Here is a 68,144-nt window from a genome sequence, read left to right as displayed (position 1 = left end):
TTCCAGAGCATCCTCAAAAGAACCAGGACCTGCTCCTGTCTGTCCAGGGCATCCCAGACACCTTTCAGGACTTCAACTGGTACCTGGGGGAGGAGGCCCACGGTGGCACGATGCTCTTCACCTACATCCCCGAGCTTCAGCGGCCCCAGAGGGACGGCAGTGCCATGGGGCAGCGTGACATCGTTGGCTTCCCCAATGGCTCCATGCTGCTGCATCGGGCCCAGCCCACCGACAGCGGCACCTACCAGGTAGCTGTCACCATCAATCCTGCCTGGACCATGAGGGCCAAGACCAAGGTCCAGGTGGAGGGTGAGTGTTGCCCCGCCGAGCAAGGAAGTGGGGAGGCTAACGCGCCCTGACATCTCCCACGGCCAGGGTCTGTGCCCATACCGCCTCGTTTGGCTCTCTCCTTCACCCATTCAACGCCTACTGATTGAGCACCTACTGTGTGCCGGGCCCTGAACCTATCACTTAATCCTCACTGGTAAAATATCTATTGACCGCCTGCCTTGTGCCAGACCCCGAGCCGGGCCCTGGGGAACGCACCGTCTCTTTTACCGCTCCCACGCCTTCCCTAATAGGATATTTATTGAGCTCCTACGGTGTACGTGGTCCTAAGGGAGCAATCCACTCGGGGCAAAGTGCGAGAGAGGGGGCGGTGGACAATGGCGATGGCCAGCAATTCCTGGGCACTCGTCACTTGGGCACACGTACGCAAGAGCATAGCCTCCCGACCTGGGCCCTGTTAACATTTTGGACCGGCTGAGTCTTTGTAGGACAGGGCTGTTCTGCGCGCCGTAGGATATTCAGAGACTTCCCCGGCCTCTACCCACTAGATGCCAGGAGGCTTCCTCCAGCTGTGACCACCAGAATTGCCCGCCGACAATGCCAAACGTCACCCCTGATTGAGAACCACTGCTCGATATTAACTCATTTGTGTCTTTAAAAAAAAAAAAGATACAGCCCCCTGGCTGGCTCAGCTGGAAGAGCATGTAACTCTTTTGGTCTCGGGGTTGTGAGTGTGAACCCCACGTTGGGTGTAGAGATTCCTTGAAAATAAATAAGTCAACTTTAAATTTTAATTTACGTTAAAACCCCCCGTGTAATGTCCTACACCAGTTACATCTCAAAAGCGCCGGGGGGAAAAAAAAGAACTTCTCAGCCCCCCCCCCCCCCAGGCCGACTTGGTCATTAACCATCTGTGTCCCCAGAGGACTCTGATCACGCCATTACTTCTGTGATTTTCATAACGTCCTCTGACTTATCACGTTGCAAACGTGTCTCACTAGGATGGAATTTTCTTCAGAGTGAGAGAGCGAGAACATAGTGGTCCTTGAATCGTCCAAATTCTACCACAGTGCGGGGCGAGGTGGGGGGGGGAGGACACAATGGATTCTCAGTTAATGTTTGGTGAATAAATAAATGAATGAAAACTTTCTAGGCCAAAAACTCCACGAGGCAGGCACGATTTTTGTTTCCACTTTACAGATGGGGAAACTGAGGCACAGACCACGGTAGAGTTGGGACTTGATCCCACAAAGTCATAATGCCAGAGTCTGGGAGCTTAGCCATTTCCTCCCAGAGAAGAGAAAGAAAGAAAACCTCCTCACCTCCATGCATATGTGGGAGGCGATAATGAGCACGGAAATGATAAATGAAGGCCATATTTCAGAGACATTAATATCAGTGCTAACTTTATTTGGTGCTTATCACATGCTTGCTTTATGTATAAGTCATTGAATCCTCACTGCAGGCCTGTGAGTGGGAAATATCATCAGACTCATTTTACAGATGAGGCAATTGAGGGGCAGAGAGATTATGATTTACCCAGTAAAAAAAAAAAAAAAAAAAAAAAAAAGATTAAACAGGATGATGTAATCTGGGACGGGAGGTCATCAGGTAAGCTTGCTGAAGCAGTGACATTTGAGCAGAAGGAAGGAAAGGAGCCCTGCAGATTTCTGAGGGACAGAAGAGGCAACAGCAAGTGCAAAGGCCCTGAGGCAAGTCTAGCCTGGTGTGTTGAAAGCACATAGACAGAAGGATGCCGTCGCCATAAGGCAGTGTGCGAGTTGGGTGTTAGGGGTCGAGGCCTGAGAGGCACACAGGGGCTGGGCTTGTTGGCCGCGGGGAGAATGAGAGAAGCCACTAGAGGGTATTAAACAGAGGAGTGATCTGATACCCAGTTTACCCCACCCATGGTTAAATCTCCATTGTATTCAGAAGGAAGCTGAGGCTCAGGCGGTTTAAGGCATGTCCCCAATATTAGCTTCAGGGCTGGGATTCGAATGCACGGCTGCCTCAGGAGATGCCGACTGCTCATTCACTGGTTCCTTCAGCAAAGATTCCCCCACGAGGCTCTGCCCCAAGGCCGCCTCTGCATCTGGACTGCCCTGATCAGAGCTAGGACACAGTGGAGACTGAGACAGCCCTGACCCTGCCCTCCCGGGGCTCACAGCCCAGCCCAGCGGGGGACACAGATAATAACTAATAATCACACACACAAAAAACAGGTCATCAGGAACAGTGCAGGGACCGCGAAGGAAAAGTCACACACGGGGATGATGAAATTATAAGTAGCAGTAGTAGGGGGTTACCCCGGAAAGGTGCTCCTTCAACAACGCTTGATCATTACTGATAATTCTAAGTCAAGGGGAAAGGAGCTTTGGGAGATGTTCGGGTCTGTGCAAAGGGCCAGTGGCAAGAAGCTGTGGGATTCATGCACTGAGCAGGCAGGAGGCCAGCACGCCTGAGGCAGGAGAGCAGGAGGGACACCCTAGGCCAACGCTGGGGGGTGTTTTCAAGCCCAGGCGCAGGTTGTAAGGACAGAAGCTCTCTGCCAATGACTCACAGTGTAGGGAGCCTTGTAGAACCCCGGAGGAAGCCCCTGGAATGTCGGCCCTGGGAGGCCTGGGTTCACAGCTGTCTCCTGGGAGCCTAGAACGGGGCCAGACACACTGTTGAATAAATGAATGGGTGGGGAGCCCCGCAGAGCTGATGGGAAATAGAAGTTGTCGGAAAGGCAAGGGCTCCCTTCTCCTCCAGGGGGCGCCACCTCTGACCGCCTCTTGTCTTCATGGCTGGGGATTTCTGCCAGACCTCAAACCGGGTGTCAGCCCAGGCTTCTTTGCATATTTTGAATCTCTTCTTCCAAAAGGCAGAGATGGAAAGGAAGAGAGCTGGGGCGCCTGGGTGGCTCAGTTGGTTAAGCGTCCGACTTCGGCTCAGGTCATCATCTTACGGTTCGTGGGTTCGAGCCCCGCACCGTGCTCTGTACGGACAGCTCAGAGCCTGGAGCCTGCTTCGGATTCTGTGTCCCCCTCTCTTTCTGTCCATCCCCCGCTCGCCCTCTGTCTCTCAAAAATAAATAAGCATTAAAAAAGAGAGAGCTGAAGAGACAGAGAGACAGAGACAGAATCTGGCTGATCCAGCCTGGCCTGGGGTTTCCTTCCCCTTGAGTGAAGGCTCTACCCCCTTGTCCAAGGGGCTGGGATCAAGGAGAACAAACAAGATGGGAAGTCAGAGGCCTGGGGATCAGGACTGCACAGATGATCAAGGACTCGACACCTGCTCTCCTCATAATAATCATAATATGAATCTATTGTTTTGTTCACCATGAATCCCCTAGGGCAGAGCAGTGCTTAGCACACAGTAGGTACTTCGTAAGTATTTGTAGCTCCGCCTCTCGTCTCTGAGCACTTACTGGATGCCGGGTACCTCTAAGCCAAGTCCTTTGCTGACCTCGCTTCATTCCGTTCCCACAAGAACTGGCATGATCCTCATTTTACAGAGAGGCGAACGCCCCCCCCCCCCCCACCACCACCACGCGGCTGGGAAAGGCAGGAAACCGAGGCCCCAGCTGGGTCCGAGTTCATGTCCCTGGCCCTCTGCCACCTGGTTCTTTCTCAGCCCCAGTGGAAGCCACTCCCCTGTGGGAAATGCCAGAGGGCTGAGCCCAGGGAACAGGAAGGAGAGCCCTTAGGCCAAAGGAAGAGCAAAGGAAAAAGACGGAGGTAACGAGGCACGGGCTTGGGCGTGTCCTCAGGGCAGGACGGGTCTCCTCGGCAGCCAGGGCTTTTATACGACGACAGCGGTGGCCCTAAATCCAACCCCTGGGTGGGGGACGTGGTAGGGAGCTCTTCCTGAGTTCCGGGCAATCCCCACACTTTATCTCCCTTAATCATGAAGGAATTTGTGTGCCTTTAGTGGCTGGAAAGGGGCTTAACACAGGCTGCTGCGGGCTTGCAGAACCCCCAGGAGGCCGAGAACCAGAAACAAGGTGCAATCTACTTAGGGAACTCTCCAGCCAGAGCAAGCCCGCAGTGTCAGCCCGGGGCCCAGAACCCCTGCCTGGGGGGGGGGGGGGGGGGGGGGGGGGACTGGCAGGCTGCATTCATTCACTCACGCTTGCATTCATTCATGCATTCAACAAGCATCTATTGGACCCCTCCTGCGCTCCAGGAACTGAGCGTACAAAAGGAACGGACAGAGAGCTCCGTGCTGGGGGGGTGGCGTTTATATGTGGGTGGGCGTGTCCCTGAGCCCGGAGCCTGGGTCACGTGACCGTGCCCACGCGATAAAAAAGGCTAAGGAAGTGAGTCTCGGGCAGAACTCCCCAAGTGGAGGACTCACAGGCTCAGGGCAGCCTGTGACAGCACAAGAAAGGCCCAGGGCACGGAGGTCCTATAGCTGTCCCCAGTGTACGGATGAGGAAACAGAGGCTCGGCGAGATGAAGTCAGTTGCTCGAGATCCAGCAGCCGTTAAGCAGCCTAACCCAGGCTCAAAAGCCAGAGGGGGATCACGGTCGTTTACAGCTGGTGTCTGTTCCCCCGTAAATCTAGTCGTGGGGGCTTGGGACCTTCAAGCAACCTTGCACGGGTTCCTCGAAGCCTTCCGGGCCCTCTGACGCCCGAAGCAGTAAACTACAGAGCCCAGCTCCCCTTCACTGAACACGCGCAGAGTGTTTCACACGCATTTACCCTTTGTGTCCTCCCAGCCACGGCACGACGATCCCCATTATACAGATGGAGAAATGGAGGCACAGAGAGTTTAAGTAACTTCCCCCAGGTCACCCAGCTAAGGAGCAGCAGACGCAAGACTTGAACCCAGGCTGGCGGGCTCTGGAGCCCACACTTTTATGACTTGATTCTGCCTCATCATTAACTACCACCATCGAGGGCTAAGTGGATGGTGTCACGGGTTTCATACTCACCGGCAGTACTCCCCTTTCGTCAAACGGCCGAACCTTTCAGAGCCTCTGGTCCCCAAATGTCTGTAAAGCGGGGGCAATTACACCTCCCACCATGGGTCGCGGTGAGGACTGGTTGGCAAATCCATGCGAAGCTGCTGCTTTCGAGGCTGTGGAAATCAGCAAAGAATGAGACCAGTGAGAAAAGCAAAGGCTATTTATTCGGAGTTCGCTCTAGCGAGGGAGTCAGCCACTCTCGTTTGCATTTGGGCAGAGGCTCAAAGACAGGCAGAGGGGGGTGGGAAAGCTTCGTGGTGGAAAAAAGAGAAGGCTTCAGCTGTGCCCTGATTGGAGGCCGTTGGTCTGGGGAACCTAGAAGGCGATTGGTTAGGCTGCGTATTTGGCTTTCTCTGATTGGTCCGAAGTTAGAAGCAGGGACGAACCTTAGGGAAGCTGTTGATTGTTAATCAAGTCCCGGCCATTTAAGGCCCATTCTTGCAGAAGTGGCTGTTTGTGGTCCTGGATGGTCACTGGAGATAGCAATCCTGTTTCCTTTAAGTCTGACCCAAAGCAGGCTGGCTTCCTGGGCTGTTTATAAGAGGGTCGGTTTTCTAGGCAGCGCACTGCAGGCTGTGGGTCAAAATTCTATTTTTATATATGGTCTGGCTGTTGTCCACTTGTGTGATGGCCTCTCAAAGCACTTTTTTCAGATGTATTTGTATCTAATCAAAGATACATATGGAGGGGCGCCTGGATGGTTCAGTCGGTTGAGCATCTGACTCTTGATTTCAGCTCAGGTTATGATCCCAGAGTCATGGAATCAAGTCCCGTGTCAGGCTCTTCGCTGGGCACGGAGCCTGCTTAAGATTCTCTCTCTCTCTCCCTCTCTCTGTCTCAAAAAGATACACATGGATAAATACAATCCATGGAAGAAGGCTCTGATGATGCTCTGTTAAAGAACAGAGTATAGATGGTCCCAGTGACCAGGAAAGAGAAAAACCAAAAAGCAAACTTTGGAAAGAAGTTCCTGGAACAGTTCCTGGAATTGTTGCTTCCTGGAAGAAGAAACAGAATGTGGGGCTCTGTTCCAGTTAAGAACCACCACCATTGTATTGTGTTCACGAGTCCCGGGGATCAGGAATTCAGACAAGGCGCGGCAGGGAGGGCCTGTCCGCTTCATGATGTCTGGGGCCTCGGATGAGAAGACTCAAAGGCTGAGAGGTTGGCTCAAACGCTGGAGGCTGGAATCATCCAGAAGCATCTTCACTCACATGTGTGGAGGCTCATCCGGGCTGTCAGCTGGAAACTTAGCTGGGACCATCCACCAGATCACTGTTGTGTGGTGTCCCCAGTGTCACTGCTCAGGCTCCCTCACAACATGGAGGCTGGGTTCTTAGGGAGAACAAACAGAGAGCAGGTGTTCCAAAAGACCAAGGCAGAAGCTCCATGGCTTCTTCTGACCTAGCCTGGGGAGTCACACAGCATCATTTACATTGTATTCTTTTGATTACAAGCAAGCCACTAAGATTAGCGAAGATTCGAGGGAGGGGCATTAGACCCTTCTCCTACGTAAAAGAATGGCAAGTTCACACCACAGCAGAGATCCTGTCGCAATCAACTTGGAAAAATACAGGGATTCACAGCCTCCCTCTTTGCAAGCTCACCGTCTATAGTAAAAGGCAGAAAATATAGCAAGTTATAAAAAGAGGACGCTCAGTCACGTGAATCAGGCAGGGTTCTTGCTACAGCAACAGAAACTGCTTCGAGCTGATTTAAGCAGCAAAGAAATAGATGAAAGGATCCTGAACAGCTCAAAGATCTTCCAGGAGGGCAGGGAACGGAGCTTGGGAGGTGTTGCATGTTGAATGATGTCGCCTCAAAAAGACGCTAAGTCCGAACCCTCAGGACATCAGAATATAACCTTATTTAGAAATAGCATCTTATAGAGGTAATTGAGTTAAAATGAGGCCACCAGGCTCCGCCCTAATCGGATACGTCTGGTGTCCTTATGAAATGGGGAAATTCATGGGGTGCCTAGGTGGCTCAGTCGGTTAAGCATTTGACTTTGGCTCAGGTCATGATCTCATGATCCGTGGGTTCGAGCCCCGCATGGGGCTCTGGGCTGACAGCTCAGAGCCTGGAGCCAGCTTGGGATTCTATCTCCTCCTCTCTCTGCCCCTCCCCTGCTCATGCTCTGTCTCTCTCTGTCTCTCAAAAGTGAATAAACGTTTGGTTGTTTGTTTTTTTTTATTTTTTTTTTAAGACAAAGCAAACAATGAGGCGTGGCTTTTAAAAAATGGAGAAATTCGGACCCAGAATTTTGCATGTGAAATTGCCCAGCGTGGGGCGCCTGGGTGGCTCAGTCGGTTGAGCGTCCGACTTCGGCTCAGGTCACGATCTCGCGGTCCGTGAGTTCGAGCCCCACGTCAGGCTCTGGGCTGATGGCCCAGAGCCTGGAGCCTGCTTCCGATTCTGTGTCTCCCTCTCTCTCTGCCCCTCCCCCGTTCATGCTCTGTCTGTCTCTGTCTCAAAAATAAATAAATGTTAAAAAAAAAAAATTTTTTTTTTTAAAAATTGCCCAGCGTTCCAACATCAGCAACAATGATCAACACAGTGCTCTAAGGCATGTTTCAATGAGCTGCCGGTGCATGGAGGCTTTAAAGGAGGCTGGAAAATGTCTTTGTTTGGGGGAGACCTCCGCCTAGCTAAAGCTCAGGGTTCTCTTTCCCAGGGAGGACACATGACCGATGCCTTCAGGGTAGCAAAATGACTCCAGGGTCCCCAAGCCTCAAGACCCACAGCTTCCAGAAGAAGGGATCCCTTCCCCACCCCTATTCTGAACCACACCCCTTCGCCTCATTCTGATTGGACCAACGGGAACCAATCACGAAGACCAAAGGAATGCGGAGCGCTGATTGGCTTACGGCTGAACTGTTCCTGCCGCTTGCGCGCGCGACAAGGGACGGGATATCCCCAGGGAACGCACTGCAGGGGTGGAGGTGAAACAGGAAAGGAATCGATTTCGGTGAGGCCGACACCGGGGAGACAGCGGACTGGCATCTCAGACACGGTCTCCAAAGTGCCGAAAACACTTCTAGGTTTCTATAAGGAAAATGTGGGCGAAGGGCAGTGGGTACACGCAGATGGGCAGCCAAGGTCAGGGCCATCGGTGCCTCGGGGTCAGTCACAGGGGCCTTGCTGGCTCGGGGCAGTTCCTACTGCTTGAGGGGGTAGTTCCGGTTCCCATCACAGGATGCCTCGCATGCAGGGTCTGTTGCCCGAGTTAAGAGTCAAGCTCTGTTGCCCCGAGTTAAGAGTCAAGCTGGAAAGAGGAATTTCGTCTATTAGCAAGTACAGCCTGAGGTCAGAAGGGAGGTAGTGGGAGCTCTCTTTCATGTCCAGGCTGCCAGCCTGAATCAACTCGTCGCATGATGAAGCGAGTAAGCTATGAAGGAAATGCCTATCAAGAGTCTCCTTGGCCTGGGATTGTCAGAAAAGACTTCCGGAGGGGGCTGGGAATGGTAAATTAAGCAGGACCTCTGTATAGCGCATGGAGAAGAGTGTGCCAAGCGGAGGGAACAGCCTGGGCAAAGGCTGGGCAGGCCAGAGTGTGAGGAAAGGAGCCGGGGGTGACGGGACTGCGTGGGTGGAGCCAGGAGCAGGGGCCCTGGATGCTGCAAGAAGACTGGGCAACAAGGTTGGGGTAGGGAGGACAGGAACTGGGAGGCTGCTTGAGTCAGCCAATGGTGGGGGGAGGGGAGGGCTGGGCCCCACCTCCCTAGTCACTCAGCGGAGCCACTGAATTTCCACATGCTGTTGTGGGGATTCAAAAAGGTAGAAGGTAAAATAATAATAATAATAATAATAATAATAAAACAAAAAGGTAGAAGGTGGGGGCACCTGGCTGGCTCAATCCATAGAGCATGCGACTCTTGATGTCAGGGTTGTGAGTTCAAGCCCCATGTTGGGTGTGGAGCCTACTTGAAAAAAAAAAAAGAATTTTTTTAAAAAAAGGGAGAAGGTGCAAAAGTTGCTGACGCCGTGCCTGGAAGACGGACTGTCTTCTCTCCTCTGCCCAAATGCAACCCCTCTGGGCCTTGGTGTGCACAGCTGTAAAATGGGCCTGACTTAGCCACCTCCCTGGGCTGTGGGGGCAACGACCATATGTGCCGAGACAGGAACTATCCTCTTCCTCCCAGTGAGAAGATTACATTTGAAAAATGGGCTTTGGACACTTGGAACAGATCAACTTTCAGGGAAATGGATGAAATCAGCCAATATTGATGGATTTAGTTACGCAAATATATACAACGGCACCCTAGTCTGTTTGGAAATAACAGTCCTCACTCGCACTGAGCCTGAAACAGTTGATTCCCACCCTTCAGGGGCTCCTGGGACACGGGTGCCTTTTTGGAAGCCACACAGAGTGGTCATTAGGAGCTCAGGTGGCCCAGGGGTAATCCCAGCACTGCACCTACTGTGAGCCATCAGGCAGGTTAGTACGCCTCTCTGTGCCTCGGTTTCCTCCTCTTGAAAATGGCACAGAGTCTACTTTGCTGGAAAATTGAAAGAGCAGTGTGTGTGTGTGTGTGTGTGTGTGTGTGTGTGAACTCATTCAGTCTTCACAACAACCCCACAAGGTAGATATTCTTCTTATCCCCAATTTCATAGATTGGGAGAGGCACGGAAGGTTGAGTAATCTGCCCAGGGACTTGAACCCCAGCATTCTGACCTCAGAGTCTGCGAGCTTAGATGCCAAGAAGGGCTGGGACATAGCAGGTGCTCAGCTTGATATTAAAGGCTGGAGATCCTCGTGGGGGTGGGGGGTGGGGGGTGAGAAGTCAGGCAGGCTTCGTCCCAAACCTGGCAGCTAGTGTTTGAGAACCCTGTGAGTCGAGACCCTATGTCCCCGACAAAACATAGCCCAGAACCTCCTCCTGGGGGTGTCATCAACTGAGGCAAGAAAAAGCAGGTCGGTGGGGTGGGGTGAGGTGGGGGGAGTGTGTCCGGAGGTTTCTGATGTGCCGAGGATTGTAGGAAATCTCAGGGAAGCAGAGATTTCGAGGAGGGGAGAGCCGAGGGGTTGCATCTGGGGAGGCTGAGTTTTATGTGCAGCAGAATCAATCAGAGAGTCAGATGCTCAGCTCTGGAAAGCGGGAGAAAGCTCTGGGCTGGGAAAATGAAATGGTATCGGTGCTCTACAGACAGTCACTGATGCAGGGGTGAGGGGAGGGGGGGGGGGACGCCCTCCCAGGACATCTCACAGGCCTCTTGCTCTCTCCCATACCCCTCAGAAAAGCATAAGGAGCTGCCCATTACACACCTGCCCATGAGTGCTGGGATCATGGTTGCCATCATCATTGGATCCCTTGTCGCTGGGGCCCTCTTCATCGGGAGCATTGCCCATCTCCTGTTAACAAGAAGCTGGAGGGGCCAGAGCCACAGGTACAGGGGCCCCAGGCCTCTCTCTCCTTCCCTCTGTCTTCTTCCCCATCCCTTGGGTCCCACTGGTTGATCCTTCCATGAGTCACGTCATCTGGCACATACACAATCTCATCAAACCTCGGAACTCTTGAGGCGAAAAGGATCTTTCTAGCCTGTACGAGATAGGCGTCTGCACTCCCAGGGACAGAAACCCTACCTCTGAACGGGCTTACAAAAAATTAGAAAGTTGTTTTTTTTTTTTTTTCCTCCATGAGCTTCAGGTATGGCTGGATCCAGAGGCCCGATTTTGTCAAGAGACTTCTCCATACACCTCTCAACTCCGCTTTTCTCTGTGGTGGCTTCATTCACAGGCAGGCCCTCCCCTTGCGCAGTGTGACGAGACAGCTCCCGGTGGCTCCAGGCTTATATCCCACCAACTGGGCCACCACAGCAAGCAGACCACACCTTGTCCCTAACACTTCCAACCAAAGCCTCAGGGCTGCTTCTCACTGGCTTAACTTAAATCACATGTCCTGGGGCGCCTGGGTGGCGCAGTCGGTTAAGCGTCCGACTTCAGCCAGGTCACGATCTCGCGGTCCGTGAGTTCGAGCCCCGCGTCAGGCTCTGGGCTGATGGCTCAGAGCCTGGAGCCTGTTTCCGATTCTGTGTCTCCCTCTCTCTCTGCCCCTCCCCCGTTCATGCTCTGTCTCTCTCTGTCCCAAAAATAAATAAAAAACGTTGGAAAAAAAAAAAATTAAAAAAAAAAAAATCACATGTCCTTGTGCAGACCAGCCGCTGTGGCCAGGTGCTAAAATACCCTGATTGGCCAAACTTGGGCTATTTGTGCGGCTCTGGAGCCAGAGACAGACCCAGCTCCACGTGACCAAATGGGCTCAGAGCGGGGAGGGGTCCCCTCCCCCAGAAAAAAACACACTTTATTGGCAAAGAAGCCGAGTGGATGGTGGGCAGGCAAAGGCATCAGGCGGTGCCTCCCTCTGCCCCCGGGGAGGGTGGGGAGGATGGAGAAGGGCCTGCTTTCCCAGGGGACTGTCTGTTTGTGAAAAATTCCTTCCTCATGAAATCAGCCTCTTGAGAACTTTCTCTCGTGACCTTGGTTCTGAGCTGCTTGCCGACGAGGAATTTCTCCACCCTTCCTAATATCCAGAAAATGAAGGCAGCCACTTTACCTCCTCGTCCTACTCTCCCTTAGGTGCTGTGGTCTCTGGTTCTTGATCCTTCTACTTGTCTTTCTCCCGACATGCTCCAATTTAGGGGCGGCGAACAGCTTTCGCCTCCCAGCTCAGTTGTGCTCAGTGAATCAGTCAACACACACCTGTTGAGGGCCTACTGGGTGCCCTAGAGAGCTTGGCGGAAAAGGAGTTGGAGGCCGCGCTGAGTTCCGTGGGAACGGATGCTGTGATCGATTAGTCATGTCTGCCACGGCTGGAAGGAGGGTATTAAAGGCACCTAAGTCATCCCTGCCAGGCCTCCTTCTTAGCTCACAGCTGGCACAAAAAGAGGTGATGTGGGTCCCTAATGCTCCTGGGGGCTTCCCGGGTGTAATCTGAAACCAGCCCCCAAACACAGAGCGGAGGGAGAGACTGAAGAAAGAGGCCACTCCCGGTCAGTAGGGACAGTTTCACGAAGCAAAGAAAACTTAGATACGAGGTTTGTCTGGGGCAGCAGCTAAGGAGGAGGTCCTAACTGGGCTCAGTCACGTCCACCGTGCAGGTGTCCTCAGCACCACATGCCATCTGAAGGCCATGTCCTGGGAGCAGAAAAGGCAGGTAGAACCCACATTCCCAGGACAGGAAAGGGGGCGAGGAGCCCCCGAAGGCCTGTGTCCAGCTCAGGGGTCAATCGGTGATCACATCTTTTTTTTTTTTTTTTTTTTTGTAATAACATTTACTTATTTTTGAGAGACAGAGAGAGAGATAGAGCACAAACAAGGGAGAGGCAGAGAGAGAGGGAGACACAGAATCCGAAGCAGGCTCCAGGCTCCAAGCTGCCAGCACAGAGCCCGACATGGGGCTCGAACTCACGGACCGTGAGATCATGACCTGAGCCGAAGTCGGAGGCTTAACCAACTGAGCCACGCAGGCGCCCCATCGAGCTACAGATTTAAACCATTGGCTTTCATTTTCCTCACTTTCTACTTAAGTCAAGTTTCATTACAATATGGCAGCTTGTGTCTCCTGCTTCCACTCCCACCCCCCTACCCCCACCCCAGTCTGTTCCCCATTCAGCAGCCAGAAAGATCCGGTGAAAATCAGTCAGTTTGGGTCCCTCAGAGTCAAGGCCAAAGTCCTCACCATGGACACAAGACCTAGCTTGACCCACTAACCCCCTCTAACCTCCCCTCTTCCCCCTCTCCCCCTTACACTCTCTGCCCCAGCCACACCCCTGTCTTTGCTGTTCCTTTGCTATTCCTGCTCCTGCCTCAGGGCCTTTGCACAAGCTGTTAGAACTCTCTTCCCATGATTTCTGCATAGCTGATTCCCTTGCCTGCATCAGGCCTTTTCTCAAATGTCACCCTCTCAGTGAGGCTCCCCACACCATCCTATTTGAAACTGCACGCACACCCCCTCTACCCTCTACCCCTTTCCACCTTCATTTTCCTTCATAGCACTTTTCACTCCCTGACCTTCCACTGTCAGTCACTTATATGACTTCTCTCTCTCTCCCCACTAGAATGCCTGCTCCAGGAGGCCAGGGGTCCTTGTCGGTCTTGTTCCCAGCTGTGTCCCCAGTGGCTTCAACGGGGCCCAGCCCACGGTCTGTGTTCTGTAAATATTTGTTCAGTGAGTTGATGAATTTGCTGCAATGATGTCGAGTGTATTTTTTTTTATTTTTTTAAAGCTTATTTATTTATTTTGAGGGAGAAAGAGAGAAGGAGGGAGAGAGAATGAGCGGGAGAGGGGCAGAGAGAGAGAGAAAATCCCAAGCAGGCTCCATGCGGTCAGAGTGGAGCCCGACGGCAGGGCTTGATCCCACCAACAGTGAGATCATGACCTGAGCCAAAATCAAGAGCCGGATGCTTAACTGACTGAGCCCCCCCGGGGCACCCTCAAGTGTGTTTTTTAAATAAGGGTATCCAGGGGCGCCTGGATTTAGATGGTCTGTATGAATAGTGGCATCGGTCGTTGGCACACAGTAGTGGCTGGGGAAACTGAGGAAGGGCTCTGTGGCTGGAGATTATGGGAGAAGGGGCAGGGAGGATGGGGCACGTCTTGTCCTGGCTCACTCTGAAGCAGGGACCAGACCATCTCTCTCTCTGATGGGCTGATGGGCTTTCCAGCTTCTCTGAGTCTCTCTCCGCCCACCTGAGCGCCCTAACACAGGCCCCCCTCCGTGTGTAGGACGACAACCACAGAGAAGCCAGAGGCGCAGCCCAACCACAATGCCGGTAAGCCGGAAGTCCCTCCTCTTCCAAAACTCTCACCCTGTCACTCCTCTCGTGCTCAAAGGCCCTCCATGGCTCCCCAGTGTCTGTAGGACGGGCTCAGCCTCCTTAACATGGCTCTCAAGACCCCCATACGCTGGTCCCCACCATCTTTCCTGGCTTCGTCTCCCACATATAACATTCCCAGCCTCAAAAAGAAAGCAATAAAAAACAGACTATATATATATATATATATATATATATATATATATATATATATAATGCAGACAGGCCAAACATATCATCGCCCTTCAAGCACGAGGCTGTTTCCACCAGGCCTCTGCACCTACTCACTCTTGCTTTTGCGTAGCTCTCTCTTCAGTCTCAGACGTCCCCTCCTCCAGGAAGCCCACCTTGACCCACCTCCAGGAGCCCTGGGCTCCGCCACTCACCCTACCCACTCTGGGGACAGACCTGGCTCCCCCACCAGACTGTGAGCCCCAGGAGGGCAGGGCCAGCACTGCCTCGGTCACCGCTGTGTCCCCAGCACCGGGCTGGGCAAGAAGAGGGCTTTGCACAAATGTTGGCCCAACGAATGCATGCTGACAGCAGCCAGCACGGGCCTGTGGGCCACCTGTCAGCCGGTTCCTCCCTTGTCCTCTGCTTCAGGTGACGAGAACATCTACGAAGTGATGCCATCTCCGACCCTCCTGGTGTCCCCCCTCGGTGACCCGGGGTCTGCGAACACCGCCATGGTGAGCCCCGCCCCCTCCCCCCAAAGCCCACCTGGTGCCTCCCCTGGGAGCCCGCTGTGGGGCCCGGCACCTTGTCCCACACAAGTCGCGTGGGAACGCGACTCTCTCTGGGATGCTCCCTGCTCTCGAGCCACCAGGAAAAGAGACCGGAAGGGACCCAACCTAAAGAGCCTTTGTCTCTGGGGCACGGAGGCTGGTGGGGGGACTTTATTTTCTCTGCCGCTTGGCTGTAGTTTCTACGTGGAGCAGATACTCCCCTTATTATCGGTGGGAAGGGCTGATAATAAGAAAAAGTGAACTGAACCAGAGCGGCAATTTCAAAAGCTGAAACGGAGAAGCTCAGAAGGGCAGGTGTGGACGGGAGGCCGAGCGCTAAAGGGGTCATGGACGTGCCACCGCCGGTGTCTGTCCTCACAGCAAAGGTCAAAGGTTGGAGGCGCCCGGCTCACCTGTGCTCTTCCCTTGCAGCCCCTGCCCCTGCCCGAGAACCACCACTATCAGGTGCGGAGCTGGCAAGCGGGAGGGGAGGGGAGGACGGCGGGGCGGGAGGGGCCCCCTCACCCACCGTCCACCTGCTCTCAGGGTCCGTAGTTGTACACGGTACAGCCTCTCCCCTCCTGGGGAGGCACTTTCCTCCCTCTTAGAAGGATTCCAAGGCTGTGAGTTTGCACAGGAGGAAATGAAGCCCAGAGAGGCAAGGGCGGTGCCCAGGGTCACACAGCAGGTCGGGGCCTGCGTCAGACCCCACCGCGGGGAGCCCGTTCTGGGCCTGCGCCCCAGCCCCTCTCTGTCCCCTCCTGTCCGCCCCTGGATCTCTGTGTCCCCGTGTGTCTGTGTGCATTTCTCTGCGTGTATCTCTCAGCCTCTGCCTGGCTCCCCCCTGACCCTGACCCCCCCACCCGCAACCCCCTTCTCTCCCTCCCCCACCAGGACCTGCTGAACCCCGACCCTGCTCCTTACTGCCAGCTCGTGCCAAGGCCCTGAAGGGGTCCCAGGGCCCTGGAAGGGCGACGGCCTCAGCCCTCCCCTGGGACCTGGCGCCCGCAGAAAAGCCGTACCAGAGACCCCACAGGACCAGGCCACCAGGGCCGTGGGGCCAACGAGGTGGACTCCAACGAAGACTTGGGCAGGTGTCCCGGGCGGGGGGCAAGAGATCATGATGAACCCGGTTCCTCTTGGACCCTCTGAGTATACAACCCACACTCAGTTCTGGTCCTTCCAGCAACCTGGCCTGGGCCACGTGCCTGTGAAAGACAGGCTTTCCTTGTCCCAACCCAAAGTACCCCCCCACACACTGGATACTTGGCGGGGGGGAGATACTTGCGGCTTGGGCCTGCCTCTAGCCAGACCTCACCGGCGCCTACTTGGCCGGGCTTCTGACCGTCAGCTCGCGACGCCCCACCCCTGCTCCCTGGTTGTCCTTGGAGCCCCTCGCCCCTTGGGACAAGGCAGCCCCCCACCACACAGGCCCCCTAGGATAAGGCACATGGCAGGGAGGGCTGGCCTCACGGGCTGTGACCCCAGACGACAGACCTGGTCAGTTACCGGGTAAGACCCCTTCCCTGCCCAGGCAGGGGCAGACCCCGCCCCTCTCCAGACTCGTCTTTCAGAACCCGTGGCCAATTTCTGCCCATTGCCCCCACCCCCGGCCCGAATCGTACCAAGGCCCTCTCTGCCCCCACCCAACCCCAGGCCCCAAATGTGGGCCCAGTCTGTAGCCCCTTAATTTATTCACTCACTCAGCAATAAGCAAGCACAGTTCTGGATCCTGCAGCTTTGGGAGGGAACAAAACAGACAATCCCTTCTGTTCCCCTAGAGGGGCGCTGTGGCAGGGGAGAGAGTCAACGAGTGAAGTAACACACGTGGTGTGTTGGATGGTGATGAGGCCACTGGGGAGATAAAGACAGAAGGGGGGCTGGGAGTATTGAGGGATTGGGATTTTACTTCTTGAGGGAGAGAGAGAGAGAGAGAGAGAGAGCGCATGTGCGTGCAAGTGAGGGAGGGGCAGAGGGAGCGGGAGGGACAGAATCCCAGGCAGGCTCCACACTCAGTGTGGCGCCCGACGCAGGGTTCAATCCCAGGACCGCGAGATCACGACCTGAGCTGAAATCAGGATTTGGATGCTCAACCGACTGAGCCACCCAGGCGCCCCGAGGGATCGTGATTTGAAACACAGGAAGGGCAGAGAAGGCTGCTGAGAAGGTGACAATGAGCCAAGACCTAAAGGGGGAGGGAGGGGAAGCCATATAGGGATCTGGAGGGAGAGCATTCCAGGCAAAGAAGCAGCAAGTGCAAAGGCCCTGAGGTAGGACTGTGCCTGGGGAGTTCAAGGGGCAATAAAGAGGCCAGGGTGATGGGAGCAGAGGAAGGAAGAGGGAAAGGGAGGGAGGTGAGTTCAGGGAGATGGGAGCGGTAGAGGGCACAGGACAAATAAAGCTTAACGGACGGTTGCTTTTATTTATTTATTTATTTATTTACCCGGGAGCTGAAAAAAGACTGGTAGGCTGATAACGGCCCCTCAAAGTCGTCTGTGTCCTAATGTCCTGTGAATGTTACCTTACATAGCAAAAGGGACTTTGCAGCTATGATCAAGTTAAGGATCCTGGGGGGGGCCCCTGGGTGGCATCGGTTAAGCGCCAATAACTCGTTTGTGGGGCACCTGGGTGGCCCAGTGTGTTAAGTGGCTGACTCTTGATTTCGGCTCAGCTCACGATCTCACGGTTTGGGAGTTCAAGCCCCGCATCGGGCTCTGCGCTGACAGTACGGAGCCTGCTTGGGATGCTCTCTCTCTCTCTCTTTCTCTGCCTCTCCCTTTCTCTCTCTCTCTCTCTCAAGCTAAATAAATAAACTTAAAAAAAAAAAAGAAAAGAATTTCAGGGGCGCCTGGGTGGCTCAGTCAGTTGGGCACCTGACTCTTGATTTGGGCTCAGGGCATGATCTCGCAGCTTATGGGTTCGAGCCCCACGTCAGGCTCCGCGCTGACAGTGCAGGGCCTGCTTCGGATCCCCTCTCTCTGCCCCGCCCCTGCTCACGCTCTCACTCTCTCAAAGATAAATAAATTTAAAAAATAAACTTAAAAAGAAAAAAGAATTTCACCAGAAACCTTTAAAAACAATAACTTGTTGCTTCATCAATGCAACAAACATTTATTGACCACCTGCTGTATGCAGTGGTCGTAGCCCCCGAGGAGACAGCCGAGAACGAAACAGAGGTCCCTGCCGTCAGAGAACTGACAACACGCGGCGTCAAACATAATCTCCGCGGGGGGAGTGACGTCGCGAAGGAGAAAGCTGGGGGTGGGTGGGGCCTCGAGTGGGGGACCCCCAGGTGTCTGGCTTGACCACAGGAGGCAGCGACCCGGGGGGGGGTGGGGGGGTGGGGGTGGAGACAGTGCACGTGGGTGCACCCTGCAGCATGGCCGCCCCAGAAATGTCATCTTCTGTCACCGGTTGGGGTGTGAGTTGATCCGGTCCGTCCTAAAGCCGGGCTTGCAGGCAGGACCCATGTCAATGCAGAACCAGCAGGGGGCAGCAGAGGACCGTGCAGACCCACAGACAAGCTCCCGGGGCCGCTTGGAGCCTCTCGCACCCCACCTCCCTGCACCTGTCCTTGGCCTCTGCGCCTTTGTTCCCCCTTCTGGGTGCCCTGAGAATGCACCCAGCTGCCCAGGCCCAAAGCATAGGCGCCTTCTACCCTCAGGGAAGGACAAGCACCAGAACCCGCCTCCTAGGGCCTCCTGAGATTGGTGTCTCTACAGCCCAGCCCTGGGCCAGGACATTTCTCCCCGTCACCTCCTCCCTGGTCTCCTGCCCCCTCCTACCCTCCCCCCCCCTCCTACCCTCCCCCCCCACAAGACAGCCCAAGGGATCTTTCTGAATCCCAAACTCAGTACCGCCTCTCCCTGCTCAGAACCATCATCCATGGCTCCCCAGTGCCCTTAAGGTCCAAGCTTCTCGCCATAGCCTGCAAATCTCTGGGAGGTCTGGCTCCAGGAGGCCCCTCGGCCTCTCTCAGCGCCCCTGACCCTCACCCCCACCCTGAGATCTGCGGTCTACAGTCCACCAGACCGAACTGCTTCTAGGCCCTTCACTTTTGGCTCCCTGTGCTGGGGGCATGCCCGCAGGCACAGCACTCCACCCTGCCTGCCCCACCCCCACTCATCTCCCAGGTCTCAGCTCAGACACCTCTTCCTCCGGGAAGCCCTCCCTGACCGTCCAGCTGGTTCAGCTCCTTCTGAGTTCATCCGCTTCAGCCCTGCCCACTCTGGCTGGTCACCGTCTAGGGACAGACTCGTCTCTCCACTGGACTGTAGGCGCCGGAAGGGCAGGGCCGGGGCCGCCGGGGTCACTGATGGGTCCCGGCACCAGGCAGCAGGACAGGCACGGGGCAAGGGCTCAAGGAACGTATGTGACACACGGGAATGTGTGCGGATCCTCGTTATCTACATATCCGCAGCCTCCACTCATTCATCGACAAATGTTCACCGGGCACCTACCGTCCGCCGAGCTGTGTTGAATGAACCCACCCGGGCTGCAGAGACGAGAAGAGAAACCAGACAAGTGACTCCTCTCAGGAAGCTTGCTGGCCGGGGCGGGGGGGGGGGGGGGGCCACATAACATGCCCTGCACTGTGCTAACCCCTTCACGCTGATTAGCTTCATTTTATCCTCACAAGTTTACTCAGGGAGGCGCTGTGACCGTTCCCATTTTACAGATGGGCAAACCGAGGCTAAGGACGTTCAGGTCACACGGAGCGCAAAACGGATCCACCGGAAATAGAACCAGGGTCTTTCTAACATCCGGCTTTCTCCTCTACTCATTCCGGCCCGTGAAGAAGGACCAAACGTAACCCGGGCCACCTGGATCGGCCCAGCCCGGCCGAGGGGATCTGCCTTCCCCGAGGCGGCATGCAGAGAGGCCAACGCCGATGGTGGAGTTTCAGGCCCCGGGTCGGGTTTGGAAGAGCCAATGTCCTCGGCTGGGACGAGGAGCCCCTGGGGTCCTTCGCCCTCTCTCTCCACCCGAGCTCTGCCCACCGGGGCTCCCGGCGGACCGCCACTCCCTTCCCCTGAGTCCCGGTCACCACTGCATTCTCAGGGCTGTGGCTCCTCGTTATACCGATGAGGAAGTGACCGTCTGGGGAAGGAAACGGGCTGGCCCATGACCAGGACTGATTATGATTCATGGGGAAAACCCTTCCCTCCCGAGCTCAACCTCTTTGTACGCAAAGGGCATCGCACTCTGAAGACTGGCTGGCAGGGCCAGCCGGTGGCCCCGGGCTGGCCGCGGGGGTCGAACCGCCCGTAGGGGTGCAGGCCCCTTCCTGAACCCGGGGGCCCGCGGGGAGCCCGGGAGTTTAGACCCGAGGATCTTCACCTGTGGTGCACGCTGGGATTCTATGGAAGACTTTGAGGAAAGCTGGAGTAGACATTTCAAACGATTGGGCCATTTCTGCCTCCTGGCACGGGGAAACTTTCCGGGGGCGGCAAAGACGTCCTCCAACTAGATTTGGGGACCGCCGCACCGGGTGAACTTGATGCTATAGAAAATCGTACCCCTGGGGCGCCTGGCTGGCTCGGTCGGTGAAGGCGTCCGAGTCTGGCTCGGGTCACGATCTCACCGTTGGGGGGTTCGAGCCCCGCGTCGGGCTTTGTGCCGACAGCTCTGGAGCCCAGGGCCTGCTTCGGATTCTGGGTCTCCCCCGCTCTCTGCCCCTCCCCCATTTGTTCTCTCTCTCTCTCTCTCTCTCTCTCTCTCTCTCTCTCAAAAAATGAACATTAAAAAATGTCTTTAATAAAATAAAATCGTAAAAAAGGAAAGAAAAGTATGCCCCAGGGAAGCTGAGGAAGGGATGATGTTTATGACAGACAGGAACCCTGAACAATACTGACCGAATATTTGAAGGAAACACTCCGGGGCGAGGGGTGGGTGGGTGGGGGAAGGGGGGCGTGACTGGCAGGAGCTGGGGGATGGGCAGGGAGCCATCGCTCTCCCCTCTACTTTCGAGGAGTGCGTGGAATCTGGAGATGTTCCAGAATAAAAAGTTATTCAATTGTTTTTACCTAACTCTAAATCCAAATCCGCGCCCCCCTCCCGTATTCCTGATGGATAAAATGCACCCGACTAGCCTATAATGGGTCATCTTGCATCCAAAATCTTACTCCCTATGTCCCCTGCTTCCCGTGTAACCACCTCTTTCCACTGCCCCCTCCCTCCCTCCCTCAGCTCCGGGCCACACCAGCCTCCTCACTGTCCTCACCCTTACCAAAGACCTTCTTGCCTCAGGGCCTTTGCACCTGCTGTGCCAACAGCCAAAAGCGCCCTTCCCCCTATGTTCCTTCACAGACCCCACCGCGTCCTCCAGCTCCCAGCTCACATGGCCCTCCCTGACCTCCCTGGTCACTCCCTACCCTCTTGCCCTACTTTATTTTTTTATAGCAGTTGTCTGTCCCTGACGTGATATGCCTTATCGGTTTTTCGATTAGCGTTCATCTCCCTCCAATGGGATGAAGCCCAACAAGGAAAGCGATGTTGCCCGTATCCCCAGCGCAGCCCGGCAGATAGTCGGTGCTCGATAAATATTTGTGAAATGATTGAAGGACGAGGAAAAACCCGGGTGAATGAGGTGAGAGGACAGAAGCGGGGGGTGGGTGTCCAGACAAAGGGCAAAGCCCGTGCTAAAGGGCTGAGGCTCCTCAGATCCACCCGCCGGCCTGCCCCTGCATGGTAGCCCCAGTGCTCTTCCCGGGGGTGAGGACTTTAGGGGATCTGGGGTCCTTTCTCCCCAAGGACAGCCTCCCCCGGACCAAGCCCAGACCTTGCCAGGCAGGCACAGGAAACCACACCTTGAGGTCAGGTCCCTGAGTAAATATTGCAGCACTCTGGGCCTCCTCTCACCAGATAAGGGGAGGGAAGGGGGTCAGAAACCCGCTTTGGCCTCTCACTGAGGGATTAGCTCCAGCCCCTCAGCTCCAAGGTCTCTGCCAGGGGAAGGAGAGGACAAGGGTCTTGCCACAAGGGGCCCAGGCTAGTTTCCATCTAACAAATACTGATTAGGTCCGCGGTGGGTGGGGTCTCCATGAAGGACAGGGCCCCGGGCCGGCTCCCTAGGGAACTTAGTGACGTGGCTGGTCAAATAAGAGGGCTTGGGGTGGGGGTGGGGGGTGGAAGTGAGCTGACAAGACCGGAGAACCTTGTCCCCAGCCTGCTGTGATAAGACGCACCCACTCCAGCCTCCTGAGGCAATGGCCCTGAGCCTCAGTTTCCTGGTCTGCAAAATGGATCCTCAGCGGGGAGGGAGGGGGCTGCGGGACAAGGTATAGGGTAAGGCCAATGCCGTCAACCTGAATAAGAGCCTTTCTGTAAAACGTACCCACGGTACGGCCATTTCCCCCCTCCCGGGTGTCCGCTTTGGTGCCATCCGGCAGGAAGGACGGGAGCCACGTACACAGGGCAAAATGCCCGGGTACCTTTTACTCATAGCTCATCTCGGTTCAGAGAAGTTAGCGGCCCGTGGCCACCATACGGGACACAGCTGGACTACCGCAGTCACCTCCTCAGCCCCTCCCAGCCCTGTCGCCACCCCCTCCACGCCAGTCTGTTACCCACACGCAGCCAGAAGTTTCTACAAACACCTAAGTGTCAAGCCCCCATCCGTTCTCTGCTCAAAGCCCTTCCATGGCTCCAGCGTCAGAGCAAAAGCCAAAATCCGCCGGCGGCCCATGAGGCCTGCCAGATCCGCCCCTGTTCCTTCAGCGGCCCCCTCACTCTTCCTCACGCTCCTGCCTCAGGACCTTGGCACTGCTGTGCCCGCTGCCTGGAATGCTCTTCCCCTGGATTCAGCACGGCTCCCTTATTCAGTCTCTACTCCAGGGTCGCCTCCTACAACGTCTTCTCACTGCCCGACATAAGGCAGTGCCCAGGCCCCCTCCACTCCCTCCCCTGCTTTCTTTTTCCCCATGGCATTATCCCCACCTGATACAAAGCTCTATGTGGTTGTGTTTATTCACCTACTGATTATCTCGCCAGACAGAAAGAAGGTCAGTTCTCCGAGGCAGGGACTTTTGTCTACTCATGCCCATAACCTCCTGCCTAGCCCGGCGCCTAACACACAGTAGGTGCTCGAGAAACGTCAGCTCTCACTTGAACCGAGGATCCAGGCTCGTGTCCGGGAGCACCAGCGGAGGGGCGGGGAGGTGGGGAATGGGGCGGATCCGGAAAGGCAAGGACAGCAGACGCTGTGAGTGGTCGGGAGCCATGGCAGAGTCTGGACAAAAGCCTGGACCTGTTCCAGTACTTTCAGAGCCACGGCCTCCTCCTGCTCCTCAACCAGATAGCGAATCGCCAGACACCCAGGCCTCCCTGTCATCCGCCCCCGGTGTCCACTTCCACAGGCGTTCTGCGCCCCACCCTGTGCTGTCCGGCAATGGGGACACGGTGGTGACCACAACGACCCAGGTCCTGCCCTCCCAGGACTCACAGTCCAGATGGGGAGACAGGCCCACCCCCCGACTGTGAGCAGCCAGGGCGGTCAGGGTGCTCTTAACCACCACCCCCCCTTCCGAGAGTCCAGGAGGGCTTTCCGGAGGAGGAGGAGGAGGAGTTGGGCAAGCAATGAAACAGGGCAGAGGGAAGCGGGCAGAAGGGAGGCGGAATAACCGGAGCACAGAGTTCCCGGGAGGAAGGGGTGTCCGAGAGGCCAGTCGAGCCGCAAGGGGCCAGGCCACGCAGGGCCCCACGGGCCAGGCCACGGAGCTGGGCTTTCTCCCGAGGGCGCTGGGGAGTAACGCAGGTTCTGAGCACCATGGAAGGAGGGAGGGCAAGACCAGGGCCAGAAACCTGGGAGGACGTGGGAGGGGGCAGCCAGACAAAGGGCAGGAGGGGTGCCTGGACCAGGGCAGGGGCCACAGGGAGGGAGAGAAAGGCACACATGGGAGAGAGATTTAAGAGGCAGGGGCCACAGGATGTGGCGTGCTGGTGGGGAAGCGTCGGGGACAGAGGCCTGGGTCTCTCTGTCCCAGTGACGGGTGGACAGTGTCACCAACCCCTTTGATAAGAGGACGAGGAGCAGAAGCAGGCCTGATGCCAAGGTCGGTCTGGGACAAGGTGAGCGAGTGGCGCCCAGGGACAGCTCGGGGGAGGCGTCCTGAATGACTCTGAGACGCGGTCCCAGGGCTCAGGGGAGAGGCCTGGGTCAGGACAGAGAAGGGTGAGGTGAGGCTGCAGGCTGGGGGGGTGGGGGGGGGTGGGAGGGGGGGGCGGGGGAGAGAAGGCGCCAGCGCACCCACACTTCTCGCAACCCCTCCAGCAGAGCCCCGCCCTGCAAGGGTAGCTCAGGACACGGTGCCCGAGGAGCAAACTGGGACAGCTGAGCCACAGGGACGGCCCCCTGCCCGGAGGCAGGCCCCTGGGGCCCGAGAAGGGCCGGGGACCCAGAAGCCATCGAGGTATCAGTAATAACACATCTGTCGACAACACCCTTTCCCCAGATCCCCCCGCCTCCCGCCCCGCATCGCCAACGTCACCTTTCTGGAGATGACCTTCCCTGATCCCCTCCCCCACCCCCAACTGAAAAATCGCAAACCCCCCTTCCTGGCTTTATTTTTGCCCCAACCGCACTTATGTCCATCCGACACGGGACGGTTTGTATTGTATTTGTTTACCCCCCGAGGGGGCAGGGAATTTATCTACTTGCGCTTAGAACGGTGCCCGGCAGGCAGGAGATGCCCTTCCAATATTTGTTGAATCAATGAGTGGTTTCTTGGCCTTTTGCCCTGTGCTGGGCATCGTCGCAACCGTTTCACGCCAGTTTACTCACTTAATCTTTACAACGGCCCTACGAGGTGGGGACTGTCATTGTTCCCATTTCACAGATGAGGAAACTGAGGCCCGGCGGGGCGGACTCTACAACTTGCTCAGGGTCGTGGAGGCTCAGGGTCCAGCGCCTGCCCTTTTAATAATGGTGACACCAGCCAGACCTCGTGTCGGGGGGCCCAGTTCCGCCAGGTGCTGGTTCAAGTCCCGACAGGGAGCGTCACGCTAATTGTGCTCAACAAAACTGAGGAGGGCCTACACCATCCCTGTTTCTTTTCTTCCTAATGTTTACTTATTTTTGAGAGAGACAGACAGAGCATGAGCAGGGGAGGGACGCAGAGAGAGGGAGACGCAGAATCCGAAGCAGGCTCCGGGCTCTGAGCTGAGAGCACGGAGCCCGACGCGGGGCTCGAACTCACCAGCCGCGAGATCATGACCCGAGCCGAGGTCGGATGCTCAACCGACCGAGCCACCCAGGCGCCCACCAACCGTGTCTTGCAGAGCAGCTCATGGAGACTCGGCAAGGGACTGCCTCCGGCCCCACTTCGGGGAAGTGCAGAGCCAGGGTCAAAACAGGGCCCTCTCTGGCCCCAGAGGCTCCGCAGACACATCGGACAGACACGGGAAAGAAGGCCTCAGAAGGAAAGACAGAATGCGCGCTTCTCACCCTGTGCAGGAAGCCAGTCGGCAGCACGGCCCCAAAGAAAGCACGTGGCCGCCGAGCCTCCTTCCCTCGGGGTGGCTTTGGAGACAGGGCAGGGTCCGAACTCCCTCTCGCTGCAGGAACTTGGGCAAGTCAGAGCCCGTGCCTGGCGCCTCAGTTTCCCCATCTGCAAATGGGGGTTCTAACAGTGCCCACCTCACAGGAAGTCCCCTGAAAAGATACCGGAAGGTCACCCACAGCGCAGAGGCTGGAAAACGGCAGTCGCTGCTGATTGGCTTTATTCTTTGGTGACCCCCAAGTTCACCAGGGCCCGGGGTAAGAACTGCCCTAAAATCTTCCCCCGCCCTCCTCCTCCCTGGCGACCTGGTTCTCCTCCTGGTACCAAACCCCGGGCCCGGGCCCTCGGCACAAGGAGGTTAGGCAGCGCCCCAGGAGGCCCGGCCGGGTCGTGACCCCTGGCCGGTGCCTGCCACACCCACTCTGGTACCCAAACGGGGCCCCAGATCCTCGGTGACTCGATCCCTCCAAATTCAGGTGATCTCCCCCGGCTCCAAATCACCGAACCCTCCCAGGTCCCGCGCCAGACGGAGCCAGGTCCCAACCAGGAAGGGCCTCGGAGCATCGGGACGCCAACACTGCCGTCTTCGAGTCCGGGTTGGGGGCGAAAGATGGCGCTGACGGGGTGCAGCTGGCTCTTCCTCAGCGGTGAGCGACAACGGTGCCCCCCACAACCGCAGGCCCCGGGGAGGGGGGCTTCGGGGAAGGGCAGGGACCCCGGTCCGGGAGAGGCAAGGTGCGAGCCAGAAGTCCAGCGTGCTGGGTAGGGAGGGCCCGGTCTGCTCCTCCAAGAGGCCCCGGCCAGGGCCAGCCACCCAGAGAAGTCTGCAGGGCGGACCTCAGAGATTTTTCTAAGATCGGGGTGTGAGGCTAAAGCAGGGGGGTCACTGACCCACCCTCGCTCGCGTGGCAAACCCTGACTGAGCTATAAAAGCGTGGCCGGGGTGAGCCCTGACCCCCGGCTCTGCCTCTCCCTGAGGACGTGGCTTTGGGCAGTCACCTTCCCTTTCTCAGCCTCAGTTTCCTCATCTGTGAAATGGGCTAAACTCCCAGCGTCGTCCGAAGGTCACAATAAGCAGCGTTCACTAGCATTTACTCTAAATGTTTTCTGGGTGTTAACAGCCACCCTAGAAAGGGGGTCCGCTCAGGACCCGCCTCTTCATAGGCGAGAAACCCGAGGCTCGGAGAGGGGAAGCCGCTGGCTGGGCTCAGCCTGCCAGTGGTGGCAGGGCTGAGGGCTAGACCCAGAGCCCTCACCCCTCGCCAGGATGTGTCAGCCTGGAAAGTACCAGAAACCGGGGCCAGGCGTGCAAGCACATCTTCCCCGAGAACCCGCCACGGCCGCCCCTTCTGGGCAACCACACACACAATTCAAACCCAAGCAGCCCTGACCAGCTAGTCGGGTTTGGGGCTTATCTCCTGGGTTGGAGGGAAAAGGGTGGAGTCAATTCGTCCCGCCCCTACTTTCTGCTGCGGTCAGACCTGCCGAGGCGGAGGAAGAGCACCGGACTGAGAGTCCGGGCCCAGGGCCTAGACGAGCCAGCCTGATTGTGCAAGCCGGGGTTTGGTGACTCTCACAGCAGGAAAACCCTCTGGGCCCCCAGGAAATCCAAAGTTCTTGCAGGCTGAGCACGTGCTAGGAGCTTGTGCTCAAGGCTTTGGGCCAGACCCCAGGCAGAGCCCATCGAATTCAATCCTCAGTCCCACCGCAGGACTGAGACCCTACACCTGGCTCACACTGATTAGGTGCTTGTGGTATACCAGGGACACGCGTGCCAGGAGATCGCCACGTCTCCTCCTCCACTGAGTGGGGGCAGTGGCCACGGCGGCCTCACCCGCCCCCTCCGGCTCCTCTTCTTCAGCCGCCTTCCTGAGCGCGGGGGCCGAAATCTCTATCACCCCCGAGCCTGCCCAGCCAGCCGAGGGGGACAACGTCACACTGACCGTCCACGGGCTTTCGGGGGAAGTGCTTGCCTACAACTGGTACGCGGGGCCCACGCTCAGCCTGACGTACCTGGTGGCCAGCTACATCGTGAGCACGGGCGACGAGACCCCTGGCCCGGCCCACACGGGACGGGAGGCTGTGCGCCCCGACGGCGGCCTGGACATCCGGGGCGCCCTGCCCGGGCACTCGGGCACCTACATCCTGCAGACCCTCAACAGGCAGCTCCAGACGGACGTGGGCTACGGACACGTGCAGGTCTATGGTGAGACGCCCCGCCCCCCTCGGCCTCCCCTGTACCACGGCCAGCCTTCCCACGTGCGTCCCGGTCCCTCTGATAAAAATTAAAATGAAAATAAGTTAAAATGGAAAACCGTTAAGAAAAAAAAAAAAGACAAAATAACATTAAAATGCTCGCCTCCTTCAGGATGGCTTCCAGGACTGCCGCCTGTCCCATTCTTTGCCCCTCTGGCTGGGGGTTACAGAGACGCCCCCAGGATCCAGCCATGCCCCTTGCCTAGAGCGGGGGTGGCCGGGGGAGCAGGCAGTGCCCGGCCCCCTCCCCCTCTGTCTCTTGCCCCACAGAGATCCTGGCCCAGCCTGTGGTCACGGCCAACAACACGGCACTGGTCGAGCGCCGAGACACCCTGCGCCTGGCGTGCAGCAGCCCCAGCCCCGCTGACGTCCGCTGGTTCTTCAACGGCGAAGCCCTGCCCATCGCCATCCGCCTCGGCCAGTCCCCCGATGGCCGGGTACTGACCCGGCATGGCGTCCGCAGAGAGGAGGCGGGAGCCTACCAGTGTGAGGTCTGGAACCCGGTCAGTGTCAGCCGCAGCGAGCCCGTCAACCTGACCGTGTACTGTGAGTCCTCCTGGCCCCGCTAGAGATACCCTGCGCCCAAACCTCATAGATGGGGAAACCGAGGCCAGGAGAGGGTGCCCAAGGGCGCACACAGTGAGTCAGTAGGTGAGCTGGGGTGAGGCACCAAGGATCCCTTTCTTTTTTTTTTTTAATTTTTTTTTTCAACGTTTTTAATTTATTTTTGGGACAGAGAGAGACAGAGCATGAACGGGGGAGGGGCAGAGAGAGAGGGAGACACAGAATCGGAAACAGGCTCCAGGCTCCGAGCCATCAGCCCAGAGCCTGACGCGGGGCTCGAACTCCCGGACCGCGAGATCGTGACCTGGCTGAAGTCGGACGCTTAACCGACTGCGCCACCCAGGCGCCCCACCAAGGATCCCTTTCTAAGGGATGCACTTGACCCATGTCCTAAGGACTAAAAACCACCCTCGAAACGGACCAATCCTTCAGTTTGAAGCAATACACGCAGGGAAGAGACACAGGGCTGGTTGGTTGTGAAATGCAGGTGGGAAGTGAGTGGCGGGTGGGAGGGGAGACCAAAGAAGGAAACACAACCAAAGCATGGAGTCATTCCCAGGGGCAGCAGATACGCAGTGTGGAATCCGGGGGAAATAAATCACAGAGGTACGCAAGGGTCGCCGATGTAGAAACACTTAGAGCCTAGAATCCTACGACCAGAGAATTCTGGATTTAAGAAGCACTGAATTCTAGACTCTGAGAATCCTAGAAACTCTAGAAGCAGAGATTCTTAGAATCTTAGAATCTAATTCTAAAATCTTAGAGGCACCCAATCCTAGAATTTTAGAAACATAGACTTCTAGAACCTTAGAATCCTAGAACCTAGAAGCATTGACTAGAAACATTGACTCTTGGAGCCCTAGAATTCTAGACTCTTAGAATGGCTTATGAGAAACTGATAGACCGATAGTCTAGTCATCGTCTTCTTCTTCTTCTTCTTCTTCTTCTTCTTCTTCTTCTTCTTCTTCTTCTTCTTCTTCTTCTTCTTCTTCCCTTTTTTTTAATGGAGCCATAGACTTCAAAAATATCTTGAAATTTTGTCTGGCCCAACATCCTCTTTCTACAGATGAGAAAACAGGTCCCCTGAAAGGGGAAAGTGATTCTCGAGATCCTAGAGCAAGTTAGAAATGTGTGTGGGATCCGAAAAAGCCAGAGCTTTCTCCCTCCGCTAGGCCCACACACTCCCAGAGGCCCAGCATGGTGGAGAGGAAGCCAGGGTGCCCATCTCTACTCCCCTGTCGCTCTACTGCCCCATCTCTCTCCCTCCTGCCCCCCACAGATGGCCCAGAACGCGTGGCCATCCTCCAAGATTCCACCACCCGCACGGGCTGTACCATCAAACTGGACTTCAACACGTCCCTCACCCTGTGGTGCGTGTCCCAGTCCTGCCCAGAGCCCGAGTATGTGTGGGCCTTCAACGGGCGGGCCCTCAAGAACGGGCGAGACCACCTCAACATCACTAGCATGACAGCGGCCCAGGAGGGCACGTACACGTGTATTGCTAAGAACCCCAAGACCCTGCTTTCCGGATCCGCCTCGGTGGTGGTCAAGCTCTCCGGTGAGTCGCCCCCAGCCTGACCACCACCCCCTCCCCACGGAGGCCCAGTTGGACTATGAAGGTTTGGCCCCTCCACCAACAGTTACCGCACCATGCGCCCAGGAGATCACTGGAGAGTTAAGAGATTCCCAGCCCATTCTTTGGCCAAGTCACAGAGTGGCATATCGGGTGGACCCCCTCTTCATCTGGAGACGGTCCATGCCTTGTCGCCTGGAAAACAAACAATGAATCAGACTCTTCCTTGAGAGTCCTCAGTGTGTACCTGTCCACATCGGGCAGTGGCAGGGCGGGAAAACGTTCAGACATCCCTTCCTGTGAGTGCCCCTGTTCTAAATTCAGCCGGTCACAGATGCTTTGGGGCTGACCCATTCTCTCCACACAGACAGGTGAACTTCTATGCGGCCAACTGGGTTACCCAGTTATCTGGCCCAGAGGACCGTGCATGCACACACACACACACACACACACACACACACACGGAAAGTCACAGCCAGCTGATGGCAAGTGGAAAAACACAGCCAGGGAAGCATTGTCTTGCCTCTGTCCCTAAACAACCTGGGGGCTGGGGGTAATGCAGACACAGCTGGTGTTTTCAGAGCTATCAGGATCCTCAGGGGACACTTTCTCATCCCCTGGGGACGGTGGCTTTGAACACTGAGGCCTCCTTAATTCTGCCTTGGTTCCTTCCCAAGTGGCCACCATGCCCCCAGGGACGGTGGGAACAGTCCTTCCCTCCCTCCCTCCTCCCTCCCTCCTACTAACAGGCTGGGTCTCATCCAAAGGGTGGATACTCTTTCACCCAAAGCAGAAATGGCATCCCCAAAGGTAAGTGTACCTCCTGCCCCACCCCACCTGGGGCCTTGGTAGCTGGTCTTGGCCAGAGACAGGGAGATGTACCAGATGACCCCAGGTGCCGCCCCAAGCCCTGCCTGTGCAGGCCAAGATGGGGGGTGCCCAAGTGTGCAGGTATGTGCAGGGAGTGGGTACAGCACCCCCGAGGGCCTCCCGAACTGTCAGCAACCCCGTGGCAAGTGCCAGGGAGAGACAGAGGAAAGGGAGACTCTATCCTGATCCCCATCTGGGGGAGACTCTGATGTGATGGAGGAGACATGGTCTCTGCTCTTGGAGAGATGATCCTGGAATAGGGAAGCATGACTTCCTTATTCGAGGAGCTGCCAGTCAGAGAGAAGAGGCAATGTCTCACACTCCATGGACTTTAAGCAATGATGGAGGAGACATGACACCCACCCTCAATGAGCTTCCAGTCAGATGGAGGAGACAGTCAGTTCACACTTGGGGAGACTTTGTATTCTGATGGGAGAGATGTGGTCTTAAGGAGACATGGTCCTTTTTTTTTTTTTTTTTTTTTTTGAGAATTCCTAGTCTGATGGGGGAGACATAGTTCCCACCTTTGGGTTACTCCCAATCTGATGGGGGAGTAAAACCTCCCCCTACTTTCTAGGAATTTCCAGTCTGATGGGGTAGACATACCCCCATCCAGCTTCTGGGGTCCCCAGCCTGATTGGAGAGACCCAGCCCAATAATCTGGAATTTCGAATCTGATGGAAGAGACATGGCCTCCCACCCTCTGGAATCTTTCAATTTGATAAGAGACTATGGCCCCCACATCCTGAGGTCTCTTGGTGTGACAAAAGAGATACAACCTGGGGTATACAACTCCCAACTATCTGAGGCGGAGACAGGCCCCCATGTTCTGAGAATTTCCAGTCTGATAGGGGAGACATGCCCCCCCCCCATATTCTAGAATTTCCAATCTGATAGGGGAGACATGGCCCCTATATTTTGGGAATTTCCAATCTGATGGAGGAGACATGGTTTGACTCTCTAGGGTCTTCTAGTTAAGTGGGAGAGATATCCCCCCGAGGGCTGGAAATTCTTAGTCTAATGCGGGAGAGACGGCCCCCACCCTTGGGGTCCCCCAATCTCCTGAGGGAAGACAGAGCTCCCTGGCAGGCATTGTCGGGACACAAAACCCACCTCCACGGCCACACAAGTCAGCTCCTTCCTCTGTCTCCTTCCCCGGGGCCCCCGCACGGGGCGGCACCAGTCGGTTGCGGGGGAGGCAGGGGCGCAGGGGTGGGAGGGGGATGCCACGCCAGGTGCAGGCCCGGTGACCCAGGCCGCCCCCCCCCCCACTCTCTCTTCAGCGGCAGCGGTCGTCATGACGATTGTGCCCGTGCCCACCAGGCCGATGGAGGGCCAGGATGTGACGCTGACCGTCCAGGGCTACCCCAAGGACCTGCTGGTCTATGCCTGGTACCGCGGGCCTGCCTCGGAGCCCGGCCGGCTGCTCAGCCAACTGCCGTCAGGCAACTGGATCGCAGGCCCCGCGCACACAGGCCGGGAGGTGGGCTTCGCAAACTGCTCGCTGCTGGTGCAGAAGCTGAACCTCACGGATGCCGGCCGCTACACCCTCAAGACCGTCACGTTGCAGGGCAAGACCGAGAGCCTGGAAGTGGAGCTGCAGGTGGCCCGTGAGTGTGTCGGGGGCAGAGGGTGTATCTTTTCAGACAGACGCTCCCAAAGCGGTGCTTTGTCTCCTCCAGAGGGGGGAGGGAAGCACGGACGAAGGGTGGATCTGCGTCCCCAACAGACTGAAAGAAGGGGCTCCCTCTCCTCCCTCTGACTTGGGGATCTCCAAATGGAGTTTTTGGCCTCTTCTGTCAAACCGACAGCCTAGACTAGGGGTAGATAGGCCTCCTGCATCGAACTGAAGGCTACCAAAGGGGGATTCCACGCCTCCTCTCTCATATAAGAAGTACACCAGACTGAAGGTCTCAAGAAAGGAGGCACAGTCTGAGCGTAGGGCACCCTTTTTCCTGCAGGTGGGTAGATCTATTGCCTCCGCTACTTTATTGGGAAAGTGGGTTAATGATGGGAGTGTACGTCCCCCATCAGACTGGATGTATAGTACGAGGGTGGATCGTAACTCCCTCTTTAGACTGGGAGATCCTAGACAGTTGGCGTCATGTCTCGGCCTTTGCATTAGGGTAAGAGTGAGGACAGAATTTCTACCATCAGAGGGGGACATTGTTCTCTCAAAGTGAAATAGGAAAAATCTCCTCCGTTAGGATAGAGGCTTCTAGGTGATGGGAATTTTGTCTCCTCCCTCAGACTGGGAATTCCCAGTGGTCAGGAGCCATGTCTCTTCCATCAGTCCGGGAATTCCCAGATGTTGAAGACCATGTCTTGCCCATCATAGTAGGGACTCCCAGAGTCAGGGACCATGTCTCCTCCATCAGACTGGGAGCTCCCAGAAACAGGGACCAGGTCTCCTCCATCAGACTGGAAGTTCTTGGAGTCAATGAACCATGTCTCCCACATCAGACTCGGAGCTCCCAGGGTTAAAGACCATGTCTCCTCCATCAGACTGGGAGCTCCCAGAAACAGGGACCAGGTCTCCTCCATCAGACTGGTAGTTCTCGGAGCCAATGAACCATGTCTCCCACATCAGACTGGGAGCTCCCAGAGTTAAAGACCATGTCTCCTCCATCAGACTGGGAGCTCCCAGAGTTAGGGACCATGTCTCCTCCATCAGACTGGGGGCTCCCAGAGCCAAGGACCATGTCTCCTCCATCAGACTGGGAGCTCCCAGAGGCAGGGACCGTATCTCCTCCATCAGACTGGGAGCTCCCAGAGGCAGGGACCGTATCTCCTCCATCAGACTGGGAGCTCCCAGAGTCAGGGACCAGGACCATCCCCATCAGACTAGACATCCCCAGAGGTCCAAGAGGCCATGTCCCTGAGGCAGGCTTCATCCCATTAGACCAGGAGCTCTCAGACACTGGGAACTTGGTCATTCTCCAGTCTGGAGCCTCCTCTTCCCCATCAGACCAGGCATTTTTGGAAGCCCTGAGTCAGGGATGGCATCTCCCAGCTCAGATGTGAACTTTCTGGGGTCAGGAAATCAGTCACTGCCAGGCACCGCTTCCTTCATCAACCCCTGGTCCTGGGTCAGTGCTGGAGGTAGAATGCTCTTCGATGGCAGCAGGCCACCCCCCCCAACCCATGAAGCCTCGGAAATCCTTTTCACCCTGTCTCTCTTCTCACAGTCAACCTCCCTCCCCTGCATGAGGACCAACGCCACCTTCCTGAACCTGAACCTGGCACAGGCTGAGCGTGGGGAGGGTGGGGCCGCGGGAGGCTGGGGGTGGGCAGGGGAGCAGGAGGGGTGGGGGCACCGGGAGCTCATCCTCTACCTCCCTGACAGCCTCTTCCACCCTTCTGCCCCCTCCCCTCCTCAGCCCTGGAGTAGCAGCGCAGCTGTGGCTGTGGGGACCTCCGGAGAGAAGAGCTCTTCACGCCGTCCTCCCCTTCTCCTCCCCCTGATTGGAGGACCACTTGTTCCCAGGGAGGATGCCGGACTGACCACGGTTGGCTGTTCTCCTGCTTCTGCGCTAGAGCTAGAACTGACCAGGCCCTACTTCTTCGCTGAGTTGTCGGACAGCCACAGAGGCCATAAATGTCCTGGTTAACACATGCATGTGTCAGCCTCTCCTTCTCTGACCGTCAACCCTGCCATCTCCTGGTGACCACACTTGCCTCCTTTCCTACCCGAGGTTATTCTCAGTGTGGGTGCACGCGTGCACAGGGATGCCTAATGGACAGTGCTGAGTCCCTCCTGCTCAGTGTCAAGGCCTCGGGCTCTTCTCACATCTCCCCAGGTTATATCTGACGGTCCTGCTTCCCAATGGGCCAAAGACTGCCCCTTCCTGGGACACCAGACACCGGGGTTCTGTGGGACATAGCCCTCCCCTATGCTGCAACTCACTCCCCCTGGGCCCTGAAGCGAGGCTGCTCATGCCAGGACAGGGAATGACCAAATTCCCTGGGGGGCATGAGGGATGCCGTCTATTTAACCAAAGATGCTCCCTTGTGGCCTTCATTGTCCTGGGATTGTCCCCCACCCCATGTCTGTCTCAAACATCACCTGCACAACCCTAAATATATCTCCCTCCTCCTCTAAATGCAAATGGAGTAGGGGTGGGGGTGAGGGGTAGAGAGTGAGGGATTGGAAGAGAGTGTCTTCTAACACCTGCGACTACTAGGACCAGAGCCACAGGCCCCACTCAGCCAAGATGTCCCAAGAGAGAGAGAGAGAGAGACAGAGAGAGAGAGAGAGAGAGACTCTCAGTGTTGGTCAGAAGTGGTGATCACAGACTCAGGGTAGCAAGAGAGGTTTGGGCAGGGATAGAAAGGCCTAGTAGAGGGATTTCCTAGAAAGCTTCAAGACAGAGACTTTCTGGGGATGGCCACGTTGAGATGGGATGGTGGGTGGTGAACGGACACCACAGTGAGGGTTATAAAATCTGGATTATGATCCTCCATTTGCCATGGATTCATTAGACTCTCAGTCTGTCCATCAGCAAAAAACGTGTGGGCTTGGGGCAGGCTAGAATTTTTTCAAACCATTTCATTAGCCTCAGAGCCCTTTCCTCAAATGCAAGCTTACATGGTAGGTCAATATAGGATTCAAAATAGTAATGCGATAAAAGTGGGTACAGCCCTCTCTCCCCCAAAGTTTATTTACACCTAGAAAATTCCTGAGATGTAAATTAAATAAACCTTGAATTGCAGAGGCAATTACAATGCAAAATACCAACCAAAATCAAACACTAGTGAAAACACTAGATCCAGAAACCTGTGGTAAAGGGCCAAAGCTGCACTTGGAGGGGGAACGATAGTCTTAAATGCTTAAATGCATTGGGAATACTAAAACGGAAAGAGCTTGACAATGAACAAAATAAGCCGTCCACTCAAGAAACCAGAAAAATAAACCAAGGGAAAAAAGGTAAGGAATGTAAAAAGGCAAAAGCAGAAATGGATGAAGGAGAAAAACAAAACACAGAGTGAGTCAACTAAACCTAACGGTACTTCTTTGAAAATGTTGACGGACTAGGCAAACGTTTTGCAAGTGTGATGAGAGACAGGGGAGGCCACTATCTACAATCAAAGAGGGGAGGGGGGTGCTGTCTGGCTCTATCGGTAGAACACACGACTCTCCATCTTGGGGTTGTAAGTTTGAGCCCCACGTTGGGTGTAGAGCTTACTTAAAAATATAAATCTGAAACAATAAATACAATCAAAAGAGAGACTGGTCTGGTTGCAGTAGAGGGTTGGTTCTTGGTTAGATGCACAATAACCAAACACACGAAGGGAAGAGGGTGTGGAATACCCGGGAATGGCTCCCCGGAGGCCACTCCTCTCTCATGATGGCAGTCGCCGCCTCCGGTAAAAGAAGCTCAAAGTGTCAGATACTCACTTTCCCAGAGGGCCTTGCAGCTCTGGGTGGCCGTGTAACCAAGTTCTGGCCAATGAAGGGAGCAGCGAGCCAAAAGTCGCGTCCACGCCTCTGCCCCCACCCGAGGGAGGCGCCAAGAGCGCTCTCCATGGAGTTTGAAAGCTATTTCCTAAATCAGTGGTGTCCAATATTAGGTTTCCGGGCAATGGCACAACTAGGAAGCGTGGATGGCTTTGAGTCCACACTCTTAACCCTGATATTATCCAGCCCCCCAAATGGGAAATGGCTCTCGTATGCGCGCCCTTCCACCAAGTTCACGTAACAGCAAGCAACGTACATAGGGCTGGAGCCCAGGTACACCAGTTAGAATTTCTCTTCGGTGGCCAGGAAGGGACTGGAAATAACACAAGACAAAGAGAGAGAAGGCTAACATACAAGATGAAAGGGAAACTGGTGCGAGTGACGGCAGCTTACATGGATGGCAGACCATTTCTCTCTCCCGGAAAGACTTCCCAGAGGCGGATTGCTCAGACCTGGAATCGCGGCTCCACGGGGGCATTAGAGACACAGCGCCTTCTGGGTTTCTGCCTCATCATTCGTGACGCGGGGTTGCCATTCCCTTGGTCACCTCGTGGTCCAAGATGGCTGCTGGAGCCGCCGCAGCCTCGTCCACGTTCCAGGCCGGCCGCGGAAAGAGAGGGACCGAGGGCAAACACAGCCCCACGCAGGTTGCGCCCCCTTTAAGAAACCTTCCCCAAAGTCCCGGCCTGCGCCGGCCGCTTACATATGATTGGCCAGCTGTTAGTCACATGGCCACCCTAGCTGCAAGGGAGGCTGGGACTTGTAGTCTTTCCCCTGGGTATATCGCCGCCCCCAGAGAACCTCAGGGTCCTGCGTCGCAAGGAAGAGAGGAAGAAGGGATCCCGGGTGGGCAGCTGGCAGGCCGGGCCACACGGGACCTTGGAACTCCTTCCTAAACTGGACAAAACAGCCTTTCTCACCTAAGCCCGAAGGGAAATTGTCACAGCCACAGCATTCAGGGTTTGCGAAAGACAGTGGTTGTGTTCAGTTGGGGGTTGCTTTGTGCAATGCAGAATGAGGCCAGCGGGAGGGACAGGGTGGAGGGAGCCAAGGAGGAGGCTGCTTGGGTTTCTAGGTCAGTCGGATTCCAGATCCCATATCCTCAGGGTGTGGAGGCTCGGATGTCCCCAGGACCAAAGCTCCCGTCCCTCTAGGCATCCCTGGGCTCCAATCCCCTTCTGTTAGCAGTTCCAGGAAAGAACAGTGACCACAAAACGATACTAGCTCCTGTATCTCGAGTATCGACCGTCCTTTTGCGAACACGTGCTCAATGAATTTCTACAGCAACACTTCAGAGTAGTTACTGCCACTTGGTCCATCTTCTAGATGAAGAAACTGAAGCCACGGGGCGCCTGGGTGTCTCAGTCGGTGGAGTGGCTGACTCCGGCTCAGGCCGCCATCTCACAGTTCGTGAGTTCGAGCCCCACATGCGGCTCGCTGCTGTCGGCACAGAGCCCTCTTCGGATCCTCTGTCCCCATCTCTCTCTCTGCCCCTCCCCTTCTGGCTCTCTCTCTCTCTCTCTCTCTCTCTCTCTCTCTCAAAAATAAACATTAAAAGAGAAAGAAAGAAAAAAGAGAAACTGAGGCACAGAGAGCTTAAAAACCTTGCTCTGGGTCCCCCAGTTCCCACAGCTGCCGGGTGGAGAAGCTAGCTGGTAAGTCCCCCCTCATTCCTCAGCAGGGCAGGCCGGTCAAGAGCGGAGGCTGAGCGCCCAGACAGAGCTGAGCTGGCCACTTTCAGCCGGGGGCGGGGGCACGTTGCTCTTCCTCGCCTATAAAACCGAGATAATAGTGCCCACCCCTAGAGTTGTTGAAAAGAGTCAACTACGAGTAAAGGATCTATGCAGGAAAAAATGCTTTTGGCCCTAGGTGTGAGCTTTTGGCAACAGGCAGAGGGAAAAGTCAAAAATCACGATTTTCCTGTAATATGTTCTTCTTGGGGGGCTTAACTGATCCTATCCTGCACAGGTTTGCCGCACTTTATGTAAGATGTGATGTTCCTGAAAATGTTAATCGCTGAAAGTGTCTTCCAAGGAAAAATAATAAAGTGTATGAGCTTTTTTTTTTGGTAATGTTTATTTATTTTTGAGAGAGAGAGAGAGAGACAGACAGAGCATGAGTGGGGAAGGGACAGAGAGAGAGGGAGACACAGAATCCGAAGCAGGTTCCAGGCTCTGAGCTGTCAGCACAGAGCCTGATGTGGGGCTTGAACTCACAGTTCGTGATCATGACCTGAGCCAAGGTCGGATGCTTAACCGACTGAGCCACCCAGGTGCCCCACATGTGAGCTCTCAGAATCACGGTGCTGATCATCACTGGCCCCGGGGTAACATGCTCTTAGCACAGATTTTCTGACTTGCTGCTCACAGCCTCCCTTTGAAATGGGGCCACGTTTTTCCAACCTCCTAGCTGTTTATTAAACATACGCATCCCAGGTCCCTGCCTGGCTCCAGGAAATCTGTGTTTCCAGGCAAGAGACCCGGAGGCTGAATTTTTTACATCAATAGTCTGGGTGATCTTTGTCACCTGGGAAGTTGGAGGGCCTCCATGCAGGGACTGGTTCACAAAAAAAGGAAAGAGAGGCACAAAGAGAAGGAGGCACCTTGTCCGAGGCTACTCAGCCAGGAAGGGCCGAGTTGGCCCAGAGAGGGGCAGGAACCAGCTCAGGATCACACAGCGGGTTTCGGACTGGAGACTGGGGCTCTCCTCTGCCCCAGGAGGTTGAGAGCAGCCCCCCAAGTCCCCCACAAAGCCACAAAGGCCGGATGGCGCTTGGGTCCCCGGATTCCACTACAGCCACGGATGGGGCCCAGACTGGGTGGCCAGGGGAGCCGCGGCCTCTGTCTTGCTCCCATTCCTCCCCCCTCACCTAAGATGCCTTTTCTCAAGTAACCCTCCTGCGGTGGGGAGGGCAGGGGTGGGGGCAGGAATGACCTTGAGGCCAGAGCACACAATGGCCCAGTCACTGTCTGGAGCCCTGCCAGTGAGAGGAAGGAAACATGCCCTGTTTTTCTCCCCTGGGCTGGAATGTTGATGCAGGATGGAGAGAGAGAGGAGGGCGAGCCGAGGGAGAAGGAGGGAAAAGAGAAGGAGGGAGGAGGGAAGGGAGGAGAGAGGAAGAAGGAGAAGGATGAGAAGAAAGAGGAGAAGAGGCGGGGGGTGCGGTGGGGGGGGGTGGTGCCCGGCACCAGGGTGCCAAGGCCAGACTTTGGGAACCAAGCAGGGAGTCTGCTCAGCTCCAGCCAGGCCCGACACACAGTGCAGAGCCCAGAGAGGACGTCCCAGCCCCCTAAGGTTGCACAGGACCAGGGCAGCCAAAGGGTCTCGCCTTAGCCGCCAACCACAGGCAAGAGCTCCCTGAGTTCCCACAGTGACCTTCAGAAACAGGTGTCAGCCCTTGAAGTCCTCAGAAGGGGAAACAACGGCCCCCTGACTATTGTTCCAACAAACCACACAACTCCTGCCCCAGGACCTTTGCACTGGCCTTTCTTCCTGCCAAAAATGCGCTTACCCTCAATCAATCGATTCAGGTCTTACCCTGAATCAATCCATTCAGGTCTCTGCTCAAATGTCACCTCCTCACAGGGGCCCCCCGAATACCCCGTGTTGTCTAGCTTTGTCCTTCCGAGCATTTATGACACACCCACGCCCAACTTTATAGGATATATTTCTTTCTTCACCTATTCATCATCTGTCTTCTCCACCAGACTGTGAGCCCCACGAGGCAGGGATTTTCTCTTTTGTTCACTACAGTGTGTGTCTATCACCTAAGTCAGTATCAATCGGCCCGGTTCCTTCTGGATTCTCCAGGGCATTACCCAGCCTAACCGCAAGCTAAGACCCGAAAGCACAGAAGATCTAGGTAGAAAGTTGGCAGGGAAAAGCATTTCAAACAGAGGGCACAGAATGTGCAAAGTCCAGGAGGCAGGAAACCAGGTTCACGGCCAATATGGCTGGCGCGGTAGCGGGCCACCGGGAAGAATTTGGCCTTGGCCGTCACCTTGAGTGGGAGCCACAGTGTGGGGGGGGTGGGCGGAGCTGGACAGGCTCCGTCTCGGGTTCTAACAGGATCCCTCCGGCTGGAAGAAATATAAGAAAAAGAGCAGGTAACAGGTAGACAGGAGGCAAAGGCAGCCGGGCCGGGGGAGGCTGTGGACACGGGGGGGGGAGAATAGATTTTGAACGTGAAGCTCAGGACGCGGCAGAGGGAAGAGAGGAGTCAAGGGGTCTCCGAGCTCAGGGCCTGAGCAGACGCAGGGCGGGGGCTGGAATGGAGGCCTGGGCGTTCGAGAGGCCAGCGAAGCGGGAGCCGGGCCCAGACCCCGAGGCGCACAGGCGGCTCCATGAAGGAAGTTGGCACAAGCGGCGGACTGTGGTTTTCACCCACCTCGAGGGGCCCCTTATCCTCTCCCCCAACTTCCCCTCACGCCGGGTGGAGCCGGCCTTTTGTTTGTTTCCCTCTCGTCATCCGTTTTATGATGGGGAAGGCTGGTTTTCCCCTAACCCAGCAGACGCCTCTTCCCTCTGCCTGTCCCTGACCCTCCCGCCTTGGGAAGCCCCGCGCTGGCCTCCGAAAATGTCCCTGCAGGCCGAGGCCCCTGCCACCCGTTCATCTGGCCAGATGGGCCCCGAAAGGGGAAGCGGGTCGCCCAGAGTCACCCGGCATGTGGTCAACTCAGGCCTTCAGGGTCCCGTCTCCTCGGTGCCCCACCACAGCCCCGGGAGGCGGGGTGGGGAGGAAGCAGAGGTTTGTCTCCACGTTTCACATGAGAAAACTGGAGCTCCAAGGGAGGCCCGAGCTCACCCAAGACGCCGCACGGACCGGGAGCGTTGGGATGTGAACCCAGCTCCTGACAGACGGGGCGGCTCCGTTGTGAGCTGTGAGGAGAAGGCGGTGGGGGACCCAGCCCCGTCCTGCCAGGGCGCAGTGGGGGTACAGACCGGTCGCGGACAATGACAGCCCAGCCCCTGGTCGGGGCTGGGATGGGGGAGCCCGGGAGACTGGGTGGGGGAACACCTGACCCAGCCGGGGGCCACAGAGGGCTTCGAGGAGGAGGAGACCCAGAAGGTAAGCGGGAGTTAACAGGTGCCAATGTTCCAAGGCAGGGAACAGCACAAAGGCCCAGGATTAAGAGGAAACCTTAGGGCTCCTCAGTGACCATGTCCCTCCACTGATGAAACTCTCCGATGACCTACCCTGGCAAACCCTTCAGCCTGACGTGCATTCATTCATTCAAACCTTCCCTGGGGTATGTCGTTAGTGCCAGCCCCCCGTGGGGACATAGCAGTGACTGCAGCAGCCCCTTGGGACAGTGACCCCGACCCAGGGTGGCAGGGAGGGCGTCCTGGAGGAGGAGGCATCTACTCCAAGACCCGAAAGGGCGGTAGGAGGGATGCCGGGAAAGAAGCAGGGAAGGGTGTTCCAGGCAGAGGGAACAGCCTGTGCAAAGGCCTGAAGGTAAATTCTGAGTCAAACAAGCTGCTCATGGCTCAGATGAAACAGGGTGGTCTGGGAGAGGCTAGAGAGGCCAGCCTTGCGGGCTTCCTTCCAGGGCACTGGGGAGCCATGGAAGAGTTATGAGCGGACTGGCAACAAGGTAGGCTCGTGAGTCAGAAAGACCTCCCCAGCATCCACAGAGGATGAACAACGTAGGGAAGCCACAGAATCACAGGCGGGACTTTGCAAGGTCCGGGAGACTCGTGCCCAGGTCTGCGGGAGGGGATCCACCATTTCTGGGTGCTCCTGGTGGGAAGCCTGGCCCACAGCAACCACTAGGTGGTGCCAGTAAACCACTAGCCGGGGCTGAGCCCACACGGGGCGGTCAAGTCCACAGCCCTGCAGAACTTCCCGGCCCCTGGGTCAGGGGAGCAAATCTGACCTGCCCTTTGCCTCTCCCTGTGCCCGTCCCAGCTCCCTCCGGAGCTGGAACTTGCTAACAGTGAGATTTCCAGAGGCTGCTCGGACCCCAGGGCTCCAGGAAAAGAGCTGCAAACAGGTTCACCTCTGTCATCACACTGGAAGCTCAGACTGGATCACCTTGTCACCTCTCCCAGACGGGAGGACTTTTACCTCCCCTATAAGACTGGCGCTTCCCTGACTCCCCCACCTGATTAGAAAACCATCATCCTACATGTCAGCATGGACCCTCCTTACCTCCCCCAGCAGACTAGAAATCCAGACTAGCTACGTCTTCATCCAGGGACCTGGGATTCATCCTCTCTATCCGATTCTCTATCCGGGAAATTCTGCCTGCCTCGTCAGACTTGCCGAGGGCTCCACATGCCCCCAACCAGCTGAGTCTCTTTGTTTCCCCCATCGGATTGAGGAGACCTTTGTCTCCTGCTCAGACCAAAGGGGAAGAATCTTCCAACCTTGCAAAGCTTTGCTGGTCCTTCCTCTCTTTGTGGAAGGAACCACGCCCGATTTACGGAATGGGAAACTGAGGCACCGAGCAGTGATGCAGCATGACCCTGCTTCATCGAGCTGCACATGCTCTGGTCCCCCCTTCACCCCTTCCCCACACCTGCCCTCCGCCCTCCCCGCACCCTGGGTAACTCCCCTGGCACAGGGAATAGGGGAATTTTGCCCGCTGGCCTCTGAGCTCGCTTGCCCATAGGGGTGGCGCCTGGAGGCCCGGGGTTAAAGTCCGGAGCTGGGCTTGGGGTTCAGGGCAGGGAGGGAGGGAGGGGCAGTGGCCTAAGCCGCGAGGGACTCCCCGGAAGGACAAGACTTCCCAGCTGTGGAGGACAGGGGAATGGGCTGGTGAGGCTAAGGATGGGCAAGGCAGCACCATGTCCCTGCAAATGGAGGTGGGGTGGGGTTCAAATCTCCCCACTCCGGGTCCCCCCTGCGTGGCCTTGGACCGGGAATTTGCAGCCTCTCCAAGCCTCGGTTTCCCCAGTTGTGAAAAGGGCATGATACTTCTCTGGATGGTTGTGAAGTCTCCCTGAGTTCACGCAAAAGAAATCCTAGGGGCGGTTAGTGGCCGGGGTTTCAACATGGACCCCTCCCTCCCCCTTCTCGGCACTGACCCTCTTCACTCTACCCTCCCCTACCTTCCTAACCCAAGCCACCTGCTCTCTCCCTGCACAGCTGATCTCCCTGCAGAGCCAGAGAGGTCTTCCCAAAACTCAACTTGATCCCCAGCTCCAGACCTGCTATGGCTCCCCAGTGCCCTCGGGAAGAATGCTGGCACTTCACCGAGGCCACAGGCCTACTAGGGCCTGTGCGAAGTGACCACTGTCATCTCTGCCCTCCTTTCTGTCCTTCAGACACATCCTTGTGCTCTCCTCTTTCAAACACTCCCTCACGGGGTTCAGGTGCTAAAACATCACCGCTCCAGGAATGTCTTCCCTGATCACCCTGATCATGGCCGGCTTTCCCTCCCTCTCCCGGCTCTCTGTTGCCCCTCATAGCCCCCACCACGGTAGAAGGAACAAGTGTTGGGGTGCCACAGTCAAAATAGCCTCTGAATCCTGCCACTTCTTCCCATCTCGGCTGGCCCCATCCCGGCCCAGCCACCATCACATCACCTGTAGCCTGGACCATCACTGTCTCCCCACCAGGCTCCCTGCCTCCCTCCTTGCCCCCCATATGCAGCCAGAGGCACCCCGTTAAAGCCTAAGTCAGATCACATCCCTCCCCTGCTCAGAACCCTCCATGGCTCCCATCTCCCTCTGAGTAAAAGCTAAAGTCCTTGTGGTGGCCCTCCTGACCCACTCAACACTGCCCCCACCTCACTTCCGCTCACTGCTCACTGCCCCCCTGCTCATTCTGCTCCGGCCACACTGCCCTCTAACAGCCACTGGGACCCGCCTCAGCCTCAGGGCCTCTGCACTTTTTGTTCCCTTGGTCTAAACACCCTTCCCCCCAGACGCATGTATGGCTTTTTCTCTCACCTCCTTCAGTTTTTTCCCCAACTATCACTCCTTATAGGGGCCTCCCTTGGCCACTCAACTTAAGAAACACTTTCAACCACTCCCTACCCCTGCCCCTCGCCAGCTTTGTTTTTCTCCATGGCAAATACCTGATGTTGTGTGTATCTTCCTTGTCTTATTGACAATCTGTCTCAGGGACTGGACTCTGACTCCCCGAGGGCCGGAAACTTATTTGTTCACTACCAGAGCAAGGCCTAAAATACCCGTCGGCAGAGTGAATGGAAGAAGTAAGACATCTGCTAGTTTCAAAAAGTACAAAATGGAAGAGAGAAGCCACCTATCCACCATGACCCCTGACCCTGTCCCTCCCAGCCTCTACTTTTTCCAGTTTCTTGTGGTTCATTCCAGAGATTGTTTACCTACCGACAAGAAAATGCACGCAAATGTTTCTTCCCCCCTCTCCCCCGCCGTTTATGCCAGTGGCACACACCTTGACCCTGCTCTGCATTTTTTTTCCTCTAGCAGCACATCTGGAAGATCCGATTGTATCATGCCAGGAACTGATTTCTTTTTCTTTTTTTCTTTCTTTCTTTCTTTCTTTCTTTTTTTTTTTTTTTTTTTTGCAAGCAGCTGCATGTATGGTGACCATAGTGGAGACCACTTTGGTCACAATTATTATTTACCAAGAGTGGTTGTTGGGGAGGCAGGGGAGCGGGGGGAATGGGTGATGGGCATTGAGAAGGGCACTTGTTGGGATGAGCACTGGGTGTTGTATGTAAGCAATGGATCACGGGAATCTACCCCCCCCCCCCCGAAACCAAGAGCACACTGTATACAATGTGTATTAGCTAACTTGACAATATATTATACTTAAAAAAAAAAAAAAAAAAAAAAAAAAAAGTGGTTGTGGCTTGGCGGCCAGGAGCTCATATCCACCTCACAGACCCAGAAACAGATGGTAGCTCTGTCACCAGCACCTTTGCACGCCGCTAGCCGGAGCGCAAACTAGTGCAGCCACCTTGGAAAACAGTTTGCCAATTTCCCCTGAGGTTAAATACACACTTCCCATATGACCCAGCAATTTCATTCCTGGGTAATTTACACAAGAGAAATAAAAACCTAGGGTCACACAAAAACCTGTACGCACATGTTTATAGCAGCCCTATTCATAATCACCAGTAGCTGGAAACAACCCAAAGGTCCTCCAACTGGTACATAAATAAGCCAACTGTGGCGCCCCCAGCCACGCCCCCAGAAGTAGGATACCAGGCAGCAGTGAAAATCAGCAAGCCACTGACAATACACACCACCGCATGTGTGAATCTCAGATGCATCAAGCTGCGGGAAAGAAGCCAAACTCAAAAGGCTACATTACTCCGTTTGTTAGACATTCCGAAAAGGGCCAAACGATAGGGACAGAAAACAGATTGGTGGGTGGTTGCCAGAGGCGGGCTGGGGAAAGATGTGACCACAAAAGACCAGGAGGAGGGGATTTGGGGGAGGCGATGGAAATGATTTGCATTTTGGTTCTGGTGGTGGCTATACAAACGCAAGCGGGGTGGGGGTGGGGACGTTGTTTACAGAACCGCACATCAAAGAGTGAATTTTTCTGCATGCACATTTTTCAATAATTTTAATACTGTGTGATCCCATTCCTGTAACATTCTGGAAAAGCAAAACTATAGCGAGGGAGCCTGGGTGGCTCAGTCGGGTGAGCATCTGACTCTTGGTTTGCACTCAGGTCGTGTGGTCTCATGGTGCATGGGTTCAAGTACTGCATTGGGCTCCTTGCTGACAGCTCGGATCCTGCTTGGGATTCTCTCACTCCTTCTCTCTGCCCTTCCCCTGCTGTGGTCTCTCTCTCTCTCTCTCTCTCTCTCTCTCTCTCTCATTCTCTCTCAAAATAAATCAATAAACTTAAAAATTTTTAATTAGGGGGGCACCTGGGTGGCTCAATCGGTTAAGCGTCCAACTTCGGCTCAGGTCGTGATCTCATGGTTTGTGGGTCCAAGCCCTGCGTCGAGCTCTGTGCTGACAGCTCAGAGCCTGGAGCCTGTTTCAGATTCTGTGTCTCGCTCTCTCTCTCTGCCTCACCCCTGCACTCACACTCTGTGTCTCTCTCCTTCAAAAATAAATAAACATTTTTAAAATTTTTTAAAATTTAATTAGGGGTACCTGAGTGACTTTCAGTTAAGCATCCAACTTCAGCTCAGGTCATGATCTCACAGCTTGTGGGTTTGAGCCCCACATCGAGCTCTGTGCTGACAGGTCAGAGCCTGGAGCCTGCTTTGGATTCTGTGCCTCTCTCTTTCTCTGCCCCTCCCCCACTCACACTCTGTCTCTCTCCTTCAGAAATAAACATTTAAATTTTTTTAATTTAAAAAATTTAATTAATTAAAAAAAAACTATAGCAATAAAAAACAGATCAGTGGCTGCCAGAGACTGAGGATGTAGGGAGAGTTTGACTGTGAAGGAGAACAGGGGGTTTTGGGATGATGGAAATGTCCTGTATCCAGCTTGCGTATGATTCTACGACTATAAACTTTTATCAGGACCCGTCCAACGTAGACGCTTAAAATGCGTGCATTTTACTATATGCAAATTACACCTCAATAAAGTTGATTTCTTTAACAAAGTTGATTTTTAAAATCTTATCTTCTCTTGCCCTTCCCTGGCTGTGTGACCTCAGGCAAAGCCCCTCACCTCTCTGTGCATCAAGTGAAGGAGGAGGGAGATGAGGGAGGAAGCGATCACATCCAGGGTGAGGACTCAGGTCTCACCCATAGGTATACAGGTACACGCAAGAAACATTATAAACAAAACAGAAGGTCTTTGTGAGCCTTTGGGGCGGAACTGGCGACACAGCCATGAGCTGCTCACAATGGCTCTTGTGTTTTGGGAGGGCCGGTCCTGGACCGAGCTCCATCAGGTCTTACCTGGGTCCCTGCGCACTCCTTGGTTGACCTAGAAAAGCCAGTGGAGCCATCCCTGGGCCCCAGAGGGACAGTACCAAGCGGCACAATTCAGAGCATTGTAAGAAAGCCTTTTTCAACAGTCAGATGGGCTCGACACACCCATCCCCTGAGGTCCCAGCTGTTTGGGGCGGTATTTGTTGGGTGTATACAGCGTGGGGCCTGCCCTCAGCTTCACACACAGGGGAGACAGGCGCGTGACACCCCAGAACGATTGGGGCTCTGTGGGGGGGGGGGGGGGGGCGGGGGCAACCCAGGCAAGAGGTGGGGGAGAGGGGAACCCGGCCAAGCCTACCGAGAGAAATCAGGGAGAGCTTCCTGGAGGAGAAGCTGCCGGAGTTGGTCCCCCACTGTGTTTTTGGAACACCTACCTCGTGCCCTGGGTTGGCTCTCGGAGGAAGAGGCATTATCTTTGAGGCTGAAGTGAAAAGGGCCTGTTGCGGGGATGGGGGGTGGGGGTGGGGGTGGGGGGAAGAGGTTGCTATTGAAAGCAGGGAGGGGCGCCTGGACGGCTGAGTCCCTTAAGCACCCGACTCTTGATTTCAGCTCAGGTCATGATCTTAGGGTTGGGGAGTGCGAGCCCCGCATCGGGCTCCTCTGTGCTGACAGTGAGGAGCCTAGCGGCTTCCCCCGGGGTCCGTCCACACCTGCAGGGAAGGCGAGGGGAGGCAATGGGAATGAAGAGGCGGGAAGAGCCCGCAACCAGTAAGACCTGGTCCTCAGGCCTGCCAGAGAGAGGCCCTCCCCAGCCAGAGTCGGGGGCCTTTGCCAGAGGAGCTTCCTCCATCCCGAACCTTTAAGGCAGGTGCGTGTTAGGTTTGCAGAGGATGTATTTCTATCATTCTTTACTTCCCAAGACTCTCTGATGCAAGCGTTCCCCCTTCCTAGATTCTGTTGGTCTTGGCTCCTGAAGTTTCTCTGCTCCTTTGAACCTTTGATTCTAGGAGTTGCTCATTCATTCAGTGACAATTTATTGAGCCTCTCTGCGTGTCGGGGGCTGAGGATACAGAAAAGAACAGAACATATAAAATTCCAGCCTCAGGGGAAACCACAATTACTGAGCGATCACCAGGTGCCAGGTGCCATTCTGGGTGCACACATATAACTCATCCCATCCTTCAACCAACCCTGGGAGTTACAGAACCCCCCCCCATCATCCCCATTTCACGAATGGGGAAACTGAGGCCCAGGATTCCGGAATGCCCTTGTTCCAGAAAGTCTGGGACTCTAGATTTCTTTACCCTTAAGGTTTTAGGGTCCTAGGGGCACCTGGGTGGCTTGGCCAGTTAAGTGTCCGACTCTTGATCTCAGCTCAGATCTTGATCTCAGGGTCATGAGTTCAAGCCCTGCATCGGGCTCCACGCTGGGCATGGAGCCTACTTAAAAAAAAAAAAAAAAAAAAAAAAAAAAAAAGGGGCGCCTGGGTGGCGCAGTCGGTTAAGCGTCCGACTTCAGCCAGGTCACGATCTCGCGGTCCGTGAGTTCGAGCCCCGCGTCGGGCTCTGGGCTGATGGCTCGGAGCCTGGAGCCTGTTTCCGATTCTGTGTCTCCCTCTCTCTCTGCCCCTCCCCCGTTCATGCTCTGTCTCTCTGTCCCAAAAATAAATAAATAAAAAAAAAAAAAAAAAAGTTGAAAAAAAAAAAAAAAAAAAAAAAGATTGTAGGGTTCTAGAATTTTTTGTCCTAAAGATTCTGTTGTGCTTGGACCCAAGTAGACAATGGACACAGGGAAAAGTACTCAACCTTGTTACTGAGCCAGGAATTGCAAATTAGAACCACCATGAGATTTTCACACACGCACACGCACGCCTGCGTGCAGGATGACTCATATTTTAAAAGTCTGGCCAAAACCAGTGCCGGCAAGGATGTAGGGCGAGCGGAACCCGCAGCAGACATTGGAGATGGGAGTGAAAATTGGGGCAATCACACGGGAAAACTGTCTGGCCATATCTCACCCAGCTGGACGTATACACATCATCTACCCCATCCTACGACAATCCCACTCTTGGGTGATGCAGAAAAACGGGTGCTCGTTGGCACCAGGAGATACATACGGCATTGTCCAAAAAGTCAAAATCACACACACGCTCATCAACAGGAGAATGGATTAACAGATTGTGGTGTATCGGGCAAGAAAGTCGTACGCGGCAATGAAAATGAAGGCCAATAGACACGAGAATGTGGACACACTTCACAGGTATAAAAGCGAGTGCAAACAGCCAGATCCGAGAGGTTGCACTGTAAGATCCCTTTATTTAACAGAACTGTAGGGGCGTCTGGCTGGCTCAGTCAGTGGAGCGTGTGACTCTTGGTCTTAGGGTTGTGAGTTCGAGCCCCATGTTGGGTGTAGAGATCACTTAGAAATAAAATCTTTTCAAAAAATAGTATGGGGCGCCTGGGTGGCTCAGGAGGTTACACATCTGACCTCGGCTCAGGTCACGATCTCTCGGTTTGTGAGTTCTAGCCCACAAACTCTGCTCTGTCTCTCTGTCTCTCAAAAATAAATAAACATCAAAAAAAATTTTTTATTAAAAAAAAAAAGTATGGGGGCGCCTGGGTGGCTCAGTCGGTTAAGCATCCGACTTTGGCTCAGGTCATGATCTCAGGGTTCGTGGGTTCGAGCCCCGCGTAGGGCTGACAGCTCAGAGCCTGGAGCCTGCTTCGGAGTCTGTGTCTCCCTCTCTCTCTGCCCCTCCTCTGCTCGTGCTCTGTCTCTGTCTCTCTGTCTCTCAAAAATAAACAAACATTAAACAATTGTTCAATAAATACAATTTACAAAATTAAAAAAAAATGTATAAAAGAAGGCAATAAACACATAAAAGAAATACAGGTTACCTGAAGGGAGGAAAAGTGTTGTGATTTGGAAGAGGCACAAAGGGGCTTCTGATGAACTAGCAAAACTATTAATGTTCCCTTTACAACAGGTCGTAAAATGGAACATTGTCTTGTATGTAATTCTCCACATTATGTTTCATAATGTGAAAATACGTATTTTTTGAATCCCACCGTTCGGCCCCGTTCTGCTCCTCAGATGACTTGGGTCTCCAGGGGGCAACATTCCTGGGCCCGAAGGCAAGAGGGCGGCAGAGGGAACCCGCAGGAGGAGAATTGGGATCTGAAACACACAATACGATTTGATTTTCCCAGAAGTGAGCCAATGCACTGTGACGCCACGTAACCACAGGAGGCCAAAGTGACAAGTTCAGAGATGGGTAATGGCCAAAGGAGCCGCCACAAGCCGACAGCCACCCCCACCCGCAGCTCCTGCAGGGCATGACTGGAGGAGTGCCCCCCGCCCGCCCCGGTTTACCCCATCTGTCACCAGCCAGCCCAGAGCCAGGCAATCCACGGGTGCGGCCTCACGCCTTCCAGATGTGCAAACGGCCCGTCCAGAGTCGCAGAGCCGAGAAGCGGTGCCAGGCGTTGCTTCCGGCTGGCGACCCGACTCCACAAAGTCTGGTGGTGGAGACCCTCGCCCTGGTCCTCACTCTCCTGGGAAGGGGGCTGGAGGGCAGGGGTGGCTCCCGCTGGGACGATAGTTGGGGCACAGGAGAGGACAGTTCGCTGTGGCTCTGGCTCAAATGAGGAAGAGCCCGGTGTGACCTCGGCGTTCCCAGGAGCCCAGGGAACTTTTACATCTGTATTTTTAGGCCCTGGTGGCCGCAGCAGTGGTTGTGGCCTGGGGCTGGGGACATGCCAACTTCCAGGAAGAAAGGCTGGCTCTCCAGGGAAGGTGTTGTCCCTTCCTCCGGGATGGGTTCTGGGCTGTGCCCTGGGGAGTGCGTTTGCAAAGTGGCGGGGACTCCAACTGGGGGAGCCTTGTCTCGTCTCAGGGAGTGGCTGGGTGGTTGGGTGAGAGAGACTTCCCCCGACTCAGGGCTCTGGAAGCAAGCACTAATCTGACAGAGGAGACAGGCAACAGCTCCCTCCTGAGTAATCCATACTTCCCATTCAATGCTGGGGATAAGATTAATCTCACCCTCACAGGGCTCCCCATACAATGGCCAATTCAAGCTCCACAACTCAGCGTGACAGTCCAATGGAGGAGGCAGGACCCAGACTCACGCTCAGGGAACTTTAGAACGATGGCGGAGGCATGCCCACCATCTTCAGGAAGCTCTAGTCTAATACTCATCCGGATGTCCCCCGAAGGGGGCAAAATTGCCCCCCTCGATTGAGAATCGTTGTCCTTAGACAGACGAGGGGAACGTGTCGCCTCATCTCGAGCGACCTCCCAGTCCCCAGAGAGGCATGCCCCAGACACCCCCCCCGGGGAAAATTCCCAGTCTGATAGGGGAGGCATCACTCACTCTTAGAGATAATCTAATCCGTGGACAAGTGACACACGCCCCCTTCTGAGGGAGATCCTGATCTGATGGAGGAGGGAGAACGCAACTCAAAGGCACAAGGAACTCCTACACTGACGGGGAACCTATCCCCACCCCAGGGACCTCCCAGTCTGATGGAGGAGGTCTGCCCTAGTCTGATGAGGGAGGCCGACTTTTTTTTTTTTCTCGTACATTCTCCCTCCCTTCTTGCCCACTGAATGAGCAAGGCAGGGGGCTTCCTCCTCCCTCCTCCCCAGCTCTGTGGTGTATCCCAGAATCAGGGAGCTTCTACAGGAGGACACCACGGTTTCCCAGCCCTGGGACTTCCCTTCGTTGGTCAGCCCAAGACCAGGGCCCCATGGGGGTGAGACATGCCTGCCCTACAGCTCCCTGCTCACCTGTTCCTCAGATGACTTGGCTGGCTCAGCCCCTCAAGGCAGTGGCCGTAATGACACCACCCAGCTATCGAGCTTCTGGTGTGCCAGGCTTGGCCGGGGCTTTCCGCACCTGACTCAGGGCGCCCTACTCGGGGAAGGACGGGGTCCATCCCCACCTCACAGACCAGGCTCAGAGGCCAGAAACCGGCAGAGTGGAAAATAGGCCCAGATTTGTCTCCCTCCCGATGGATGAGTGTGACGTATGGGTGCCAGGTAAGTGTGCTAAGGGCTTCGTTGCTGACTCACTGGAGCCTCTCAGCCGTCACGTTACCGTTCCCATGACTCAGAGGGGGAAACTGAGGCTCGGAGAGATCAGATGCCGCTCCGAAGCCACCCAGGCAGAGACAACACTCGTGCTCCGGTTGTCTGACTCCAAAGTCCATCGGCACGGATCCGGTCTTCCAGAAAGGAGGTGCCTAGAGTCAGGAGGGCAAAAAGTTACCGAGAGCGGTCCGTGAGAAAGGGAAGGGGGAAGCGGGATTGGGAGGTGGGGGGGCGGGGAGGGGGAACGATCAGGCCACCATGTCAGCCCAAGGGGGAGCCCCTGCAGCAAAGATTGCACACAGAGGAAGCCCAGAGTAGCAGAAATGGCCAGAATCCCCTACCTTGCCTGGCTCAGTCAATGGCCAGACGCTGCCGGGAGCTGGTGTCCCCGACTGGCAAGCTGAGGCAGAACTTGAAGGAACCAACTGTGGGAGGCTCTCAGCCAGCCATCTGCACGTGGGGCAGCCACGCCACATGTCTTTTCTTGAGAGATCCAAGCAGCCTCTGCAACTCCCATATCTGTATTAATAATAGCAATCGTTGAAAAATAGTACCTTCCGTTTCCCGAGAACTGACTCCTCGCCAGCTTGGGTCGACGCATTGCTAACTCCTTTGACCCTCACAACCACACCATGAGGCGTTCGCTGGGTTTCGTCCCCATTTTATAGATGAGGAAACTGAGGCTCAGAGGGGATAAGTCACTTGCCCAAGGTCACGCAGCTGGTAAGTGGCAGAGCTGGGATTCGAAGCCAACTGGACAGGGAGCCCCATTTACGGATGAGGACGTTGAGGCCCAGCATTACGCCGCCTACCGTCTGTCTACGATCGCCTCACTGGGATCCCTCTGAGGTTCCCCAACCCCACCCAGGGCAGATGCCAATATCCTTAGATGTCTCCCACCGCATCACCTTGGCCCGATAGAGGCAGTGCACGGGGCAGAGGATGTCTGGTCTCAAAGCCCGAGGAGAGGATGTTGCAATCCTCTGACTCAGCGTCGTGCGTGCAGACCCAGCAAGAGGGAGAAAGGGGAAGATCAAGTCTTGGCCAAGGCCCCAGAAGGGCCGATCCTGCTTGGTGCCAGGGGTTCCAGAAGCTGCCAAGGCCCCAGGGTGGGGAGGAACCAGGAGGTACAGGCCATGCTGCAGGAAGCTGGCCTGTATTCACTCCTGGGGGGTGGGGGGAAGGGCAGCCTCTGGGAGCAGGGCAGTCTGCAAACCCAGGGTGGAATCGCAGCCCAAAGCTGTGTGACCTTGGGCAGGGCCCCCCAGCTCCAGGCTCAGGTCTGTTCTCCTCTGTCTGTGCAATCTGCTCGCTTTCCCGGAACCCTCTCTTCAATCTAAATCTATACCTTCCTGCCGCGACGCGACCTTCCCTCCATCAGCTCGACCCTCTCTGTGCCTGGAGCCTGTAGACAGAACATAGACCTGCTAATCTCTGGCCGTGACTTTGCCTCTTTGTGCCTGAGTTTTCCCCTCCTGAGCCATTCCCTTCTTAGGGGATAGGGGTCTTGAGTTAGACAGGAGGGGGAAGGCCTGTGGTTTCGGGGACCGATTGCCCCAGCAGCCGGGCTGCGGGGGACACAGAGACCTGGCATAAAATCTTGATGACCCTGAGCAGGGACTCCGCTCCTCTGTTGTGTCTCTGTAAAATGGGAGTTTCAGCTGGATTTCCTCACGAGATGTCAAGAGGATTACGTGGGCCAATTCTTCGTGGGAGTTCGGCCCACAGCGAATGGGCCCATCTTGCTTTATCTCTGGGCGGAGAGGGTTACAGGGAAGGCCAGGCCCGATGAGTTAAGGCAGGCAATATGGAGGCAAGAAGGGACACCGTTCATTCATTCATTCAGTTATTCATTCTGTACACGTGGTCTCAATCTGCTCTGCAATCCTGTGAGGCAGGAGCTGTTATGATCCCCAACAGTAAAGTCACCAACAAAGGCACAGAGAGGGAAAGCCACCTATCCAAAGTCACACACAGCTGACACATGCCAGAACCGGGCCTCAAACCCATGTCTTCCAGGCCCAGCATGCTGGGTCCCAATTTCCTCAATGAAATGGGCCCAGCTGTTGAAACTTTAGGTTACTGGATAGGAATAATTATCACCGTTGTTCCTGTGGTTACAATAGGGATCACAATAATTGCAGCCACACTGCATTTAGCACTTCCTATCCATCGGGCCCTAGAGGACGGAAGCATTAGGGTCTCGATTTAGTCTGTCTGATAGGTGGGGAAGTTGAGGCTCCACGAAGTTAAGTAATGGCCTGGAAGCCACACAGCTGATGAAAACAGAAGCTCGGGCCTCAGTTGGGAGCAAAACTTGGGACAGAAAAAGGCCCAGGAATTAAGCCAATGGGAACCTCAGTATCTAACAAGCACTATCCTCTCCTCTTGGAAGGCCCCCAAGAGCAAGAAAGTGCCCCAAGGCCCACAGCCTTCCAGCTAGGCCTTTGTTTCCTTCTCAGGACCTTGGACGGGCACAGGCTCGGCCCTTCCTTCCCTGGGGGTAGGGGTAGAAGGGAAGGAGCAGTGGGAGGGAAGAAAAGATTTGCACAGATACAAAAGGCAGCCTGCGTGAGGGAAAGTGGTTAGACAACCATGTAGGACTTCCGGGCTCTCTCTGGGAACTTTCTGGGACTCATCCAGGGGCTGCCCCCTGCCGGCAGGGGACCTCCGGAGCTCAAGCGCAGAGAGGGGAGACCCTAGTGCTCCCCGCCTGGGGTGCTGGGAGCCAGGGGGGAAAGGAGGGGGCAGCCGTCCTGGTTCCGCATCCTCCATTCCCGACACTGGAGGGAGGCGGCTGTGGGAGCTGGGACTTTCCTGAGCAGTAGAAGATTCTGGGAAATTAGACAGCTGCAGGGCGGGGCTGACTCCAGGCCTCCCTTCTCTTCCCTTCCCTCAGTCGCTGCTTGATCCCAAGCACTCCTCTCTTCCCTCTGTCCCAAGGAGGCCCTCCTCAAACTGCTCCTCCTCCCTCAGACCATGCTCTCCGTCCTCAGACCCTCTCATGTCCTCACCCTCAAACCTCTTCCTCCATCACAACCCACCCCCCACCCCCCTCCCCGCACCAGCCAACTCTCTCCTCCTCCCTCCGAGCTGCTTTCCTCACTTGGTCCTTCTCAGACTTCCTCAGACAGTGCCTCCTCCTTCAGACCTTCTTCCCCCCCTCAGAGCCTCACCTCCTCCCTCAGACCTTCTTCCCCTCCCTCAGAGCCTCACCTCCTCCCTCAGACATTCATCCTCTCCCTCAGATCCTCACCTCCTCCCTCAGACCGATTCTCTCTCCCTTCTCCCCCTCTCTTAGACCATTTACTTCTCTCAGACCTGTCTTCCTCCTTTAGGTCCTCCTCCCTCAGACTTTTACCCGTCATCCATCCTCAGACTCAGACCCCCCAGCACTCTTTCTCTCTCAGCCCCTCCAAACCCCCTTCTGGGCCAAATGCATAACCCCCCTCACCCCCCCCCCCCCGGCCCGTCTGGGCCCAAAGCCATCGCTCTATCTGCCCTAGGGAGGCTGGGAGGAGGAGGAACTTGGGTGTCCTTCCATTTCAACCTCCTAGGGTCACCACCTTGACAAAACCCGCCCCCTCTGAGGCTCAACTTCCCCTTTTGTACAGCAGGGCTGTGCTCCTCCCCAGGTGAGGGAGGGCTGTCTGGATAGGAACGGCAGCACCCAGACTCTCCAGCCTAATTCCTTCGTTTCCTGCCCTGGGCGAAGCTCCCCCGACACGGGGAGGCAGGGGGTTGACATCAGTCCCATTTGCCAGAAGACCAAACCGAGTCTCAAGACAGAGGATTCGCCTGAGGTCCCACAGGGAGCAAATGGTGGAGGTGGGACTGGACCCAGGCCTTGCCCCCAAATGTTTCCCCATTACAGGGGCTAAGGGGGCTTGGGGGCCACCCAGAGAGAGGCAGAAAGGAGAGAAAGGGGAAGGGGTGAGGCTTCTCTCTCTCCACAGCTGCTCCTCACATCCCTGGTTAACGATCCACCGGGGTGGGGCCAGAGTCGTGGGCAAAGTCCCTTCCTGGGGACGGGGCCCCACACCCACTTTCAGGGTCGCAGAGAGACGCCGCCAGGGAGACAGAGACACAGACAGAGATCGGGAGACAAAAAGAGACAGGGGGTGGGGCCGGAGACAGGGAGCCGAGGGCCAGGGATGCAGGGTCGGAGTTGCAGAGACAGGGCGAGACACGAGAGAGCCAGGGGGACCTGCGTGCCTCCCGGACGGATCCGGGGTGCAGCCGCCACTCCTCTGCCCCCCGCCCCCGATCCCCGAAGCCTCCCCCTTGGCCTCCGGTAACTCAGTGACCCGGACTCAACCCCAGCGACAGCCCCGCCTCAAGGGAAATCCGGGAAAGCCCCGCGCCGCTGGGGCCCCTCCCCGGGGCGGAGAGAAGGGAGGCAGGGGCGGGGACCCGGCAAAGGCCCGCCTCTGCCCCTCCCCGCCCACTAGCTCCAGCCCGCCTCTGAGTCATGCCCCCCAACCCGCCCGGCCTGTTCCCCACCCACCAACCCCGCCCGGGCGGGAGGGGGAGGTGGGGGAGAAGGGGTGGCCGGACTAGCACCCCGCCGCCCCCGGGCCCAGGCCGTGGCCGCCCCGACTCTGGTCTTGTGTCTCCGCGTCTCTTGCTATCTCTCTGTGTCTCTTTTCCTTGGTCTCTCACCAACTCTTCGCCCAGAAGCTCGAGCTGAGTGTGCAGGGATCCCGCGGAGAGAGACACATTCGCTGTTTCCCTGTGCCCTTCCCCACCGCCCCCCACCCCCAGCGAAGTTCAGACCCTCGGCTGGGACACATGGAGGAGGCAACAGGGCTGGCAGAGGGACAGCGCCCGGGCGCCCGCCGAGGGCAGCCCCTGACCTGGGTGCGTCTTTCTGCTCCCGCAAAGGAGGAAACGGCTCAGAGAAAGGAAGTGCCTGGTCAAGGTCACCGGGCGAGGAAGTGGGAGTCGGGACTCGAACCCGCGCCCTAGGGAGCCCAGGGCCGCTTGGAAGGCCTCCCTAGGGAAGAGGCCGAGCGCAGACAGCACTCGAGAGACAGAGATGGTGAGAGACACGGAGACAATAAATAGAGACAGAGGCAGTGAGAACAGAGAAAGACGCCAAGGTCGAGATGGAGGGACGGGGGAGAGAGAGAGAGACACCCAGGCCCAGAAAGACTATCCGGATCGGAGAGTCAGACGAGACAGAGTTCGAGACTCAGAGACGCCGAGATAGAGACAAATAGCCAGAGACACCAAAGCACTGAGACAGCGACTGAGAGAGGCAGGCAGCCGTAGGGGTGGGGACCCCCCGGCCCTGACCCCGCCCCCTCCCCCCTCCCCGCCCCCCACCGAGGCCCAGCCGCCGGGGGCGCCGCGGGGTCGGGAGAGGGGCGGGCGCGGCGGCGCGGGCGGGACGCTCGGCGGGCTGCACCGCGGGGCGGCGGGAGCGGCGGCGGGTCCAGGAAACCCCTGGGGCGGACGGGTGGCCCCGGGGGCGGGGGGGGTGGGGGGGCCGGGGGCGGGGAGGCGGGCGACCGGCACCGCCCCGGCCGACAAAAGTCCCTTCAGTTCAGCCGGCGGCAGGGGAAGTCCCGGCGCCCGGCGCAGCCACCCTCCCGTGCAGCCGAGCCGAGCCGCGCTCCGGCCGCCCGCTCGGCCGCCGTCCCCGGCGGCCCCATGCCCCGATGCCCCGCGGGGGCCATGGACGAGGGGCCCGTGGACCTGCGCACCCGGCCCAAGGCCGCCGGGCCCCCCGGCGCCGCGCTGCCGCTCCGCAAGCGCCCGCTGCGCGCGCCCTCCCCGGAACCCGCCGCCCCCCGCGGCGCCGCGGGCCCCGTTGTCACCCCGGATCCCCTAGGCGGCGGCTCCGACTCCCCGGCGGTCCCCGCGGCCCCCCACGGACTGGCCCGGCCAGAGGCGCTTTACTACCAGGGTGAGTGGCTCCCACGGGTCCTGGCCAGATGGGGGTCTGACGGGGCAGACCGTCACCAGAGCCAGGGAACTGAGTTCAGGCCGCACATACAGGGGGTTCCATGGAGCTGAGAAACGGGGGGGGGGGGGGGGGGGAGGCAGGGGGTGAGGGGGGACAGAATCCAAGGTCCCAAGGACACCGATATGGGGTTTCTGGGGAGCTGAGAGGGGGCAGAGCCTGAAGTCCCAGGGACACCACTGTGGAAGCATCAGGGAGCAGTGCCTTGGGACACAGATATGGGGGTCCCAGAACACCGGGTGTTCAGGGGGCTCTGGGGGACAGAGCTCAGCATCCGAAAGCCATAGATTTGGGGACCCAGGGGATGGTGCCCAGCAGCATAGATAGGGGGTCTCAGGGAATCAAGCGGACAGAACCTACAGTCCCAAGAACAGAGTTACAAGCTCGTTAGAACCCAGATATCTAGGGTTATGCAGAATCACCACTTGGGCCCAAGAAACTGGGGTTCCTGGCATCCAGATCCGTGGTGTCAAAGGCAGTCAGGGAAACAGCGACTGGGGTTCTAAGAAGACAGATACTAGGGATGTCAGGACATCAGAACCTCAGGAACCCAGGAGATACCAGACAATAGTGGGAATCAGGAGAACAGAGTGGGAGTCTGAAGCATCCGAATCAGTATCTGGAGTCCCAAGGATGGAAGGGAACAGATGGAAGGGAAGGGGGTCCTGGGGAGCCAGCGGGACAGAGATCCGGGGCTCTGGGCACCCAGTTAGGTACAGTCACACAGGACGGATCAGGGGCTCATCTGAAGTCACGGGGTCAGGGGGTCACAAAGTCAAGGCCTGGGGACTGAGGGTTCTAGGGTTCTAGGAATGCGGGCCAGGACCGGGGAGTTCTGGGACTGGAGGACTTAGGGCCAGGATGAAGAATTCAGGGGTGTCCAGGCAAAAGGCTGCAGGGCACCAAGAGCTGGCACTGGAGATACGAGGACTTGGGGGCGCAGGGATGGGGGCCCCCAAGGATCAGGAGATGATAAAGAAGGCCAAACATCATTCTCTCCATCCCTGATCTCAAGGAAGGGGCATCTGCTACCACCTTACCATCCCCGAGTGACCCCAAAAGCTGCAGAGAGCCCATGCCTAGTGCCTCCAGATTTTGGCCCCGTTCCTGCACCTTCCACCCCATCGGAGTACAGCACTTAGAGAGCCTCAGCTTGTGCATCAGGAGGCCTGCCACTGCCTCCTCCCCTTTCCCCGTTCCCTGGATGAGAACCCCGGCCTCAGTTTTCCCCATCTGTGTGGTGGGTGGATATGTCTTCGATTACTGCCGTATTTGGCTTCTGACGCCATTCCTCTCTCCTTCTGACCCCCTTTCTCCCCAAATCTCTACACAGTCACCCCACACCCTACACCCATTCTTACCTCCCTCAGCCACAAATTCACCCAGCAAACAGGCCCTGGGGTCCCCTGCTGGGTGATGATGGGGTTCAGTCCCGTCCTTAAGGGACTCTGCCTAGTAAGAGATGGAGGTCAGAGGCATGAAGAGCTAAGTGACAATGACCGTGACCAGGGCTCACGGGGAATGGTGAAGGCGGAGGAAGCTGCCAGAGCCCAGAAGATGGATGTACAAGGCCAGGTTGTCTTGGGCCTCTCAGCCCCAGTATGAGATGCAAAAGGGACCTGGAAAGAAGGACAGGTGACACAGGAGGGGTGAAGGCCTGGAGGTAGGGGTGGGTTGAGGGTCTGCTGACTTGGCCTCACCACCCACGTCCTTTCCTCTGTCCAGGACCTCTACTGCCCCTGTACCCGACCCCGACCATGGGCTCTCTCTTTCCTCTCCTGAACGTGCCTACACCCCTGTACCCCATGGTGTGCTCCATGGAACATCCCCTATCGGCTGACATCGCCATGGCCACCCGTGCAGATGAGGACGGAGACACGTGAGTAAAGCCCCCCATTAATGGGGGGAGTCAGCCCTACCCCCCACCTCACCCACCACAACACATGGGCTTCTGAATTACCTCTACCTGAGTTAGAATCCTGTCTCCACTGCTGGCTGTGACTTTGAGCAAGGCTTTCCCCCTGCCCCCCCCGCCCCCGCCGCGCCTCAGTCTCCTCTTCTGAAAAATGGGCAGTCTGACAGCACTTACATCCTAGGACTGTTTTTGAAGCAGGGGGCATCAACATATTTATCAAAATGCAAACACGAGAGGGGCGCCTTGTAGAGCGTGCAACTCTTGATCTCGGGGTTGTGAGTTCAAGCCCCACGTTTGAGATTACTTTAAGTAAATAAAATAATTGGGTTTTTTTTTAAAATTTTAATCGTTTATTTTGAGAGAGAGAGTGTGAGCACGCAAGCATGAGCCGGGAAGGGGCAAAGAGAGAAAGAGGGAGAGAGAGAATCCCAAGCAGGGTGCTTGCTGTCGTGTTGCAGCCTGACTCGGGGTTCTATCCCACTTAACCGTGAGATCATGACCAGAGCCAAAATCAAGAGTCAGACACTTAACAGACTGAGCCACCCAGGCGTCCCTAAATAAATAAAATACACCCAAAAATTCTTTTTTAAAAAAATCCAACCACGAGAAAGACATTTCATTGATTGACTTGTTGTATGAATTATGCACGTTAAGCTCTTAGCACTGAGCCTGGTAGGTTAGAAATGCTCAATAAGTATTAATTCATATTATTACCTTATGTTCAGCCCAGCACATATACACACAGACAACCTTGAAATAAAAATTGCGCAGAACAAAACAAGTCACCCTTACTAGATGGGATCTACTTTGTATTTTCTATTCTAGTGTGTTTCCTGATCTCACGGTCGTAGGCCATTCAATTAATTTGCCGATCCCTTAAACTGATTTCACAAATCCAATAGTTGATTGCCTCCAGCTTGGAGAACTTGCCCTTGAGGCTGCTGAGAACCCCTGCGCAGGATGATTTAACTCTGTGCTCACCACACACCTGAACATCACGATTCTTATTTACCTACCTACGTTGGAACTTCCACTGGCCACTTTCTACCCCCCCACCCTCTGCCTGAGTTTCCCCCTATAAAAACAAGAACTCTAAGTGTGTGAGTCTGCGAGGCAGGCGTGAGATGACTTTTATAAAGCGCTTATCTGGGCATTGGTTTGGGGACTGGAAACGAGAGGTAGGGACGGAATGGACAGGCTTACTTCTGCAGAAAAAGGGGGACCGCCAACGCTGGCCAGGGAGGCGACTGCACATCCCCAAGCCTCAGTTTCCCCTCCTGGAAAATGGAGGGCTCCTGTAGCACCCATCCAGATTAAGACTCGGTGTAATGGTGTACCTACATCTAGAGCATAGAACAAGGCCAGGCACACAGTAGGTCCTCAGCACCTGGGAATGGATGTTCTAACAGAGCTTCCCAGCTGGTTGTGGGCCACTCTTTGAGCCCAAGCAGGAGAAAGTGCCTGATCCATAAAAGGCTGAACAAATCTAGTTCCCTCCCACTCTGGGTACCTCTGGGGTCATCTGTGAAATAGATTTAATTTGTATCTGCCCCCGGGGGTGATTTGTTTGCAGCCTGTGAACACAGAAGACCTGGCACCCCAGTCTCAAGGCCCGCGCCCCTCCCTCCCTCCCCCGCTCTCCCCGCCCCCCCTCCCCTCCAAAGCAAACACTTCTTCCTCAGCTGCCTGCTGGGGGAAATCCCTTCCCGCAGAACTTGACCGCAGCCCAGCTGCTCTGCCTCCCCCACGTCAGCACCCGTCACTCACTCGCAGCCTCCCCCTCCTGGCGTTCAAGCTAACCTTAACCCCTTCCGCTGGGGCCAAGACATTACCGGAATGGACAGCTGGCTAGCCTGGGAGCGGGGGAGGGGGACACGCTAAGTCTGGTTCCCCAGAGCAGCAAAGCTTGGTTGGGAGGCTGGACCTCTAGGGACTCAAGAGAGCAACGATCTCAGGGCATCTGGACCCTCAAGAGGTCAGGCGCCGGGGAGCTAGAACTCTGGGTCTCCAAGAGAGAGGGGAGGTCGGAGTACTGTATTCCTCTGAGGGGTTAAGCAACAGGGTAGAGGGCAACTTGGGGATCGATCACTCCCAGGCACTGGGGAAGCTGGTATCCGCAAAGAGTTAGGGCACCGTATTACCTACCGGGTCCTAAGAGAGCTGAGGGGTGGATGCCGGGATATGGGGGACAGGGAGGCAGCTGGAGTCTGAGCCCTGAAGGGTGGAGTTCGACACGCACCCCTAGGCTGCAAGACTTGGGGTCCTTCCCTCCAGGGAAGCTTGGTCTCTGTGGTTGGCCTCCCTCCTGCCCCACCCCCCAGGCGAGGATGGAAGGGGGGGTGCCGGGGGAGGGGGGGGTGGCCGGGGTAGATCCCCGGCGGGAGGCTTCCCTCCCCCGGGAGCAGGAAGCGGAGCCCCGCCCAGCAGACCTGTTACTGGAAGTCCGAGGGCTGGGCCGCCCCTCCCGTCCCCACTTCCTCCAGCCCCGCCCCACCCCCTGCAGCCCGCGCGTTTATGGGAACTCGGGCCTGGACGGTTTCTCTGAAATCATTCGCTCCCTCTGCCCTCACTTAACCCTGCCCGCCCCGAGGGGGACGCAGGCCGGGCTTCCTGGGAGATGAAGGGAGCCCAGGGAGCCCTTCTCCGCCCCTCCACCCTCACCCCGGCCCAGGCCCGGCCCCTCCCCCAACATTTTCCTTTTAAATTCGGCGTTTCACCAGGTTCAGGATCCAGGTTCAGCGTTTCACCTGCGGAGCTGCTCTTGGGACGTGGGCGCTATTGTGGGCTATACTTTATGGGGGAGAAAACGGGAGGGCCACGTGACTTTGCAGTGAGGGAGGGTTGCCCCCAACTTCCAACCCTGGCCTGCTCAGCCCCCAAAGCCGCCATCCCTGGTGCCACGGTTTAGCATCCAACTCTTGCTCTCATCTCAGGTGTTGATCTCAGGGTCGTGAGTTCAAGCCCCGCGTCGGGTTCTGATTTTAAAAACTTAAAAATTAGGGGCGCCTGGGTGGCTCAGTGGGCTAAGCGTCAGACTTCGGCTCAGGTCATGATTCCCCCGGGAATTGGGTGGATTCAAGCCCCCAAGTCAGGCTTTGGTGCTTACAGCTTGGAGCCTGGAGCCTGCTTCGTAGTCTCCCTCTGCCCCTCCCCCACTTGGGCACGCTCTCGGTCAAAAATAAACATTAAAAAAAATTTTGAATTAAAAAAAAAAACAATAAAGTATGGATTCTGGAAGCACATTTCCATGGGGGGAGCCAATGCTCACCGGCAGCTTGGGTTAGTAAGAGGCAGTGATGGGTGAGAAACTCGTTGCTCTAGTAAATGGACTTTAAGAAGGCTGTGTGGCCTGTGTATATACAGTTAACCTTGTACCCTTAGTGCTAATGTTCCCCCCTACACACACACACACACACACACACACACACACACACACACACACACACACACCATCATCCCAGATTGCCCTCAACTCTAAATGACTCTTCCAGGTTGGGGGCTGTGGGAAGGCGCATGGAATTTACTGGGACATACTCTCCAGATCAATGCCTGTGGGGATGAAGGAAGCAGGACTGCACAGAAGTTGGGCTGCTGTGTCGCCTCAGGGGGCCTGAGCAGTGCAGCTGGAATGGCCTTTAGACATGGCGCCAGAGGCTAGGCCCTCTGTGCCAGCAGCGACCAGTCACGGGATGCCAGTGGATGGCGGCTGCCCCCACTCATGACCCGGGCAAGCACTTCTTTTCAGCAGAGGGTAATTCCCAGAGACAGCTGATAGCTCACGACCTTCCCATAAGCTAAGGGAATGAGTCCTTCAGTCTGGAAGGGGGGATGTGGGTTCTGCGTGCGGCCCAGCGTCCAGAACGATGACTCCATCCCCCTACATCCCACCTCCCCTTTGGACAAACACTCCTCCAAATAAATGCTCTGCATGTGGCATGCAAGTCACCACTGGTGGAGGGAACTCGATGGCACCTGCCTCATCCCCACGCATTTCACACATGAGCAAGCCGGGGCCGGAGAGAGGTGGGAACAGGCTCCCCAGCTTCCAGGCTGGCCAGGGATCACTGCGATGGGTTCATTTATTGGGTACATGTGTGCGGGGCTCAGCACCGGGCAGCTGTCCTGGGCGCTGGGCCGTGACCAAAGCAGACAGAACGCCCTGCCCTGGTGGGGTTGACATTCTAGTGGGGGAGATTCAGACAGGAAACAAGTGTACAATGTCAGATGATGGTGTGGAGGAAAAGTAAACAGGGGCAGGGGGAAGGGGAGGGAGTCGTAGCCATACCGTTTTAGCAGAGGCCCAAATGAGGGGAGCCAAGTCTTGCAGGTATCTGGGGGACCGCTGTTCCAGGGGACAGCCAGTGTCAGGGCCCTGGGAGGCAAGCGTGCTTGTCTTGTTCAAGGAACAGCAAGAAAGTCAAGCAGAGTGAAGAGAGCAGACGGAGGAGAAGCCAAAAGGGTAGAAGAAGGGGGAGACAAGCCCCCACAAGGCCTGTTTGGCCTTTAATCTGAGGGTCCTGAGCAGAGAAGGGGCTTGATCTGATTTAAGTTGCAAAAAGGGCTCTCGGGCTGCTGGGTGGGGGACAGTCGGTAGAGCCGGGGTTGAAGCAGGGAGGCCAGTGAGGAGGGAACCGTGCAGGAGGGAGGCGATGGTGGCTGAACCAGGATGGAGGGACTGAGGGTCAGAAGTGATTGGATTCTGGATGTTCCTCCAAAGTCCCCGGCACATGTTGGAGTTCGCGCCACTAATTTTATGGGGGCGAGAGGTAACCAGCCCCTAACGCTTGTGATCCCCTCCCCCCACCCCCAGGCCACTCCACATTGCCGTGGTGCAGGGCAATCTGCCTGCTGTGCATCGGCTCGTCAACCTCTTCCAGCATGGGGGCCGGGAGCTGGATATCTACAACAACCTACGACAGGTGAGCCCCGGGGGCCTGGATCTGATGGAAGAGAGGGCCGAGGGTCCGGACTCCAGAATCCTGGGACGGGAGGAGCTGGGGGCCGTGGCTCTTGAATCTGAGGGAGGATGTACTCCCGATTTCTGGTTCCTGAGGGAGACTGGAGCTGGGGATCAGGACTCGGAAATTCTGAGAGACAGGACTGGGACGCAGGGCAGGGCACAGGTCCCTCACAGTCTCTGTTCCCCCAGACACCGCTACACCTGGCTGTGATCACCACACTGCCATCTGTGGTCCGGCTCCTCGTGATGGCCGGTGCCAGCCCCATGGCACTGGACCGTCATGGCCAGACAGCAGCCCACCTGGCGTGTGAGCACCGCAGCCCGACCTGCCTCCGGGCCCTGCTGGACAGCGCAGCCCCGGGCACCGTGGACCTAGAGGCCCGCAATTACGACGGTGAGCACCTACCCCGGCGCCGAGTGGGACTGTCTGGCAAGACCTGGAGTCCAAGGGCCCCCGAACCCAGGTTTACACTGAGTCTTCCTGTACCTCAGGGCTCACCGCCTTACACGTGGCCGTGAACATGGAGTGCCCCGAAGCCGTGCTGCTCTTGCTGGAGCGAGGCGCAGACATCGATGCGGTGGTGAGCCGACTCGGGCCGGAGGCGGGGCCCAGAGGAGCCGGGGCGGGACCCCCAAGGGGGTGGGGCTTGCGTGGGACACGGCGCGAGCGGGAGAGGGGTGGGGGTGGGGCTTGAAGTATCTCCGGGGATCGAGACGCCAGACCCGGCGGCTGGGATGCTGGCCGCCGGCTGATTGGGCAGAGCTTGGAGCGACTCCGAGACCTTCCCTCGCTTCCGCAGGACATTAAAAGCGGCCGCTCCCCCCTCATCCACGCAGTGGAAAACAACAGCCTGAGCATGGTGCAGCTCCTGCTGCAGGTGGGTACTGCCCTCGCCCTTGGCCGCTCGCCCACCCTCTCCCCCAGCACCAGCCCAGCAGTCGCCCCCACCCGCCTCCCCCGTCCCTGGCATCGACCCGGCCTTCCAGGCCCGGCTCCCTCTCGTGCTCCGCTTCCAGCGCTGTCTCTCCCTTCTAGGCCTCCATTTGTCTATGACCTCACCCCTCCAGGCTGCCCTCCGGTCCCGGACCTTCTCCCTTTCCTCCCCCGCCCCCAGCCGAGCCGGGCCCGGGGCAGCGGCGGCCTCGCTCACCCCGCTTTCCGGTTTTGACCCTTTGCCCGTGCGGTCCTTCCGCCCCGCCTGGATTCTGGACCCTTCGTTTCTCTGACTCCGCCCCTCCTCCGGCCGGGCGGCGGAGTCCTGCTCCGGCTGGTTCAGCCCGTCCGCCCAGTCCCGCTCTGACCCGCCCTGGGTTCTGCTTTCCACCCTTCCGTCACCTCACCCAGCATCTGGTCCCGCCCGGGTCCCGGCCTCGGTCCGGGGTGGGGGCCCCAGCCTCAGTCCCCGGCCCCGCGCTCGGACCCGGTCCCGGCCCCGCCCCTCCTGTGGCCCCGCCCCACCCGCCGCCCGGGCCGGGGTCCCGCGGGGCCGCGGCGGTCCTGACCCTCGGCTCCCGCCCCGCAGCACGGCGCCAACGTGAACGCGCAGATGTACTCGGGCAGTTCGGCGCTGCACTCCGCGTCTGGCCGCGGGCTCCTCCCGCTCGTGCGCACGCTGGTCCGCAGCGGCGCCGACAGTGGCCTCAAGAACTGCCACAACGACACGCCGCTCATGGTGGCGCGCAGCCGCCGGGTGAGTGTCCGCGCTGGGAGGGCCTGTGCCCGAGCGCCGGTCCGCGCGGATGGGACATCGGAGTGCGCGCGCCTGTCTGTGCCCGTGCGCGCGGGGGAGCGGGACAGCCTGTGGGGCCGTGGGAGCGAGCTCGGACAGGGGACACTGAGGCACGGAGCCGACCGCGCACGAGGGAGAGCAGCGTGGGCTGGAGGAGCCTGGTGGTGACCCCCGTCTTCCCACAGGTCATCGACATCCTGAGGGGGAAGGCGACCAGGCCCGCTCCTGCATCACAGCCAGAGCCCTCGCCGGACCGCAGTGCCACCACCTCCCCGGAGAGCAGTAGCCTCCTCAGCTCCAATGGTGAGAACCTAGCTCCGCAGCGCCAACCTCCCAGTCTCTCCTCCTCGCACAGCCGTCCAGGCTCCCAGCCCCTCCCCCCACCAACCGTCCAGGCCCCATCCAGGCTCCCGGCCCCTCCCCCCACCAACCATCCAGGCCCCATCCAGACTCCCGGCCCCTACACCCACAACCATCCAGGCTCCCAGCCCCTCCCCCCACCAGCCATCCAGGTCCCCAGCCCCTCCCCCCACCAACCATCCAGGCTCCCAGCCCCTCCCCGTACCAGCCATCCAGGCCTCCAGTTCCTCCCCCCACCAACCTCCAGGCCCCGACCCCTCCTCCCACTCCCCACAACCATCCAAGACCCCAAGCCCTTCGCCTCTCCTCCCCCAGAACCATCCAGGCCCTTGTCTCTGCCCTCTAAGAATCTTTCAGGCTCCTGTCTCTACCCTCGCAGAACCTTCTAGACCCCCTCCCTCCCCAGACACCCAGGGTGGTCCGGACCCCTTCTCTTTAGAGCTGGTCTCTCACTGCGCCCACCCTTCTTCTTCCCCCAGGTCTCCTTTCTGCATCACCCTCCTCCTCGCCCTCCCAGTCTCCCCCCAAGGACCCACCTGGATTCCCCATGGCTCCCCCCAATTTCTTCCTTCCTCCCTCATCTCCACCTGCCTTCCTGACCTTCGCTGGGGTCCTCCGAGCCCCTGGCCGGCCGGTGCCCCCCTCTTCAGCTCCAGGAGGCAGCTGAGAGGGATGGGGGGGCAGATCTCAGACTCATGCGGAGCGACCTCCCTGCCCTGTTGGGGTCAAGCCTCCTGGAAACTGTGAAAACCTCACTCTGCCCCCCCCCCCCCCCAATCTTCAGGACCAGGATTTGCACAGAGGCACAAGCATCTACCCATAAGCCCCCTCTTCCGAGCAAAGATATCTTCGCGCCCCGTGTCCCCCACACAGGACTCTTACACCTTTTATCCTCTGGCACCAGGCCCCTGTCTTGAGTTCCGCCCAAATTCCTTCTCCTCTCCCAGAGCTGGTGGAACCAGGGAATCACCACTCCCCTCCCCCCCCTACCCAGATGGATGAGGAGGGGCAGATGGGCTGTAGCCAGGCACTGATAACAATGTAAATTATTAGGCATTTTGGTTAGATTTCTTTTGTAATAAACTATTTTTGTACCATACCCGGCTTGGCTGGGCCTCTTGCATGCGGGGCCGCCAAACCCGCAGACTCCATGGGTGACCGCGTCTGTCTCCGACCGATGATGACAGGTGCGGTGACTCTGGGATTTCTGGTGCGTTCGTCGTGCCGTGTCACCGCGCCACTGTTTTCTGGGCATGACACAGGGCGTGACGTCTTTCTGGGGGACCTTTTTGGATTCCGTAGTGACCCTGGGGGTCTGCAGATGGGCGGG

At 56.8% G+C, this 68,144-nt stretch overlaps 3 protein-coding genes and 1 long non-coding RNA gene across 11 annotated transcripts in view; 3 read left to right on the top strand and 1 right to left on the bottom strand.

The window, feature by feature from the left end:
- Positions 1 to 16,496, top strand: part of CEACAM19 (CEA cell adhesion molecule 19) — a 17,702-nt gene extending 1,206 nt beyond the window's left edge. The window contains 8 exon segments of the mRNA XM_058707122.1: positions 1 to 309; positions 10,481 to 10,631; positions 13,302 to 13,385; positions 13,909 to 13,950; positions 13,952 to 14,016; positions 14,662 to 14,747; positions 15,216 to 15,248; positions 15,678 to 16,496. The exon segment at positions 1 to 309 is cut by the window's left edge and continues 60 nt beyond it. Of these exon segments, the coding sequence (XP_058563105.1) occupies positions 1 to 309; positions 10,481 to 10,631; positions 13,302 to 13,385; positions 13,909 to 13,950; positions 13,952 to 14,016; positions 14,662 to 14,747; positions 15,216 to 15,248; positions 15,678 to 15,731 (824 nt within the window). The 3' untranslated portion in view covers positions 15,732 to 16,496.
- A 7,118-nt stretch (positions 16,497 to 23,614) lies between these two features.
- Positions 23,615 to 34,160, top strand: CEACAM16 (CEA cell adhesion molecule 16, tectorial membrane component). Of its 6 annotated transcripts, XM_058707072.1 has the most exons (10): positions 23,615 to 23,852; positions 24,058 to 24,193; positions 25,062 to 25,271; positions 25,759 to 25,929; positions 27,144 to 27,488; positions 27,809 to 28,084; positions 29,382 to 29,660; positions 31,829 to 32,155; positions 33,734 to 33,809; positions 33,926 to 34,160. In XM_058707072.1, exons 3-9 carry the CDS (start codon positions 25,070 to 25,072, stop codon positions 33,796 to 33,798), a joined length of 1,665 nt encoding a protein of 554 aa, XP_058563055.1. In that variant the 5' UTR covers positions 23,615 to 23,852; positions 24,058 to 24,193; positions 25,062 to 25,069; the 3' UTR covers positions 33,799 to 33,809; positions 33,926 to 34,160. The 6 variants fall into 6 exon arrangements, with proteins under 6 accessions (XP_058563055.1, XP_058563056.1, XP_058563054.1 ...); XM_058707073.1 differs by lacking the exon at positions 33,734 to 33,809; XM_058707071.1 differs by lacking the exon at positions 33,926 to 34,160 and having other exon boundaries at positions 31,829 to 33,808.
- A 14,925-nt stretch (positions 34,161 to 49,085) lies between these two features.
- Positions 49,086 to 62,084, bottom strand: LOC131500457 (uncharacterized). 2 transcript variants are annotated; one of them, XR_009256301.1, is made up of 3 exons: positions 61,910 to 62,084; positions 52,223 to 52,400; positions 49,086 to 52,033 (listed from the first exon to the last, which is right to left on the bottom strand). It is a non-coding gene; the product is annotated as an uncharacterized LOC131500457 (long non-coding RNA). The 2 variants fall into 2 exon arrangements; XR_009256302.1 differs by lacking the exon at positions 61,910 to 62,084 and adding an exon at positions 52,790 to 54,900.
- On the top strand, positions 57,344 to 67,913 carry BCL3 (BCL3 transcription coactivator). 2 transcript variants are annotated; one of them, XM_058709723.1, is made up of 9 exons: positions 57,344 to 57,792; positions 59,575 to 59,728; positions 64,575 to 64,683; positions 64,914 to 65,118; positions 65,217 to 65,305; positions 65,525 to 65,602; positions 66,248 to 66,415; positions 66,640 to 66,800; positions 66,921 to 67,287. In XM_058709723.1, exons 1-9 carry the CDS (start codon positions 57,537 to 57,539, stop codon positions 67,201 to 67,203), a joined length of 1,503 nt encoding a protein of 500 aa, XP_058565706.1. In that variant the 5' UTR covers positions 57,344 to 57,536; the 3' UTR covers positions 67,204 to 67,287. The 2 variants fall into 2 exon arrangements, with proteins under 2 accessions (XP_058565706.1, XP_058565705.1); XM_058709722.1 differs by lacking the exon at positions 66,921 to 67,287 and adding an exon at positions 67,294 to 67,913 and having other exon boundaries at positions 57,429 to 57,792; positions 66,640 to 66,757.
- Positions 67,914 to 68,144: the final 231 nt, after the last annotated feature.

This window comes from Neofelis nebulosa, chromosome 17 (genome assembly GCF_028018385.1).
Source record: "Neofelis nebulosa isolate mNeoNeb1 chromosome 17, mNeoNeb1.pri, whole genome shotgun sequence".
In the NCBI taxonomy this organism is placed as follows: domain Eukaryota; kingdom Metazoa; phylum Chordata; class Mammalia; order Carnivora; family Felidae; genus Neofelis; species Neofelis nebulosa.
Note: the sequence above shows the minus strand (reverse complement) of the source record. Positions and strands in the feature narration are given on the sequence as shown.

Coding starts and splice junctions, on each gene's coding strand:
- CEACAM16 (XM_058707071.1), top strand. CDS start 25,070: ATGGAGACTCGGCAAGGGACTGCCTCCGGCCCCACTTCGGGGAAGTGC. Junction 25,930..27,143: donor CAGCTGGCTCTTCCTCAGCG/GTGAGCGACAAC, acceptor CCTCTTCTTCAG/CCGCCTTCCTGAGCGCGGGG. Junction 28,085..29,381: donor CGTCAACCTGACCGTGTACT/GTGAGTCCTCCT, acceptor TGCCCCCCACAG/ATGGCCCAGAACGCGTGGCC.
- BCL3 (XM_058709723.1), top strand. CDS start 57,537: ATGCCCCGATGCCCCGCGGGGGCCATGGACGAGGGGCCCGTGGACCTG. Junction 65,306..65,524: donor GCGCAGACATCGATGCGGTG/GTGAGCCGACTC, acceptor TCGCTTCCGCAG/GACATTAAAAGCGGCCGCTC. Junction 66,801..66,920: donor CAACCTCCCAGTCTCTCCTC/CTCGCACAGCCG, acceptor CGGCCCCTACAC/CCACAACCATCCAGGCTCCC.